The 71,005-nt window shown below is 46.7% G+C and overlaps 3 long non-coding RNA genes across 4 annotated transcripts; 1 reads left to right on the forward strand and 2 right to left on the reverse strand.

Annotated features, from left to right (window-relative positions):
* The first annotated feature begins 610 nt into the window (after window positions 1-610).
* LOC144250798 (uncharacterized) lies at window positions 611-46,403 on the forward strand. 2 transcript variants are annotated; one of them, XR_013342573.1, is made up of 12 exons: window positions 611-694; window positions 11,211-11,414; window positions 13,318-13,394; window positions 18,539-18,685; window positions 20,684-20,829; window positions 26,654-26,815; window positions 29,025-29,176; window positions 32,753-32,941; window positions 33,756-33,901; window positions 39,826-39,904; window positions 42,937-43,085; window positions 44,883-46,403. It is a non-coding gene; the product is annotated as an uncharacterized LOC144250798 (long non-coding RNA). The 2 variants fall into 2 exon arrangements; XR_013342574.1 differs by lacking the exon at window positions 42,937-43,085.
* Window positions 43,499-44,580, reverse strand: LOC144250850 (uncharacterized). Its single transcript, XR_013342599.1, has 2 exons — window positions 44,414-44,580; window positions 43,499-44,289 (listed from the first exon to the last, which is right to left on the reverse strand). It is a non-coding gene; the product is annotated as an uncharacterized LOC144250850 (long non-coding RNA).
* A 17,762-nt stretch (window positions 46,404-64,165) lies between the features above and the next one.
* LOC113201433 (uncharacterized) lies at window positions 64,166-65,277 on the reverse strand. Its single transcript, XR_003303161.1, has 2 exons — window positions 65,081-65,277; window positions 64,166-64,956 (listed from the first exon to the last, which is right to left on the reverse strand). It is a non-coding gene; the product is annotated as an uncharacterized LOC113201433 (long non-coding RNA).
* Between the last annotated feature and the right edge of the window lie 5,728 nt (window positions 65,278-71,005).

A 71,005-nucleotide genomic window follows, 5' to 3' on the forward strand; every position in this document is an offset into this window, starting at 1 on the left:
GTGTAAGATCCAGTTCCTGGAGCAGCACTGACATCATGAGGCCATTCTGGGAAAAGCCCCTAGGCGTTCTCCTTGAGAGGAAAGATCCTCCTTGGTTTGGAAGGGTTTGTTGTGTGACTCCTTCCAGGAGGAACAGGGTCTCAGTTCCTTTTCCTGAGGAAAGGCCCCAGTGTAGGTGACAAAGACTGGGCTGCTGTGAGGCTGTCCAGACACAGGAAGTCCTGGGGTGGAGTCTTGGGACCCTCCCAGTGTGGGAGGGACTAGAGGAAGCCACCAACAAAGTTCTGGGCCTCCGGATATTTGCGTCTTTCCCTGCCCCTTAGATCTTGAGGAAGGCTGACACGTGGTCTCCACAAGAGTGGGGCCCTGGCCCTTTTAGGTCGGAGGGTCAGGGGACGGAGGGCAGGACAATAGCAGGTGGCTTAGAGAAAGGCTCCATGTGCTTGCCCGGGGTCTCAGGTACACCTAAATGGCTTGGAGCTGGGAGGGCCTTGAAGCGGTGTGGAGCAACCCAGCCAGGCCAAGAAGGGTCAGCGCTTCTCCTGGGACAGCAGAACACCCACAAGCAGATGGGGACCCAAACCAAGGCAAGAGGATGAAGACGAACCAACATTTTCAAAGCCCCGGGCTGCTGGAGGTGGCATCCGTGACCTGTGACCTCGCTTCACTTCTTCATTCTTGGCGGTCCTACCAGGTACATTGTAAAGAAGCATGATTCTTTCTCGAAATGCAAAAAGAGGCAAAAATTTTAAATATACGTTAGTATTCCAGCGAATATTTCATAATATTTTTAAAGTGTTCAGGCTACAGATGGAGGGAGCTTCTTTGAACGCTCCAGGTACCAGGGAATTTGAACTTTGCTTTTTAAAAGTAGGTATTATACCTGCAAAGACGAAAGAATGATGGCAACGCCATTTTGATTATTTCTTCTTACCGGGATTGAGGTACCATGTACTGTCCATTAATAGTTTCTCAAATGTTGAATGCTTTGCCAGCAGCAGGTAAATTTTGATAGATTTCTTGAACTAGAAATCTCGAAGTTGCCTGGGAATGTGGGAATGGAAGTCAGGTGGTAGTGCCCTTGCCTAGTGTGCACAAGGCCTGGGTTCCATCCCTGGCACACACACACACACACACAAAAAAAAAATATAGAAAAGTAAACTGCAAAAACATTCCTAAGCACTCAGAAATCTGTGCCTATGTGCATGTGTCCCAAAGACTTGATGGGAACTATACCCAGTGTGCATCCAGTTGGTTTAAGGAGAAGCAAACATGCATCCTAGTGCATAAGTGTGGAAACATTTTGAAGTTACATGTTGATGATCATGGTCCATGTTACACTTGATGTGAGTTGGTTGAAATTCTCAACCAACGTATTAATGTCTTCTTGTCTAAACAATTCTATTAGCAGATGTTAATGAAGATGATAGCTTCACGTAAAGAGTCTGAATGCATCCATTTCAAAGTTTTCTTAGGACAGGCATGTGGGTGATGGAATTTGAGAAATCGCAGTTTCTTCTTGTTTGAAACGTCCCCTTAAAACCAAAACATCTGCTAAATTTTGGTCCTTCCTGATCTTGAGTAGATACTTGAGCTGATAGGGTGACTACTTAATTTTCAAACCAGTATACTTTTCCCAGCTTTATTGAGGTTTGATCAGAAAGGGAAAATTGGAGAATTTCAAGTATACAGTATGTATTGAGACGTATTTACATGGTGAAAGGATGACCACAATCAAGCTAATTAATGGATCCAGCCCCTCATGAATACCTTTTTGTGCACATGTAGTTAGAACCCTTGAAATCATATTTTCCAGAGAAATGCCACTATCAACCTTCATTTATTGAATTCTGTTTGCTCTCCAGTTTACCCAGAAAAAGATAAAAATTTGGTATACATTCTGAAAAGTAGATGAAAAAAGGAACCCTAGTGTTCTGAGACAGAATACACAGTGCCTGTTTATATATATGTTATTATGTGTACATGTATTTTAGATATTTTATGTCTAAGTATATAAATCTCACCATAGCAATGATTAGGTAAGGCAGGACTGAAAATTGTTGAGTCGCAGTATTACAAGTATTTTATGTCCTATATATAAATTTTGAACAATTAGATGAGAATCTAATATTCTTTCATGCATGGGTCAACCTAGAAAGTCTTTGGAAATATTGTATTGTCTAAAACCCAGGTCTTGCAAACTTTTCAGAATGATTTCAGTGTGCCTGGAATCAGAAATGAAAATTTGAGGTTTAAGAAATGATGCATATATAAATCCAATTTAATTGTAAATTTAGTGTAGTGTGTCACTATAAATAAGAATGGGAGTGAATATGGAAAGCGTTCTTGGTGACTGGCACTTTTACTCTTGATCGGCATTTGGTGATTTTTCTAAATTCTATGCAAGCAGTAGTATATCTTGCTTATGCTAAAGCACTAAGACTGGCCCCCAGGATTAAGTGAGTGGGACATGCATACACAATAATGTCATTAAAGGTCACATAATGACTTACTTGAAGGGACTGTGCTTGTATTGCACTGCTAAATGATGAAACCGTGGGGAAAACTCATCAGCTTCTTGACCAGAATTTATGCGAGTTCAAGAATATGCGTCAGTCTGAGAGGTACATACTGTGGAATTTGGATATGAGAACCCACTGGCCCCTTCTCTTCAGGTGCTACAACTTCCATTTGAAACACAAAGCCAAAGGCTCAGGTCAGAAAATGGAGGCCTCCCAGAGAAAATGGCCATGAGACAAGTCACCTGACCTGGGGCCCAGGGTTTTAATTCTCTAGGCCCTTATTTGCATCTGCTTTTTCACCTTCTTACCCCGGACCTCTGAAAATTGCTCTCTTGGAAGCAAATAACTTGAGGAAATGTTGGGAATCCAGGATGAAGGAAGGAGAGCAGATCTGCAAAGGCTTGGTAGAGTGCAAATGGAATTCCTGAAAGACAAAGAGCAGTTGATGCTCTGGGTGATTTAGTCCTCAGGTGGATTTCAGAGTGAGGCCAGAAGCAGCATTTCCCCAAACAAGGCAAGCTCCCTAGGCAGCTTCCTTTCTGGCTCTTTTGTCTTTGGGTGACTGGCTTTTTTTTTTTTTTTTAAGTCAAGTGGGTGGGAGTCCAGGGGCCTGGGAAGCAGGTCTAAGCAGCTTTCCCAAGGCAGTACTGCCACCAAGAGGAAGTAGTTTGACAGAACCCCAAATTGTGAGGGGACTCCCTGAGGCCCAGCAGCTGAAAAAGGTTGGGCCTTTTGTGAAAGTGAGTGGACCCTAGTAGTCCTGGGTAGGCCTCCTTGACTTCAGATCAGGAGCTCTGGACAAAGGCGGGAAGCCAGGGAATGGGACAGTCTCCCCAGTGAAGGAAAGCCTGGAGTAAATCACTCAGATCCTTTTTTTTTTTTTTTTTTTGCGGGGGAGGAGTCTGGGCATCCTTCTTTTTCTAAGGGACAGAAATGGGTTCTTTAGCTGTTGGCCTTCTCCTAAGGAAGATGACACCCTTGAGGCTTGGGACATAACACCGTTCATTCCATGAGAGCAAGTATTGTTCTCTGTGCCTGCGACTTAGTGAACACACAGCCACACTCCACAGGAAGTAGAAAGTTGGCACCAAAGAGGACCACTGAGGCTTCTTTGCAAGAGTGGCAAGGGAGAGTGGCAGAATGTCCATTGTCCAGGTTCTGCTATAGCATGTAGTTTTGTTTGTTTTTTTTTTTTTGTTATTATTTTCGTTGTACACGGACACAATACCTGTATTTGATGTATTTGTATGTGGTGCTGAGGATCCAACCCAGGGCTTCACATGAACTAGACAAGGTCCTCTACTGCTAAGCTATAGCTCCAGGCCCTAACACTTGGTTTTCTTAAGCCTCTGGAAAGACTGAAATCCTACTCCAAGTCCTCATGAAGGGAGTTGTTCACAACTGGACTTAGGGATGGAAAAACAAAATTGGAACTTCAGGATCAAAGCGTCCCACTTGGTGAATATGAGGAAAACGGAATTTTTTAAAAAGCCTCTCTTGGGCTGGGGATATAGCTGAGTTGGTGGAGCGCTTTCGTAGAAAGCACAGGCCCTGGGTTCAATCCCCAGCACCACAGATAAATAAATAAATCAAAAGCCTATCATTCTCTTCTTATTACATGCATGGATAATTGAAGTTCAACACACACCAACATGGATTCAGAAAAGGGAATGAGATACCTCCAAGCCAAGCAGCTAACTTTGTAAGTTTTTAGAGTGCTTCCAATAGTTTGCTTTATTAAGCTTCTTGACTGAAGACGATCATTTGACTGCTATATATTTGCCCCATTTGTGCATTTTTTTCAAGATAAGTGTTAGGATTTGAGCAACCATAAAGGAATACTATAAGATTTACCCATAAGAAAACTGTCAGGTTTCCCATGAATATTTAATGTTATTGGAAAGTGCTTATCATCCAGTGTTCAGTCAAGAATCCATGGTACCGTTATGGTAAGCATAATGAATTCCAATATTATAATGTAACTCTTAAACAAACAAACAAAAAAAAAGAATTTGCTCAGCATGGTGATGCATGCCTGTAATCCCAGAAACTTGGGAGACTGAAGCAGGAGGATCACAAGTTCAAGGCCAGCCTCAGCAATTGAGCGAGTCCCCAGGCAACTTAGGGAGACCTTGTCTTAAAATAAAAAATAAGGGGCTGGGGTTGTAGCTCAGTGTCAGTGGTTGCCTAGCATGTGTGAGGCACTAGTTTGATCCCTAGCACTGCATTAAAAAATAAATGAATAAACAACTAAAAATTTTTTAAATTTCTTTTATATTTTATTTTTTAGTTGTAGTTGAACACAATGCTTTTATTATTTTTTAAATTGGCTTTTATGTGGTGCTGAGAATCGAACCCAGGGCGTTGCACTTGCTAGGTGAGGGCTCTGCTGCTGAGCCACAACCCTAGCCTCTAAAAAAACATTTTAAAAAAATAAAAGGGGCTGGGGCTGTGGTTCAGTGGTTAAATGCCTTTGGGTTCAATCCCAGAACCAAACCAAACCAAACCAAACAAAAAGCCCCAGGACATCAAACTCCATGTATATTATAACCTGTATTGATTTGAAAAAATGGAAATGTTTAGTATATGTGGGCATGTGTTTTGAGCACTGTGCTGGCCACTGAGATGCAGGCTAAGTCTATTTAATTAAATATCAGTTCTTTATTCAGTTTTAAAAAAAAAATTTAGTTGTAGTTGGACACAATGCCTTCATTTTTAAATTGATTTTTATGTGGTGCTGAGGATCGAACCCAGCGCCTGGCACGTGCTAGGGAGCGCTCTACCACTGAGCCACAACCCCAGCCCTCTTTATTCACTTTTACAATATTTAAACAAACACACTCATCAAGCTGCTAATAGTAGTTCCCTTCGGGAAAGCGGGAGTTGGGATCAAGCGTTTCCATTTGTCCTTGATAGGCTGTGTATTTAAGAAGGCATCAACATTTTTGTAATGTGAGGACCAGTAAAGGACAAATGTGTGCAGTACAGAAGTCACTGTTGTAAGTTTCAACTTGTTGGCCATTTGAGATTTTGAATATTTGTGTCTCTAACTGAGCAGGGAAAACAGGAGAAATCAAGATACTCTAGGTTTCCAAGTCCTTGTCTCCTCCAGTGGGCCTTACTTGTGACCTCTCTGTACTTCCCTTTACATGGCTAATGTGGCTGGTCATTTTGGGATGCTTATTCTAAGAAATGCAAAAGCTAAGAAGCAAAATTAAAATTATTACATATTCTGAAGAATAGTTGATGATGTTTGCAATGACCTCAAACTACAATAACTCAGGAAAGCTTATCTGAACACTTGAGATGAAAGGTAACCGGGATTTTAGGTTAAAAAACGTATATTTGGAGCCGGGCGTGATGGCGCACGCCTGTAATCCTGGGGGCTCCAGGGGATGAGGCAGGAGGATCACAAGTTCAAAGCCAGCCTCAGCAATTTAGTGAGGCCCTAAGAAACTCAGTGAGACCCTATCTCAAAATTAAATAGTCAAAAGGGATAGGGATGTGGCTCACCAGTTAAGCACCCCTGGGTTCAATCCCCAGAACCAAAAAAAAAAAAAAAAAAAGGAATTCAGTTTGCTTTGTATTGATCTTATACCTAGACAGTTTTGATACATTGTCTTCTATGTATCTATAGTTATACAGGACATTTTATTCTATGATTTTTGTTCTGGGGCAATTGACCACGGAGGTACATCCCCAGTTCTTTTTATTTTTCTGCTTTGAGACAGGGTCTTGCTAAGTTGATGAGCCTGGTCTCCAACCTGTGATCCTCCTGCCTCGGCTTCCCAAGTCGCTGGGATAACAGGCATGCTTCACCACACCTGGCTATATGTGATATTTTAATTTTTTTTAATAATCCTAATGCTTCAATTCCATTTTTCTTTCTTCATTGCCTGCAGGAATCTCTGCAGTAGAATTGTGATTGAGTAAACATCTACTTTTACAGCTGAGAAAGGAATTCTTTTGCTATTTCCTCACTGACCATTACACTTGGGCGTAGGTTTCTTAGGTGCCTAAAGTACACTGAGTGTGTAAATGCCCTAATTGTTCCTTTCCGTGTGTCCAAGCCCTTGAAATGTGAATTTTCAGCTCCTTCCGTCAGAAGATTGAGTCTGAGCCTGGTGTGGTGGCACTTGTCATCCCAGCGACTCCGGAGGCTGAGGCAGGAGGATCATGGGTTGGAAGCCAGCCTCAGCAATTTAGCAAGACCCTAAAGAGAAAATGTCTCAAAATAGAAAACGTAAACAGGACTGGGTATGTAGTCAGTGATAGAGTGCCTCTGAGTTCCACCCTGCATATTGAAGGAAAAGAAATGTGGAGTCTGTCAATGGTGAGCCGATTGTCAACGTAGGCCTCGGCGGGGTCTTGTGTACTTCCATTTCTGCCTTGCGGACTTGCTATCAGGGTATAAATACACTCAGGCGAGGCTCCTTGAGGATGAGATGCATGGGGAGGAGAAACTAGCAGCCTCCTCAGTGAATTTACCCCTAAACATGGAAGAGACAGGATTTGTCGAGCCTCCGACATGGCCCAAAGCCCATGACAGACGCTGGAGAGTCCTTGCAAGACCTGGAAAACAACAGCATACTTGCAGATTGGTGAGTGATAGTTAAAGTTCTTCTTTTAAACCAAGTTACAAACTAGTTGTCGAGTGGAGTTGAAAAGTAGTTTTTCACGCAGCATGACAAGTTGATAACAATAATCTGATTATGGAAATTCCTTTATGTTCATGGCTTCATTAAAACTTATACTGTGAATGCTCTTGGGTTTTGTTTTGTGCCAGGAGGAGCACTTAACCACTGAGCCACACCCCCAGCCGTATATTTTGTATTTTATTTAAAGACAGGGTCTCACTGAGTTGCTAAGCACCTCGCCATTACCGAGGCTAGCTTTGAACTCACCATCCTCCTGTCTGGGCCTCCCAAGCTGCTGGGATTACAAGCATGCGCCACCGCACCTGGCTGCTATTCAGATTTACCAAATCTGTTGTTGGTTTTCTGAACCTATTGAGATGACCATATACTTCTCTCCTTTTCTTGGAAAATCAGGGAGTGACAAGTATTCCTTTTACAGGTTATCCTCCCTTGTGCTCATGAGGTGAATACAACCTGGTCATTTTATTTTCTTTTACATAATTCTGAATTCATTTTACTAAGATACTAGAATTTTTACGCTTATATTCATGAGTGGGTCTCTAATTTCATTTGTACTCACACTCTTCTTTTTAGGGGGAGGGTACCCTGGGTTGAACCCCCAGGGGTGATGAACCACTGAGCCACATCCCTAGACCTTTTTATTTTTTCTTTTGAGAGGGTCTCACTAAGTTGCTCAAGCTGGCCTCAAACTTGCTGTCCTACTGCCTCAGCCAAACAAATCACTGGAATTACAGGCAAGTTGATGGGATCACAGGTATGTGCCATCATGCCCGGCTATTTTGTTTTGTTTTAGTTTTGTTGTTGTTGTTATTTTTTTTAAAAGAGAGAGAGAATTTTTTTAATATTTATTTTTCAGTTTTTGGTGGACACATCTTTATTTTATTTGTATGTGGTGCTGAGGATCAAACCCAGCGCCCCGTGCATGCCAGGCGACCGCGCTACCGCTTGAGCCACATCCCCAGCCCCTGTTGTTGTTATTTTTAATTTTTTTTTTTTTTTTGTACTGGGGATTGGACCCAGGAGCACATCCTCAGCCCTTTTTATTTTTTATTTTGAGATGAGATCTGGCTAAGTTCCTTTGGGCCTTACTAAGTGGCTAAGGCTGGCTTTGAACTCGTGATCCTCCTGCCTCAGCCTCGAGAGCTGCTGGGATTACAGGCATTTGTCAATGCATCCAGCCCCCATAGACTTTTTCACTTGGTAGTTTGTTTGTCTCATGCAAATTCTTTGATATATGAAAGGAGAGGATTTCATCTTTTATATTTTGTTTTCAGTAGAGGGAGATGAAGTCGTGGTCCAACGTTAAAGCCAACCATGAACAAAAATGAATCAGATCTGAAACTTTTACCTGTTTAAAAACGTATTTTCGGGAGGCTGGGGCTGTAGCTCAGTGGCAGAGCGCTTGCCTAGCATGCGTGGCGCTGGGTTCCATCCTCAGCACCACATATAAATAAACAAATAAAATAAGGGCATTCTGTCCATCTACAACTACAAAAAAAATTTTTTTAAAACATGTTCTTATTACCTGTTAAGTAATGTTTGTCATTTGTTTCAATGATTTGTTGTTTTCTGAAAAAAGCAACAAGGAATAATAACATTGCTTGGCAAATGAGAAGAAATATAACCTAAAATGAAATGAAATCTTTAAAAATAGAGGGCACAAAACTAATAATATGAGAAACTTCCTGTGTTCCAGTGTAAAAAGATGAATTATGGGACAAACTCTGAACACGCTGGATTTGGGATTGATTCGTATTTGAAAACATACTGTTCAGGGCTGGGGGTGTGGTTCAGGGGTAGAGCACTTGCCTAGCACGTGTGAAGCACTGGGTTCTATCTTCAGCACCACATACAATTTCATGAATAAAATAAGGGTATTGTGTCCAACCAAAATATATATCATGGTTTTCAATGTGAGGGACTGTATGTCACACAGAGATGAGAGAGATCAAAACGTTCCTCCTAGGGACCCAAACCAGCAGTTGCCTCCCAATTGACATAGACCTAGTGTAACCCAATAAATGGAGCAGGACTTCTTGAGAGCCTGAATACTGGTCATTTCCTTGACCAAACTTTGCAGATTCCTCTGAGCTTGCTCTTTGAGGAGACTTAGGTTAGGGCCCTTTCTTGGGTCTGCCTAGCCCAGTTGTAACTAGACTCTTATTGAGTCACTTTAGCAAGGCTCCCCCTACCCTTGACGTCACCTCCTAGTGATTTCCCACGTACTGGTCTCCATCACTGTGCTCCTTGGCTATAATTCGGTCTTCGTGTGTTCAAAGTTAATCCTGTCTTTTTCTTTCTCCCGTTGTTATTATTATCGGCATCCTGGGGATTGAACTCGGGGCCTGCCTCATGCCGGGCAGGTGATCTAGCAACATTCCCAGCCCAATGCTCTTTTCTTAAGAAAAAAATATGGCCTTTAATTAGGTATATAAAAAATAACATGAGAACAAGATGCTCTAAGGCTTGTACATTCTCTATAGATGAAAGGAGTTCTACTTAGTTCACTTGTAGTATGGCATCACTGAAGAGAAGGAAGAAGCCTAGCATAGTTCTTCCTGAAGCAGAAAGCCAGTTTACTACAATCAATCCTGATTTCCCTACCATTTTTCTGTAGCAATACTGATTTGCTGTCGGAAATGTCCAGTGTTTAGCTCTAAGTGATTAAAAGGGGCAGAGCGAGGAGTTTGGTATTTTTTTTCCAGGTGAATTCTTCCTATTTCCTGGCTTCTCCTTCCACAAATCTATGACTATGTATCCTCGCAGGCGCAGTCATGTGACTTCTCCCAACTGATCTGGGCAAATGCAGTGGGTTGTTGTGGGGAACAGAGGGAGGCAGCTAATCCCATGCCACCAGGCCTACCTGCAGGCTTCTGATATTTGAACCTTTGGGCTGGGGATGTTGCTCGGTGGTTGAGAATGTGCTCAGCATGCCTGAGACCCTGGGTTCAAGAAGGAAGGAAAGAAAGAAGGGAGGGAGGGAGGGAGAAATGGGGAGGAAGGAAAGAAAAACGTCCAATACTCTTGAGTAAAATCTTCCTTACCATTTTCGCAAGCAAATGGATAATTTTGTCATTGGCAATGGTAAGCCAAGTAAAGAAACAGGGTGCCTGATGCCTACAGATACCTTAATCCTGCCCCTGATTTTTCACAAGTTTCTTTTTTCGGTCTGAGAATGGATATTCGGCTTCAAAAGCACACCACTTGATTATACTGGATTATGTAAGGGTACTTGGGTACCCTTGAGATGTAAAATCGAGTAAACAACACAACTGCAAGACCACCAAGAGTAAAGATTGCTGAGAAAACGAGATTCCTGATGACGGTGGTGGTTAGGCCACAGTTTGGTTTCCAACAGAAACCAAAAGCATCGTGAGCTTCATTAACTGAACTGTGCACAATATTAGGCTGCCATGTTTCTTTGGGCCTTTTTTCTCTGGGTGGAGTCTTGTGAGACGGGAAGGGTGGGAGAAGAGTGCCTTGTCTGGGCTTGTTGGACTATTTAGAGCACTACTGCCATCACCTGCAAGTAGTTTCAGAATACTCCTGTCATTACAGTTTCCTAAAGTGAGGCCTACTCGTTGGGAAAGATCCTGCCTGTCGAGAGACCTAACCCTGGGCTCCAAGGTGGGCCTCTGTGCCTTCTCTGGAGGCCCCAAGGGAGACCTGGACCCTGGCACTCACTTAGCATAGAATCTGGAGAGTCACGGGGCCTGGCGTGCATCAGCAGCAGCCTGGAGATGTTGTCACAGGACAACGTGGGGAGGAGCCTCAGCTCCTTTTGACAGTGTGGAATCTCAATCTCCAGCGTCACAAGAAAAGACCTGTCTTAAACTCATTATGCATTAGCTATGAGTCCACCACAGGAGAAATGCAGTGGCGTCTGGTATGCTTATTGTGTGCCAAAGACCACCCTGAATTCTGCAGCCCAGTCCACCTTTGGCTAGCTGAAGATATTCACAGGTCCAAATGGGGTTACCAAGGCATGAGGCTGATCTCCCTGTGACATGTCACCCTGTTGATCTCCAAGGTTGATGGAGCTGGTCCGGCTGGCTAGGGGGAGACCCACTTCATCCTTCACTGCTCCGTGTGCATCTCTCCTGAACCTCACTACATTCAAAAGAATGATCTTCCACATCGAAGCTTCAAACAAACTTCAAACCAACTCTCAAAACAGGGATGCCAAGTGGAGAGGGAGGGAGAAGGAAGAATTCTCCATGCCCAGAAGGAGCAGGTAGGTACACTGGTGTAGCTGATTTCTCAGGCCTAGAGAAAACGGTTGGTGGAGTTTGTTCTTATCTCCCACCTCACAAGAAACAGGCCCACGAGGCCTCTTGGTCGTCAATCAGACAGGAAAAGGAGAAGAGTGCCGAGTAGTAGAATAGGATTTGTGAACCCAAGCCTCAAGGGCTTTAAATTCCTCTGGAAAAGATCAGGGACAAAGAGTTCCATGCACTCCCCTTTTGACTTCATCTGAGATAGGTCTCTGCTTCCAGCAAATTTTGTTTGATCTGAGAGTTCTACCAAGCACAGCAAATGCTGCTGAATGTCCATTAGGAAAAGACTGTTAAACTCTGCCAGAAGCTCCCAGGGATCCTCGCACCATAGCATAGTGACCTCACATAAGGGCCTGCTGGGTTGCGTTCCAAAAGGAAGAAAACAGAGAGGAATGCACCATAGGGCCTGCATTTATCTTTGAGTGGGTTCTTTGGGTGCGGTGCACATGGCTTCCTCTGACTTTCTGCGAACTTGAGTTCCTCCTGCCTTAGCCTCCCACAGTGCTGAGATTACAAGTGTGCTCCACTGAGCCCTACCTCTACTGCCTTACCATAGTGTGAACGTTGGCAGTATCTTGAAAGGAACCGGAAGAAGCGAGAGGCCAGTAGTAGTCCAGCGGCTGCCAGCAGATTGTGACCCACTGTCATATGGCAAGCAGAGGTCTCTACCTGGTGTGGGTAGGTTTGCAGGAATCTGTGGGTAGTGAAATGCAGGTCCTGCTGGGCACTTCTCTGTTGTTTGCGCCTCTTGGTGCAAGAGTTAGCAGGCGTCCACTTGGTCTCGCTGTGCTAGGAGCCAAGCATCCCATGTTGTGGCACGGCCACGGTGTCAAAATAAGCCAGTCCTTGTGGCGTGTTGCACGAACAGGTGTGCTTTTGAAGGTCTCAGGCACGCCTGAATGTCTCATTACCTGTAACTGAGACACCTGGAGACAAGTCAGATTACCTATCTGGGACAGGAATCACTTCTTCTAAGGGAGCATTGGCTTAAAAGCATGGAGCCTGAGCGGCGCACACCTGGAATCCCAGCAGCTCAGGGACTGAGGCAAGAGAATAGTTCAAAGCCAGTCTCAGCAATTTATCAAGACCCTGACTAAAAAGAAAATATAAAAAGTGTTGAGGATATGACTCAAGTCAGTGGTTGATCTCCGAAGGGTTCGTTCGGTCCCAGGTACCAAATAAAAATAAAAACAGGTGGAAAAGGAATTCAATTATTATTGTCAATTTCAAAAAATGCAAATTAGACACTAGTGGACAGTGCAAACAATTGAATATGATCATGAATTTTTTAAAGTTATTGCCTTAAGCATATGTTTAAGTCTTTTAATCTGAACTTTTTAATGTCCTAATATTTTATATGTATATGTCATGTGATCATGATAACTACTAAAATATTTCACAATCTAAAAAAAAAATAAAATAAAATAAAGTTATTGCCTTCCGCGGTGACATTGCTCTGCCATTACTTCATTTGGTAGACGCTGTTGTATAATGTGGATTGTGAAGAAGCAAAGATTGTGTCTTGAAATAAAAAAGAAGTGGATATATGTCAGTGGTACAAGGTGATACTGAAGACTTTGTATAAAGTTAAAATATATAAAATTATATCTAATCAGAAATTGAATGTTAGTTGTGTGTGGGTACATCCATTTATATAAACACACAATTTTTAAACGCTTTATATTTGTGATCACGGTCTGTGTGAGAGTATGTCTGAAGGTGATATTTTTGATCGAACTATTTTATGCTTAGTTTTCTGTTCTTTTTCTTTTCTGGTGGGACCAAGGATGATTGAACCCAGGGACCCTTCCACCACGGAGACACCCCCAGGCCTTTTAATTTTTGTTTATTTTGAGACAGGGTCTTGTGAAGTTCCTAAGGCTGGCTGTGAACTTGGGATCCTCCTGCCTCAGCCCTGGGAGCTGCTGGGATTACAGGTCTGTGTTACTTGCCCAGTTTCTATCTTTCGTCCTTTTATTTCTATTTCAATAAGCACACTTGAATGAAAGTCTTGAATGTGAAAGGTGGGAATACAGATACCTTGATGTCCTCTCAAAGCACACATCTGCATGACTGGATTCCAGAGATGGCTGCTTTGAGCATTTGTTGAATTTTGCTTTCTTCATGGATTTTAAAGATAAAATTATAAGACAAAAATTTAGGATAAAAACATGAGAGTCATGTAAAGCTACTGAATGTGTCTAGAATAAAACTGTATAACATAAAGATATAAGTAAATGTACATAATATGCATGGAATTTAGTCATGCATCTATAGATAATGAGATTTTTATGGATGAAAATAGTTAAGATATTTGGTGATGAACAGGCCACATGATATAACTCAAAGGTTTAAGAAAATCTGTACAATTCAACTACTGAAATTATTTTATGGCGATAACAAAAATGGCTCAGGAATGGGAAGAAAAAATATGGGGTTGGAAAGACAGTGTGAATTCAATTTAAGATCAAATTTATTGTGCTACTTGAATATCTACATACAAGTTCGTGACAATGTATTCAAAGAATGGCAATAATATTCAAAGTGGTATAGGCATCGAACCAAAAGTGTGAAGACACTGCTTTTCTCTAGATCTGCATATGGCGAATTTCTGAGTCCTTTGGAAGCTCCATATATTAGTTATCAAAGAGAAAACATGTGACTAATCCCTAAGTGAAAACCGGCAGGACACCTATAGCACAGCCATAGGAAACAGTCTTCGGAAATTCAACCATAAGGGAACATGCTCATGCTCCTAGGTCAGATGACAAAGCCATGAGAGAATATAGGTTTTTTTTTTTTTTTTAAGGTGTTCATGGGATGAAAGCCAGGACTGTGCACATTAGTTCTTAAAAAAAAAAAAAAAATCGACAAATAAAAAACCAAGGAGAAAATACAGTTGAAGAAAAAAAAAAAACTGTTCACAAACGAGATGATTCTGTAACCCATGTGATAAAATATTATGTATAAGAACACATAAAGATACACACCCCATAGAGTCAAGACTAGTAGTAGAAGCATATTTCATGCCATGGACACATGTCATGTTCTCATCTTTAATGAGGAGAAAAAGGGAAATGGATGCTAAAGGAAGTTTAAGCATCATGGCCTCCTTGGAAACCTCCTGAGAAATTATTGCCTCTAATTCAGTTCAGAGGATGTGAAACCAAAGGAATGCTGGAGTCCCTGCTGGCCTTGGAGCATGGCCAGGTCACTGACCACCTGGGTTGGTGACCGGTTGGCCACAGAAGATCCCCTCCAGCTTCAGCAGCCTGCTCACTTGTCTGCTTTCATCCCAGGGATTTATCCTCTGATGCTGTGTCATCTCCAGGGGCAGGAACACTGAGTACAGAAAGCCACACCTGAATGGACGAGATCCTGTGGAAAATGAAGTTCCACCAGGACAAGGCTCCTGAGGAAAGAAGAGGAGATCCAGGCCCCAGCGTGGTTTCTGATGAAACCTGAAAGTGTTACCACTATTTACCGGTGCCAAGACCTTGCTTCCCCAAATGCTGAAGTACAACACCAGAGAAGCAAGCCTAGGCGAGTTTAGAGTGGAAAGTAGAAGCTGTATTAAAGGACAGCAGAGGTTTCTTCTCTGTATAGGTTTCTTCTCCCCAGAGGCAAAAAGGGACCCAAAAGGCAAATCCCTGGAAGAGCAAGGTCTTCCCTTTTTTTTTTTTTTTCCTAGCTAAGGTCTTCTTTCAGCTTTCCTACACTTATGTCCTTTGTTTCCCTTTATCTTTCAGTGACAGAATGCAGATGGGAAGCCCCAAAAGGTGGTAGATATAGGTGGGCTGAGGGGTAATCTGGGCAGGAAGGGCCTTGGGCAGCTCTAGATTACCACTCCCTTGTTTGCTGCCAGCTGATGCGTGAACATTTCCTTAGGCTAGGCTCTGGGCCTTGGGGACATTAACATTTCAATTTCCCCAAGTGCTGCTCTGGTTTCCTGGACTCCATTCTCTACAATGGCCTCCATTTTATTTATCTTACTCTACATTTACACCTGATTTACCTAACTACGCTAATTACCTCTCTGCAAATCTAGCTTCAAAAGCAATCTCAAGTTGGAGTCCAGTCTGACCAATCTGCAAAATCCCCTCTCAAAATCAGAAATGAAAAAGTTTTTGAAAATCTCAATTCCAGTTCCAGCACACACAAAAAGCATCCTAGACAGCTTGTTCCAACGCAGAGGGCAAAAGGCAAGAGAGCCAAGTTTCCTAAGCCCTTGTCTCTGGGAGGCGTTTTTTCAGACAGGAAGGGCGGGAGAAGGGCGCTCATGAAGAAGGCTGGTGGCCATGTCTGCAGCCCTACTGCCATCGTGCGGAAACAGTTTCTAGATACCCAGCGCCATTCAAGCCTCCTTCCCAGGAGGCCGAGCTGTTGGTCAGATCGGGCAGGCAGGGAGTTGGAAGATCTTTGGGCTCAGATCTGGGCCTCCTTGCCTTCTCCTAGGGCCCTGAGGGACAGACCTGGGCACTAGCGCGGCCTCAGCATAGAACCTGCAGAGCAAGGGGCCAGATTTGACCCAGAGCAGCCAGGAGGTGTTTCCCACAGGAAGTTGTGGGGCGGGGCCTCAATGTTGAGCTGTGTGGACTGGGCCTGAGGGACACAGTGAAAAGGATAATGTAGGTGCTTCTGGATGCTTCTTTCCTTCTTTCCCTTTTTTTGTTTTAAATAATTTATTTTATAGTAGAATGCATTTGGACATATAGTACACAAATATATGTACTTCTCCTTCCTGTGGCTGCACATGGTTCAGAGTCAATCCACTAGTATGTTCATTCGTGGATACTTATTTCCTGTTCAGGTTCCTTTGAGCAAGAGATGGCACTCCCTTTTGTGAAGTCACCTTGCTGTTGTGCTTGAGTCCCTTGTCCCCCGGGACAGGAACAAAAAGGAGAGGCCACTTGAAGGTGGCACAGGGCAGCATCAGATGTGTTTCCAGTAAGTCACGTGCAGACCCAATTGTATGGTGGCCATGAAGCCCTGAAGAGAAGGGCAGAGGAGAGTAGGAACAACTCTTTAGTGCAGGCGATGTGCTAGAGCAATAAGCACCACGAACAAGAAGGATCAACACTCCAAACTACATTTGGAAAGCTGTTATTTGGTGGAACCTATGCAAAAACTCACTAAATGTGTGTCCACGTTCTTAATATAAAAGCCAAACCTATGCAATTTTAGACGAAAATATAGACATAAATCTTCCCCTTCTGGGATTTGGTAGTGGTTTCTTGAAAAGAGTGATGAAAGCAGAACTATGAGAAGACAGGATGGATGGTGGGGAAGTCCTCTCCTTTTCCCTCAAAGGACAGGATTGACAGCAGGAAGATGGAGTTAACAGAATAAGAGAAGGTAGTTTCAGTTATCTGGAAACTTTCTGACACTCAGAATCCATGAAGTAGCTGGTTCCATAACTTGTAAATTGTGCTCTTATCAAGATGGGTATGCATGTACCACAATACTGTGCCGACTTTATAACCCCTTGGTTCAAAAAGAAAAACGCTATAGCTGGCTGGAACGGTGGTTCCTGTCCCTGTTTGGGAGGAACCTCCATACTGATCTCCACTGTGGCTGTGCTTACATACCCTCCCGCCAAGTGTGTCCAAGGGTTCCTTTCGCCAAGATTCGCCTGATTATACCCATTTTGGAAGTGGGATTGGCTCCCTGTGATATCCCTGCCATAGGCTTTCCACTTTGTGATTCCTGAAAGTTCTTGTAGCGAAAGTATGAAATTTCAAGCATTCCAAAATAGATACGGAAGTGGATATGTGCCAGTGGTGTGCAGTGATGCCGCAGACTGCGTGAAATGACACAGGGTGCCCTTTATCTTCAGAGAAACACAAATGTTCAATGTGTGGGTGCATGCATTCATAAGCAAACGCAGCATTTTTAAAGCTGTGTATTTGTGTGTCAGATGGTCACTATTAGGAGGATTGTCATGCAGTATGACAATCTTGGGCAAGGCATTTATATCTTTAGTTTTATTTCCATGTAAATAAAGAGACTTTAATGAAAGTGGATAGCTACTTGTGAGCGCAGGGAACACTCCTTGGCAAGGTGCCATGGTGGCATATATCCTGGTGTCCAAATAGGAGAGATGTCGACTATTGTTTCCTTGCCTCGTTGTCTTGGAAGTAGGAATTTTTGAAAACTGAATATTGTCTTAGTATGTAATTATTTATACATTAATACAATATGGAGAGCATTATTCAAAGAAGCATATATGTTATATAGATCTACGCACACACATGCACACATAGATCTGTTGAAGGGTTTTATGGGAAAAACTGTTGATAAACGTGAAATATTTTGTAGAAACCAAGCCAATACATATGAGAACTTTGTGAAGGTTTTAAACCTTCCGCTAAGCCAAGTCTTTCAAATATGCTGTGAGTATGCCAAACACTCCCCAATAATCAGAAGGGAAAATATGGTGTCTAAGCACAAGGCATCACACGGTCAAATTTCAATGCAACGTTATTGTAGTATCTCGTGATATACAACTTTGTATCTATGGATTGAAAACGTGGGGTTGACTAAGCAAAAGATTATGGGTGATTCACATGATGTTTGATGATAGTGGTTTTCTCTCAGTCCGAACATGGCTGCTTTCTGAATCCTTTGCAAGTTTCATGTCCTAGTTACCAAAGACAAAAGACATGACCCATCTGTAGGTGACAAGCAGTCATAGACATGCAGGGTAAAGCCAGGGAAAGCTGTCACAGGCCATTCTGTGATATGGGAAAACACTTGTGCTCTAGGGTCAGATGATGAAGTCGTGAGAGAACATCTCTCAACTGTAGGAGAAGAATTGATGGTCCCTCCCATGCACATGTCACTGCTGGTGGGATTGTAGAGCATTCAGTCTTGAGCTCTCTGAACCCCAAATGTAAGGACTGCACCTAAGGGAGCCCCCCCCCCCCCCCCGGGCCCACCCAGCCTAGAGCCTGGGTCCCAATGCAATAGTAGTCCAGGGAGCCTGGGAAGGAAGTGAGTTGGGCTGACACCCAAGTGTCCTGGGGCCTATGTTGCTGCTTCCCTGAGCCCTTGGTGTAAACATTTTCCAATCCCTTCCTAGGCAAGGATGCCAGAGGTTTGCCTCCAAGAGCCCCAGACAAGTGGATACCATGAAGAAACGCTGTAGAAACAACACTGAGTGAGGAGCAGAAAGGGGAAGACTTGTGACATGGAAACTGAGTTCTGGAAGAGAGAAGGTGCCCATGGGGTGAGTGGCTGAGGTCTTAATGGTTTTTGTTTTTCTTCCATTTTTTTTTTTTTTAGTTGTAGATGCACACCTTGACTTTTTAGAATTTTTATTTATTTATTTATTGTGTCGTGGTGCTGAGAATCGAACCCAGTGCCTCATATGTGCTAGGCAGGCGCTTTAATGCTAAACCAAAAGCCCAGTCCTTAAAGTTTTTTGTTTTTAATTTTGTCCTTTTCTCTCTGCTTCTGTGCTACTGGCTCAGAACCCAGGGCTTGTATGTTGGATCTCATACTGATATCAAATGGAAACTAAGCCAAAGTTTAAGAGTGGAACACATTTCCGCGAATTGAGCAAAATGCAAAATTTTGAAAATTACAATCCAAATTCCAAAACAAAAATGTATCCTGGACAGGTTGTTCCAACACCAGGGGCAAAAGACAAGCTAGCCAGGTTTCCTGAGCCTTTTTCTCTGGGCCGCGTTTTTTTCAGACAGGAAGGGCGGGAGAAGGGCAGTCAGGATGAGTTCTGGTGGCCATGTCTGCAGCTCTACTGCCATCGTGCGGAAACAGTTTCTAGATACCCAGCGCCATTCAACCCTCCTTCCCAGGAGGCCTAGCTGTGGGGCAAATATGGCCAGGTGGATGTTCTAAGAGGCTTCCGCTCTGATCTGGGGCCCCCTTCTCTTCTCCTAGGGCACTAAGGTAGACCGGGGCACTGGCGCCCCCTCACCTCAGAACCTGCAGAGGATGGGCCCAGAGCTAACTAGGGACAGCCAGGAAGTGGTCCCACAGGAAGTCATGGGGCGGGGCCTAGATGCCAAGCTGTGTGCACTTAACTCTGAAAGGATCCTGCAGGCGCTTGTGGATACTTCTTTCTTGTTCAGGTTCCTTGGTGCAAGAGGTAGCAATGCCTTTCGTGAAGTCACCATGGTGTTGTGCTCAGATCCCTTCAGCCCCTAGGTGGAATAGAAAGGCAGGACAGTTCTAGGTGGCACAGGGCCACATCAGATGTGTGTGCAGTAAGTCACAGGCAGGCCAATTGTCGAAGGGTTAGGGTGGTCAGAAGAGAAGGCAGAGAACTGGAAGTTCTTCTGGTGCAGCCACTGTGCTAGAGACACAAGCACCAAGAACACCCAGGAGGATCAACTCAAACCTAAGTTTGGAAACCTGTTATTTGGTGGAGCCTCTGTAAAAAATTGGCTTAAAATGTATCAATGCTATTATTATAGAAGCCAAACCTATGCAAGTTTAGAGGGACATATAGGTATAAGTCTTCCCATCCTTGGATTTGGGAGTGGTTTCTTGAAAACAATGCTGAAAGCAGAAATAAAAGACAGATGGATGCTCAGGAAGTCATCTCTTTTTGCCTCAAAGGGGCTGACCAAAAATGTGTAGAGGCAGCTAGCAGAATAAGAGAAAATAGTTGCAATTATCTGGAAACATTCTAGCACCCAGAATTTTTGAGGAAAATTGGAGTTGAGTAAGCAAAACATTATGGGTGTTTCTACATGATGTCTGATGATGGTGGTTTTCTCTCAGTCAGAACATGGCTGCTTTCTGAATCCTTTGCAAGTTTCATGTCCTAGTTACCAAAGACAAAAGACATGACCCATCTGTAGGTGACAAGCAGTCATAGACATGCAGGGTAAAGCCAGGGAAAGCTGTCACAGGCCATTCTGTGATATGAAAAAACGCTTGTGCTCTAGGGTCAGATGATGAAGTCGTGAGAGAACATCTCTCAACTGTAGGAGAAGAATTGATGGTCCCTCCCATGCACATGTCACTGCTGGTGGGATTGTAGAGCATTCAGTCTTGAGCTCTCTGAACCCCCCGTGTAAGGACTGCACCTAAGGGAGGCCTCCTCCTGGGCCCACCTAGCCTAGAGCCTGGGTCCCAATGGAATAGGAGTCCAGGGAGCCTGGGAAGGAAGTGAGTTGGGCTGACACCCAAGTGTCCTGGGGCCTATGTTGCTGCTTCCCTGAGCCCTTGGTGTAAACATTTTCCAACTCCTTCCTAGGCAAGGATGCCAGAGGTTTGCCTCCAAGAGCCCCAGACAAGTGGATACCATGAAGAAACGCTGTAGAAACAACACTGAGTGAGGAGCAGAAAGGGGAAGACTTGTGACATGGAAACTGAGTTGCGGAAGAGAGAAGGTGCCATGGGGTGAGTGGCTCAGGTCTTCAATATCACTTTTAATTTTATCCTTTTTTTTTCTCTCTCTCTTTCTTCCTCTAAGTGTTACTGGCGGGAAACCCAGTAACAGTGGGGAAAAAAAAGAGCCAAATTTTAGGAGTGGAACACGTTTCCTCAAAAGAGCAAAATGCAGGGAAGGCAGCCGTAGTTTCTGGTGTTTCCTCTGTTCTGGAATTGTTTTTTTTTCCCCTCATTGGATGAGCGGAAGCAGAGTGAGTACCTGAGGTAAGGCTAGTTCTGTCTTGTGGGGCAACACTACCATCCTGAGGACAGAGTTTCGTAGTGCTCAGAGCCCATAGCTCAGAGCTCAGAGCTCTTCTGCACTAAAACCCCTGCAGGTGAGGAAGTTAGGGCCCGTGGGAGGTGCAAGGGGGCAGGTTCAAGCTTGACGTCCCAACCTCTATGTGTCCTCTGGCACAAACAAAGCACAAATGCAGAGTCTTGGTGGGGAACCTGGGTAATGATGGACACTAGAAAAAAGCACAGAGGTGCTACCAGATCAGACCTGTCCTTGCTGTTCTCACACTGCGAGGAAGGATCCATGTGCACAGTGACATCAAGAAAGGGCATCCCTTGACTTGCTATCTATATCCCCAGGTTTTAAGGTATGCATTAAACCATGAATTCCGTTCAGTTATGAATATCATCAGTATATGCAGTGTATTCAGATTTTCCACTTCTTCTTCTGGTTTTTGTTGTTGTTGTTGTTGTTCTTTCTTTTTTGTACTGGGGATTGAACCGAGGAGCACTTAAGCACTGATCCGCATCCACAGCCCTTTTTTGTATTTATTTAGAGACAGGGTCTCAGTGACTTGCTGACTGACTTTGAACTCATGAACCTCCTGCCTCAGCCTGGAGAGCTCCTGGGATCATAGGCGTGTGCCACCATACCTGCTTCTTTCTTCTTCTGTCGGTTTTGGAAAACTTATTTTTTTAAGTTGCTCCTTTCGAGTAAGTTGTTAAATTTCTTAATGGCCGTACATGGTAGCACAAGCCTGAAATTCTCGCACCTTAGCACGTGGAGGTAGTGTTGTAGGAGACACATGAGGCAGGACACCAGACAGGAAACAGGCAGCAGGGTTATTTGGCTGCAGCCAGGGTCAGAAAGAGGGTGAAGCTTTCACTGTAATCTATCAGTGCCCTGAACCCCGATTTCAGGCAGTTTCAGAACTTCATACCCAGCGTGTAAGGGAAGGGGCTCAGAAGGTCACAGCCTGTAGAAGTTCACACAAAACAGCTTTTTCTTTCACTGTTCTTGGCAAGTTAACCCTTCAAGGACAGCACCTGAGAAGGGGAGAGCTTCTTCTCCCCTCTCTTCCCCCTGCCAGCTGTTATCATGGAACCCTATTAGTATCCTCTTCTATTATCTTTGAAATGTACACATCTACGGATCTGTGGGGTTTTTGTTTTTTTTTTTTTACACTTTGCAAAACTGTGCAAACTACTATACTGGATATTCCATAAATGTTTGTGAAAAACTAGTAAAGGGGCATTCAGCACCTGGAGTGGTGATTTCTTTCAGGTCAGTGGCCAAGTAAGATACACCAAAGCAAATAGGAAGTTTAACCATACTGAACTCAATTCTGGTGAAGATTTCTGGAGAAGCTTAATTAAGATTTTCTATGGAGGAGGGGGGTGCCACTAGAGTCGGAGAATCACAATTTCAGCCAGCCTGGGCTACCCAGTGAGACCCTGTCTCAAGATAAAAGAAAAAGAACTGCAGGTCTGGTTCAGTGGCAGAGCACGCCTGAGTTCAATTCCCCGTATCATACACAGAGTTGTTCAGGATATTTTCTCACATTTAACATCTGTGGCATCTTTTGTTTCTGCTAATAGTTGTTTACTTTCACTTCAGTCTTGCTAAGGATTATAGTAATTCTTGTAGTCCTATTTATTTATTTAATACTGTGAATTGAACCCAGGGCCTCACACATCCTAGGCAGGAGCTCTAACACAGAGCTACAACCCCAGCCCTCCTTGTAGTTATTTTTTGCCTTGATTTTTTTTTTTTTTTTTTTTTTTTTGGTGATTCTGGGGATTGAACCCATGGCCTTGTGCATGCGTGGCAAGCACTTTACCAACTGAGCTATATCCCAGCCCCTGCCTTGATTTTTAATACCAATTTTCACCCCTTTATTTTCTTCTTCTACTTATTTGGAGCAAATTTCTTTTCACTCTTACCTGCGGAGGCTGGTAACTAAAATCATTGTTTTTCTTAAGTATTTTAAGTTATAAATTTCTAAATATAAGGTAAAAAAAAAAGAAAGGAAAGAAAAAAAGAAAGGGTATGCTTCTTCTTGCTCCAAGGACCAAGAACACAAAGCTGGGACCTTCAAGAGCCTGCATTAGCCTTTTTTTCTTTTCGAGCTCTTCCTTGACAAACATCAGAGGTGGTTAATTTTCTTGAGTTGTACAGTTTTCATTTTGATATTATTTAAATGTTGAACGAATGACCCCTTTCCAGAATGTTAACACTTTGCATATTAAAAACTCATTTCTGTAGGATATCTTCTCTTATTGGAAGTACAGGGCACTAGGGAAGAGATAGTAGTCCACCTCCACTGGAGGGCTCACATCCAGCTGTAGAGGGGGCGCCCTAGGATCCACAAGCGGCTTATAGTCCATGAAAGAAACCCACTCTTTGGGGCTCAGTAATTGCAAGGAAGGGCTCTTCTCAGTGGCTGATGAGCCACAGAAAAGCCTCCCAATGCTTCAGGTGAGTAACCGAGGGCGCTCCCAGGTCAGCTGCACACCCTGGCCTGGGCTTCAGGAACAGAGCACATCAAAAAGGCCCTGTTAGGGCATCAGAGATTCAGGCCTCAGTGTAGTTACTGATGAAACCTGAAAGCAGTCTCCTGCTAGAGGCCAAGGTAGTAAGGTCTCAAATCGGAGGCCAGTGTGGCCAACATGAAAAATCCTGTCTCGATATTAAGAAATGAATAAGTTTTTGAAAATCTCACTTCGAGTTCCAACACACACAAAAAAGCATCCTGGACAGCTTGTTCCAACGTGGAGGACAAATGACAAGGGAGCCAGGTTTCCGGAGCCTTTTTCTCTGGGTGGCGTTTTTTCAGACAAGAAGGGCGGGAGAAGAGCGCGCATGAAGAGGGCTGGTGGCCCATGTCTGCAGCTCTACTGCCATCGTGCGGGAACAGTTTCACGACACCCAGCGCCATTCAAGCCTCCTTCCCAGGAGGCCTAGCAGTTGGGCAGATCGGGCAGGCAGGGAGTTGGAAGATCCTTGGGCTCAGATCTGGGCCTCCTTGCCTTCTCCTAGGGCCCTGAGGGAGACCTGGGCACTGGTGGCACTTCAGCCTAAACCTGCAGAAAGAGGGGCACAGAGGGGACTCCCAGCAACCTAGAGATGCTCTCACAGGAAGTTGAGGGGCGGGGCCTCGGGGCTCAAGTTTGTGGACCCCAACTGAGGGACCCTCTGCAAAGGATAATGCCGGCCCTTGTGGATACTGTTTTCTGGTTCAGGTCCCATGGACCAAGAGATAGCAGTCCCTTATGTGAAGTCACCATGCCATTGTGCTTGAATCCTTTCTGCTTCCAGGTGGAGCCCGAGGACAGGTCAGTTTTGGGTGCCATAGGGCGGCCGCAGAAGTGTGTCCAGTAGTTCACAGGCAGGCCCCATTGTCTGGAGGCCAGGATGGCCTGAAGGGGAGGGCAGAGAAGAATTGGAAGAACTTGCAGTGCAGCCGATCTGCTAGAGACAAGCACCCAGAAGGCTTCCATTTCGAGAGCTGTTATTTGGTGGAGCCTATGCAGAAGTTCACTTAGAATGCATCAAGGATCTCCTCCCGAAAACCTCACATACAGCATTTGAGAGAAAAATGTAGGCAGGTGGGGCTGGGCGGGGCAGGTGGGGGCAAGGCCGGGCAAGTCCTACGGGGGCCAGGGGGGGGGGGGCAGGCTAGAGCAGGGCACAGGTTCTTGTTCTTCCAAAAGAGCTGCCCCTGGCAGCTGTTTCTGGGAAATTAGCACGTCCTTACGACCTCCCTGCATTAACCCTCTGTGGGTCCTGCGGCTCCAGTCCACACAGCGCCAGAGCCCAGGTCTCCCTCAGGACCCTGGGAGAAGGCCAGGAGGCCCAGAGGGCAACCCAAGCCACCTGGAACTCCAGTCCACACAGCTCCGAATCCAAGCCCCGCCCCACGACTTCCTGTGACACCAGCTCCTGCCCACTGCTAGTCCCCTGGGGTCCCTGGCGCTCCAGCTTCTTTGCTGAGAGCGCGCCAGAGCCCAGGTCTCCCTCAGGACCCCGGGAGAAGGCCAGGAGGCCCAGAGGGCAGCCCAAGCCGCCTGGAACTCGCTCCTTGAGACGTGGATCCTCCCCCACAGCGAGGCCTCCTGGGAAGGAGGCTGGAGTGGCGCAGGGCGTCTTGAAACTGGTTCCGCACGGTGGCGGTAGAGCTCCAGCTATGGCCACCAGCCCTGGGCCTGAGCGCGCCTCTCCCGCCCTGGCTGTCTCAAAAAACGCCACCCAGACAAAGGCACCAGGCGACATGGCCGCCCTGGCCCTTGCCCAGTTCTGAGGAAGCAGCTCCCAAGGCTGCTTTTTCTTTTTCAGTATTTGTGGCTTTTGGTTCCCAATGGCTTGGTTTCTGTCGTGATTCTGCCCGAGACAGGCTTTGCCGTGTTGCCCAGGACCAGCTGGAAATTGTGGTGCCAGTGCAGCAGCTTCCAGCTCCTGTCTCCTGTTGGTCTCCATCTGAACTCTGACCAAGGCCTGAGTGCCATCCTCCCCTGGGCCTCCCCTCTCTCTGAGGGAACGTTCAAGGGGGCCCTGCTCATTCAGTCTGTTCTGAGTTGAACTGCACTCAGTCTTCCTCCCTCTGTAGTTTGTGAGTGCTCCGACCAGGTGAGAGAAATGACAGGGTTCCCTTTGTTTTATGTTCTTTTTAGGACACAAGAAGTTGGGAATCCAACGTGTCAATGTGTATGTCTTCCAGAGAGCCAATGTGCACATGGTGATGTGTCTTGGTCTAGGTTCTGTTGCCATGACAAAAATACCTGAAGCCCAGTAAATTGTAAAGAGTAGATATTTCTCGGCCTCATGGTTCTGGAGACTGGCATTTCTAAGAATGCGGCATGTGGGCATCTGCTGAGCCTTTGGTGTGGGTCTGAGTCATACTGTGTCTTGCTCTAAGGTGAGGAACTCCATGCAAGTGCCCCCAGTAGCCTGCATTAACCTCTGACAGGGTTTCTCTGGTCCAGTCCTCACAGATTCCTACCAAGGCCCTGGCCCCAAGACTTCTGTGACACCACCTCTTGGCTGCTACTGGTCCCCTGAGGAACCCTGGCTGTCCAGGTTCTTTGCTGAGAGAGCACCATTGCCCAGGTCTCCCTCAGGGCTCCGGGAGAAGGCAAGGAGGCCCAGATGGCAGCCCGAGCCTCTTGCAGCTTGCTCCACAAAAGCCAGATCCTCCCCAACAGCTAGGTCTCCTGGGAAGGAGGCTTCAGTGGAGCACAGTGTTTGCTACCTGTTCCCTCAGGATGGTGGGAGTGCTCCAGCCAAGGCCACCAGCCTGGATCCTGAGAGCTCTTCTCTGCCCTTCTTTTCTGTACGAGTGCCAGCCAGAGACAAAGTCACCAGGGAACCGTCAACTTGAGCTTTGCCTCCATTTTTGGAAAATATTCTTAATGGTGTCTATTTGGTTTGCATTGTTTCATTGTTATTAATTTTTTTTTTCTTTTAAATTTCAGTTTTTTCCTAAGGGATGTACCAAAGACTGAGTTCAAGGTTCCCGAGCCACATCCCTAGCCTTATTTTGTATTTTTTTATTTACAGACAGAGCCTCCCTGAGTTGCTTAGTGTCTCAGTTTTTCCTGAGGCTGGCTTTGCACTTAGGATCCTCGGGTATCAGCGTCCTGAGCCGCTGGGATCACAGGCATGAGCCATTGGGATCACAGGCCTGTGTCATCACGACCAGATTTAATTTTGAATTTTGAGGTAGGTTGAGCAGGCTGGCTTTCATCTTTTGGTGTTCTTGCTTCAGCCTCCCATTCCTTTCTGGTTTTTGTTTTCCATTTGCAGTTAAAGGAAAGCATGAATCCTCAGAGGACATTATTGCTCTGGTTTTGGGGAATTTAATTTGCAAGTCTACCTTGTGCACTCCCTTATTGTTTGCTTGGTGTCACTTACCCAGCGGTTTCTCAGAGCTAACACCAGATCAGAGAAACGAAAAAGTCAAGTGTGTTTGACTTTATTTCTAACGTATTTGATAATTTTGAAAAAAAAAATCTATAGAGCTGACAGGTATATCAATCACGTATCTTAGGCAACTTTTTTTTGTTGCTATAAAAATCCTAGAGGGCCAGGTCGTACGTAGCTCAGTGGTACAGTGCTAGCCTAGCACATGTGAGGCACTGGTTTCCATCCCCAGCACCACATTAAAAAACTAAACATATAAAATAGAGCTATTATGTCCATCTACAATTAAAAAATAAAAATAAAAAAACCTGGAGGTTGAATTTTCTAAATAATAAAACGTCTCCAGGTGCCTGGCACATGCCTACGATCTTGGCTGCCTGGTTGGCTGAGGCAGGGCAATCGCAAATTGTAATCTTGCTATGACTTAGGGAGACCCTTAGGTAACTTGGATAAATCCTGTCCGAAAATAGAAAATCCTAATGATTTGAAGAAAATGACTGGATATGTTGCTCTGTAGTTAAGTCCCCCTGAGTTCAATGTCCAGTACCAAAGATAAAAAAGGAATAAAATTTGTTTAGCTGATGGTGCTGGAGACAGGAACGTCCACGAACATGGCCTGGGGATGTGCTTGACCATTGGTGAGGGTCTTTGGGCTACATCCTAACATAGAAGAGGCCATCATGAGACAGAGCAGTCCCGCTGGAGAGAGTTGACTTTGATAGCAAAGTCACTCCTGAGCACACCTATTAATCCATGAATGGCCTGATCTCTGCATGAAGGCAGGGTCCTCATGAGCCACTCACCTCCCACAGGCCCTACACACACTGCCCTTTCAGAGATAAGTCATGCTGTCATTTCAATGTTTGTTCCATGCTGAGGTTTCCATCAATACCATTAAAACTCCAGGTCAGTGGTGCATACCTGTGATCCTATTGGCTAGGAATTTCACCTTTCTCCTTTGGGCTTCAAATGTGGTAAAACAAAGTTTTAGGAAGGATGACATTCATGAGAGTTCATGTTCTTCAGCTCCTCAAAGCTGTGCTAAACAGAAGTGTGCTCTAAATGATAATAGGGGCATTAATTCCAATTGATTACAGTATTTTTTTCCCCTCAAGTGAGGTTAACTCTACACAAAAGTGGGTATAGATTTAACAGTATACATAGAAAGAATCCAAAAGGTTAATGGGTCCTCTGGAAGGTTACTGCTGGTGCTTTTCTTTTTCTGGGCACGTGCTCATTTTCTGATTCCTTGTCAAACATCACTCTTCAAAGCACTAATGAGTAGGGCTTTGTGGCCCACAAGTATAATCCCCACAACATGAGCTGCCAAGGAACGAGGAATGTTAACTTGAGGCCAGACTCAGCAATCAGTGAGGCCCTCAGGAAGTTGGCAACACCCTGTGTCAGGATAAAAAATTAATCGATCGAGGGCCGGGAGGGTACTGGGTATGTTGCTGTGTGGTTCAGCATCCCCGTATTGAGTCGTCGGTACAAAATCAGTCAATCAATCAATAAAATGAACTGAAGGGAAAATACTGTTGAAGGAAGAGAGCTAAAACTGCCAATGAGATGATTCTGAAAGCCATGTGATGAAATATCACTTATAAGGAACAAAATATTCAGAAAACACATAAAGATACACACCCCAGGGAGCAGGTAAGTAGTAGAAGTGCATTTAATGGTATGGGAAAATGTTAATTGTTCACGTTTAAATGAGAAGAAGAGGATGGAAATGAACGCAAAAGTAAATACAAGTCACATGCCCTCCTCCATTGGTCATGAGAAATTATTGCCGCCGCCCCCCCCCCTCCATTGAGTTCAAGAGAAGAGAAACCAAAGGACTGATGGAATCCCCAGTGCCCTGGGAGCATGGCCAGGTCACTGACCACCTGGGTTGGTGACTGGTTGGCCACAGAAGATGTCCTCCAGCTTGAGCACCTTCCTCAGTTGTCTGCTTTCCTCCCAGGGATTTTTCCTCTGATGGCTGTTTGCTGTTTGTGATCTGCAGAGCCTGTAACACTGAGCCACACTCCAGTGGTGGACCAGATCCTATGGAAATGAAGTTCCACCAGGACAGGTGTCCCCAGGAAGGAGGAGTAGATTCAGGCCCCAGTGTGATTTCTGATGAAACCTGAAAGCAGTCCCCTGCTGGACACCAAGGTAGGAAGGTCTCAAATTGGAGGCCAGTCTGGCCAACATGCAAAATCCTGTCTCAAAATTAAGAAATGAAAAAGTTTTTGGAAATCCCAATCCAAATTCCAAAACAAAAATACATCCTGGCCAGCTTGTTCCAACACAAAGGGCAGAAAACAAGGGAGCCAGGTTTCCTGAGCCTTTTTCTCTGGGCCGCGTTTTTTTCAGACAGGAAGGGCGGGAGAAGGGCAGTCAGGATGAGTTCTGGTGGCCATGTCTGCAGCTCTACTGCCATCGTGCGGAAACAGTTTCTAGATACCCAGCGCCATTCAACCCTCCTTCCCAGGAGGCCTAGCTGTGGGGCAAATATGGCCAGGTGGATGTTCTAAGAGGCTTCCGCTCTGATCTGGGGCCCCCTTCTCTTCTCCTAGGGCACTAAGGTAGACCGGGGCACTGGCGCCCCCTCACCTCAGAACCTGCAGAGGATGGGCCCAGAGCTAACTAGCGACAGCCAGGAGGTGGTCCCACAGGAAGTCATGGGGCGGGGCCTAGGTGCCAAGCTGTGTGCACTTAACTGTGAAGGGATCCTGCAGGCGCTTGTGGATACTTCTTTCTTGTTCAGGTTCCTTGGTGCAAGAGGTAGCAATGCCTTTCGTGAAGTCACCATGGTGTTGTGCTCAGATCCCTTCAGCCCCTAGGTGGAACAGAAAGGCAGGACAGTTCTAGGTGGCACAGGGCCGCATCAGATGTGTGTGTGCAGTAAGTCACAGGCAGGCCGATTGTCTAAGGGTTAGGGTGGTCAGAAGAGAAGGCAGAGAATTGGAAGTTCTTCTGGTGCAGCCAATGTGCTAGAGACACAAGCAATAGAAGACCCAGGAGGATCAACTCAAACCTAAGTTTGGAAACCTGTTATTTGGTGGAGCCTCTGTAAAAAATTGGCTTAAAATGTATCAATGCTATTATTATAGAAGCCAAACCTATGCAAGTTTAGAGGGACATATAGGCGTAAGTCTTCCCATCCTTGGATTTGGGAGTGGTTTCTTGAAAACAATGCTGAAAGCAGAAATAAAAGACAGATGGATGCTCAGGAAGTCATCTCCTTTTGCCTCAAAGGGGCTGACCAAAAATGTGTAGAGGCAGCTAGCAGAATAAGAGAAAATAGTTGCAATTATCTGGAAACATTCTAGCACCCAGAATTTTTGAGGAAAATTGGAGTTGAGTAAGCAAAACATTATGGGTGTTTCACATGATGTCTGATGATGGTGGTTTTCTCTCAGTCAGAACATGGCTGCTTTCTGAATCCTTTGCAAGTTTCATGTCCTAGTTACCAAAGACAAAAGACATGACCCATCTGTAGGTGACAAGCAGTCACCTACAGGACACTGCAGCCCACCATGAGCCCAGTCGCCATGGCCAGGCACAGCAGAGGCTCCATGGCCACCTCTGGTGGCGCCATTTACTGCCTGCAGCACAAAATCTCTCCAGATCTGGTGACCTTCGGTGACAGTAGCAATGCCGAAACCAGCCACCCCGGCTCAGGTTCCTGTTTTCCCAAAAGAGCTGCCCCTGGCCGAGGCTTCCGGGAATTCAGCCCCTCCTCGCGCTGGGCACCTAGGGCCAGGGCGACCTCCCTGCATTGCAATTCCTTAGTGGGTCCCTCCGCTCCAGTCCACACAGCTCCGAATCCAAGCCCCGCCCCACGACTTCCTGTGACACCAGCTCCTGCCCACTGCTAGTCCCCTGGGGTCCCTGGCGCTCCAGCTTCTTTGCTGAGAGCGCGCCAGAGCCCAGGTCTCCCTCAGGACCCCGGGAGAAGGCCCGGAGGCCCAGAGGGCAGCCCAAGCCGCCTGGAACTCGCTCCTTGAGACGTGGATCCTCCCCCACAGCGAGGCCTCCTGGGAAGGAGGCTGGAGTGGCGCAGGGCGTCTTGAAACTGGTTCCGCACGGTGGCGGTAGAGCTCCAGCTATGGCCACCAGCCCTGGGCCTGAGCGCGCCTCTCCCGCCCTGGCTGTCTCAAAAAACGCCACCCAGACAAAGGCACCAGGCGACATGGCCGCCCTGGCCCTTGCCCAGTTCTGAGGAAGCAGCTCCCAAGGCTGCTTTTTCTTTTTCAGTATTTGTGGCTTTTGGTTCCCAATGGCTTGGTTTCTGTCGCGATTCTGCCCGAGACAGGCTTTGCCGTGTTGCCCAGGACCAGCTGGAAATTGTGGTGCCAGTGCAGCAGCTTCCAGCTCCTGTCTCCTGTTGTTCTCCATCTGAACTCTGACCAAGGCCTGAGTGCCATCCTCCCCTGGGCCTCCCCTCTCTCTGAGGGAACCTTCAAGGGGGCCCTGCTCATTCAGTCTGTTCTGAGTTGAACTGCACTCAGTCTTCCTCCCTCTGTAGTTTGTGAGTGCTCCGACCAGGTGAGAGAAATGACAGGGTGTCGGGGTCTACTGAGCTTTTGTGAGGGTCTTCTTGCTAAGTAATACCCTGGAGGAGGTCATCACAAGGAGAGACAGGAAGCTTCCTGGTAGCACCTGGCCTTTATAGCAAAGTCACTCCCAAGAAAACCTGTAAATCTATGAGTAGACTGAACCCGACTCTGCATGAAGGCAGAGTCCTCATGAGCCAATCACCTCCCGGTATTCCTTCAAGTCCCAGTAAGATATAATTTCGGGAATTGAGTTTCCAACAGAGGATTTCCAGGACACAGCCACTGAAACCATACCATGAAGAAACTTTTCAAGTTGAAACAAAAGCGCTAGGGGAGCCTCCTTTTTAAATCCCCATTGATGAGGGTTTGTTTTCAACATTCCCCTATAGATTTCAGGCTGGGAAATTTGAGGTGGGAGACTCGGTGGTGGTGATATTCATGTACCTTATGTCCTGTCAGCTGTGGTGAATGCAAATCTGCTCTAATCGCAACAAGGGTATACCCATGCATTAAAATTCCGTAGAGATTGATTTTATGTGAGAGACAAAATGTTGATGAAAAGTATGGGGATGGAGCTTTTTTTCTCATGGGCACATACCTGTTTTCTGACTCCCTGGCAGGCATCATTCCTGAATCTACTAATAGAGGATGTCACAAATCATGTGATGAAATATAAAATGGAGTGTCTGGGGCTAAAACTCAGTGGCAGATGGCTGGCCTAGCTTAAGTGAAGCTTGGGCCAGAGCAAAGCACTATAAATGCAGAGTACTAGTGTAGAACATGGAGCATTAGGGATAGCACTTCATAAATACATAAACAAATAATGTAAAGGCATGTTCTTCATCTGTGTGTAGCAATATATATATAATCTACAATAAAATCTACGAAATTAACTACAACCTAGGGTCCCCATAGAGTCCCAGAAAATAGGGGAACTGTATTCACGCCATGGGAACATGTGCGGTTCTCATGTTTAATTAGTAGAAAATGATGTATCATGCCCTCTTCTGATGGCACATGAGGAATTATGGCCTCACATTCAGTTCCTAAGACTAGGGCAGAAGGAATGCTGGAATCCCTGCTGGTCTTGGAGCACGTCCAGGCCACTGACCACTTGGGTTGGTGCGTTGTTGGCTAGAGAAGATCTCCTCCAGCTTCAGCAGCTTCCACGGTTGTCTGTTTTCAGCCAAAGAGTTGATCCCCAAGGAGATAATGTGATGCTCTGGGATCTCCCGACCCAGTGACACTGTGTAAAATAAGACCTGAATGGACGAAATCCTGTGGAAAATGAAGTTCTACCAGGACAAGAGTTCTGAGGAAAGAAGAGGAAATTCAGGCCCCGGTGTGGTTTCTGATGAATAATGAAAGGCACCAGGTACTGAAAGCTGAGCTCCTGGGTGAGTCCCATGTTGGAGGCCAGCGTGGCAAATTTGCCTGGCTTTGCTCTCTCTTCCAGCCTGCCTCCCTTTCTTTCCTTCCTGGAGATAAGAGCCAGGGTCTTACCTATTCCTTCTCAGTTTGGCATCCACTAGAAATGAAAACCAAACTTCTAATGGTGAAGCATGTTACATCAAATTGAGCCAAATGCAAGGAGCCATAGTTTCTGGAAATGACTGGCTTGATATTCTTTCTCTCCTTTTTTTATTTTTCAAATTGGAGTGGTAGAAGCAGAGCAACAGAAAGGAAGGCTGGTTCTCTCTTGTGGGGCAATACTACCATCCTGAGGAAGTCCTTTGAAGAAGCCCCAGCCCCTGAGCCCATCCTGCATGAAAGGCCTAGGAGCTGACCAAGACAGGACCCTGGGGTGCCTGAGGCCCCATTACCAATCTAGGCCTCCAGGCCTATTATTGGTCTAAGGCCAGGTCAGAGCAAAGCACCATGAATGCAGAGTCCTATTGTAGAATGTGGAGCATTAGGGACAGCAGGACTGAGCCTACAGGTGCCTCAGTATGCCCCGTCCTGCTGTTGTCACACACCTGCAAGGAGGGATCATACTGCATTCAGTCTTGATCCATCTGGATCCTCCTGGGAGAGCTGCTTCTACTGTAGGCCTCCCACTGGTCCCACCAGGCGTGGTGCCTGGGTCTACATCTGGGACGGAAGTGAGTCAGGCACACAACCGAGTGTCCTGCTGCCTACATTCCCTCTTCCCCCTGTCCTTGGTGTAAACATTTTCTACTCCTTCGTAGGCAAGCATACCTGAGCTTTGGCATCCAAGAGCCCAAGACAATGGGATACCATGAAGAACCACCAGAGAAGAAGGCTGAGTGAAGCGCAGACATGGGAAGAGGTGGTCACGTGGAAAGTGAGTTCACAAAGAAAGAGATGAAATAGGGTAGGCCCTTTTCTTTTTTTTCTTTTAAAAGAGAGAGAGAGAGAGAGAAAGAGAATTTTTTTTTTTTTAAAGAGAGAGTGAGAGGAGAGAGAGAGAGAGAGAGAGAGAGAGAGAATTTTTAATTTTTATTTTTTAGTTCTCGGCGGACACATCTTTGTTGGTATGTGGTGCTGAGGATCGAACCCGGGCCGCACGCATGCCAGGTGGGCGCGCTACCGCTTGAGCCACATCCCCAGCCCCGAGAAAGAGAATTTTAATATTTATTTTTTAGTTTTCGGCGGACACAACATCTCTGTTTGTATGTGGTGCTGAGGATCGAACCCGGGCCGCACGCATGCCAGGCGAGCGCGCCACTGCTTGAGCCACATCCCCAGCCCAAGGGTAGGCCCTTTTTGACTTTTTGGTTATTGTTTGTTCAATGTGGTCCTGCCATGGAACCCAGGACTGTGAATGTTAGATCTCACGTTAGTATCCAATAGAACTCAAAAGGAAAATTTAAGCAGGGGAGCGCATTTCCCGAGACTGAGGAAAATGCAGGTCAGCCACACTTTCTGGAGTGAGTGTGTCTTCTTCTGACAATTTTTTTTTTTTCTTTTAAATTGGAGAGGCACACACAATGGGCCTGGAGTCAAGTCTGGTGAAAGAAAAATTTTCATAGAGTCCCACCCCATGATTAAGTTCTGCATGAATATCTTAGCAGGTATAGGAGGCAGGGCCAATAGTAGGTCTATTGGGCGGAAGTTCCAGCTGGGCTTAGCAACCTCCTCGTTGGGGGCCATGCAGGACCAAAGCACAAAGGCAGAGTCTTGCAGAAGCAGATCCGTGAGAGACACCAGCTTTGCCTCCAATGGTGCCCAAAAAACTGGCCTGTCCTGCTGTTCTCACACAGCTTCGAGGCAGGATCCATGCGCTATTAAACTGATGTCACAAAAGGGCACTCTGTGTCTTGCTCCAATGGAGAAACACGAGGCAAGTGCCCTCAGTAACCTACATTGGCCTTTGACGGGGTTTCTCTGGTCCAGTCCTCACAGATTCCTACCAAGGCCCTGCCCCCAAGAGTGTTACTGGTCCCCTGGGGAACCCTGGCTCTCCAGGGTTCTCTCTTTCTTCTTTCTTTTGCTCCCCAGGTGCTTTGCTGACAGAGCACCAGTGCCCAGGTCTCCCTCAGGGCCCTGGGAGAAGGCCATGAGGCCCATTCATTCAAGCCTCCTTCCCAGGAGGCCGAGCTGTTGGTCCGATCCGGCAGGCAGGGAGTTGGAAGATCCTTGGGCTCAGATCTGGGCCTCCTTGCCTTCTCCTAGGGCCCTGAGGGAGACAGAGTCGGTTCAAGGATTGTGGCCCGTCCTGCCCAGATGGCAGCCCGAGCCTCTTGCAGCTTGCTCCACAAAAGCCAGATCCTCCCCAACAGCTAGGTCTCCTGGGAAGGAGGCTTCAGTGGAGCACAGTGTTTGCTACCTGTTCCCTCAGGATGGTGGGAGTGCTCCAGCCAAGGCCACCAGCCTGGATCCTGAGTGCTCTTCTCCTGCTCTTCTTTTCTGTACAAGTGCCAGCCAGAGACCAGGGAACATTCACCTTGGGTTTTGCTACCATTGTTGGAGTACATTCTCACTGGTGCCTTTTTCTTTTGCATTGTTTCATTGTTAATAATTTAAAAAAAATTTTTTTTTAGTTGTAGATGGAAACAATACCATCATTTTATTTTTTTATTTATTTTTATGTGGTGCTGAGGATCGAATCCAGTGCCTCACACGTACGAGGCAAGCACTCTGCCACTGAGCCATAATCTCAGTTTAAAAAAATTTTTTTCCTATTATTATTTTGTAGGGGGGAGGCATACCAGGGATTGATCTCAGGAGCACCGGACTACTGAGCGACATCCCCAGCCCTATTTTGTATTGTTTAATTTAGCAACAGGGTCTCACTGAGTTGCTTAGTGCCTTGCAGTTGCTGAGGCTGGCTTTGAAGTTGGGATTCTCCTGTCTCAGCCTCCCCAGCCTCTGGGATTACAGGTCTGCATTACTGCACCAGGTTTAAGTTGTGAACTTTTGAGGTAGGTTGACCAGGAGGACCTCCATCTGTTGGTGTTTTGCTTCAGCCTCCCAGGCCTTTCTTCTGCTTTTGTTTTTAATTTGGAATTAAGTGGAGGCATGAATCCTCACCCTGGCATCATTACTCTGGTTCTTGGGAATTTAATTTGCCCCATGGTACCTTCTCCACTCCCTTATTATTTACTTTGCTTCTCTTTACTTTCCCAGCGGTTCACAGAGCTAACACAAGACCAGATAAATTACAAAGTGTCTTTGACTCTTTTTCTAACACATGTGATGACTTTGAAAAAATATATAGTCATATATGTGTCCTTCAGAGTTGAGAGGTAGATCAGTCATGCATCCTAGGCCTTTTTTTTTTCCATGCTATAAGAATCCTGGAGGGTTACTATTTTGTAAAAAATAAAATTTTGCCAGTTGTCCTGGTGCATGCCCGTGTCCTGGTGGCCAGTATGGCTAAGACAGGAGGAACGCAAATTGCAAAGTTTTGCTACCACATATCGAGACAATTAGTTACCTTAAAAGATCCTGTCCCAAAATAAAAACTCATTAGAAGTTTAAGAAAAGGATTGGGCATGCTGCTCTGTGGTTGAGCATTCGTGGGTTCAATGCCCAATACCAAAGCCAAAAAAGGAATAAAATTTGTTTGGCTCTTGGTTCTGGAGACAGGAATGTCCACGAACATGGCCTGGGGATGTGCATGCCCATTGGTGAGAGTCTTTGGGCTACATCATAATATAGGAAAGGCTATCATGAGGCCAGACAGAGCAGTCCCGCTGAAGAGCTTTGACTCTGATAGCAAAGTCACTCCTGAGCACACCTATTAATCCCTGAATGGCCTGATCTCTGCATGAAGGCAGGGTCCTCATGAGCCACTCACCTCCCACAGGCCCTCCAAATACCATCAACCTGTGATTCAGGGATTCAGGTTTCAACCCAGGAATTCCAGGGGACACACACTGCCCTTTCGGAGATAGGTCATGCTGTCATTTCAATGTTTGTTGGATGCTGTGGTTTCCATCAAAACCACTAAGACACCAGGTCAGGAGTTCATAGCTGTGATCCTATTGAGGAGGAATTTCACCTTTCTCCTTTAGGCTTCAAATGTATAAAACAGAGTTTTAGGAAGGATAACATTCATGAGAGTTCATGTTCCTCAGCTCCTCGATGCTGCGTTAAATAGCAGTCTGCTCTAAATTATGTTAGGAGCATTAATTCAAATTTATTATGGATTTTTTTCCCCTCAAGTGAGATTAATTCTACACCAATGTAGGTATAGATTTAACAATATACATAGAAAGAATCCAAAAGGTTAATGGGTCATCTGGAAGGTTTCCTGCTGATGCTTTTCTTTGTTTTAGCACATGCTCCTTTTGGACTCCTCCTCAAACATCACTCTTTTAATTCACTAAATTTTAGGGCTTTCTGGACCATACCTATGATCCCAGCAATATGAGAGGCCAAGGCAGGAGGACTGCAAGCTAGTAGGCAGACTCAGCAATGAGTGAGGCCCTTCTGCCTAAGCAAGTTAGGAAGAGCCTGTTTCCCGAGAAAAAATTAAAATTTCAGGGGTAGGGTGGTATGGGGTTTGTTGCTCAGTAGTACAGCAAAAATGCATAAATAAATACTTTCGAGGGGAAAAAAACTATTTCTTGATGACGTGATTCTGTAAGCCTTTTTTTTCTTTGTGGTGTTTTTTCAGACAGGAAGGGCGGGAGAAGAGCTCTCAGGAAGAGGGCTGGTGGCCATGTCTGCAGCTCTACTGCCATCGTGCGGAAACTGTTTCAGGATACCCAGCTCCATTCAAATCTCCTTCCCAGGAGGCCTAGCTGTTGGTCAGATTGGCAAGCAGGGATTTGGAGGATCCTTAGGCTCAGATCTGGGCCTCCTTGCCTTCTCCTAGGGCCCTGAGGGAGACCTGGGAACTGGCCCTAGAGGTCGGTTCAAGGACTGTGGCCTGTCCTGCCAGTGTCTGGGTCTTTGGCGCTTGGCGGGCGGGTTGCTCATCTCTACCATAGAGGAGTCCATCAGGCCAAGGGGACCTATGCAGGTTGCTGCCGGGTACTTCTCTGATCAGGGAGAAGGAGAGCCACCGCAGCCCATGATAAGCATAGACATGGTGGCCATGCACAGCTGTGGCTACATGCACAGCTCTGGGGGCACTACCTTCTGCCTGCAGCACAGAATCTCCTCTCTGCTTGGGACACATCAGCCCTGGACATCAGTAGCTAAGCAAGAGACAGCTGTCTTGCCTCTGGTTGTCGCCCTGCCAAAACAACTGCCCCCAGCCCCTGCTTCAGGGAATTCAGCTCCTCCCTGCACTGGGAGCCTTAACCCTGGGCGACCTCCCTGCATTGCAATTTCTTAGTGGGTCCCTCCGCTCCAGTCCACACAGCTCCGAATCCAAGCCCCGCCCCACGACTTCCTGTGACACCAGCTCCTGCCCACTGCTAGTCCCCTGGGGTCCCTGGCGCTCCAGCTTCTTTGCTGAGAGCGCGCCAGAGCCCAGGTCTCCCTCAGGACCCCGGGAGAAGGCCCGGAGGCCCAGAGGGCAGCCCAAGCCGCCTGGAACTCGCTCCTTGAGACGTGGATCCTCCCCCACAGCGAGGCCTCCTGGGAAGGAGGCTGGAGTGGCGCAGGGCGTCTTGAAACTGGTTCCGCACGGTGGCGGTAGAGCTCCAGCTATGGCCACCAGCCCTGGGCCTGAGCGCGCCTCTCCCGCCCTGGCTGTCTCAAAAAACGCCACCCAGACAAAGGCACCAGGCGACATGGCCGCCCTGGCCCTTGCCCAGTTCTGAGGAAGCAGCTCCCAAGGCTGCTTTTTCTTTTTCAGTATTTGTGGCTTTTGGTTCCCAATGGCTTGGTTTCTGTCGCGATTCTGCCCGAGACAGGCTTTGCCGTGTTGCCCAGGACCAGCTGGAAATTGTGGTGCCAGTGCAGCAGCTTCCAGCTCCTGTCTCCTGTTGTTCTCCATCTGAACTCTGACCAAGGCCTGAGTGCCATCCTCCCCTGGGCCTCCCCTCTCTCTGAGGGAACGTTCAAGGGGGCCCTGCTCATTCAGTCTGTTCTGAGTTGAACTGCACTCAGTCTTCCTCCCTCTGTAGTTTGTGAGTGCTCGGACCAGGTGAGAGAAATGACAGGGTTCCCTTTGTTTTTTACTCTTTTTAGGGCACAAGAAGTTGGGAATCCAACGTGTCAATGTGTATGTCTTCCAGAGAGCCAATGTGCACATGGTGATGTGTCTTGGTCTAGGTTCTGTTGCCATAACAAAAATACCTGAAGCTGAGTATTTTGTAAGAAATGGACATTTCTTGTCCTCATGGTAGTGGAGATGGGAAATCTAAGAATAGGTCCTCAGTGTCCACTGAGCTGTTGGTGGGGGTCTTCTTGCTAAATCATAATGTGGAAGAGGACCAGCACAGGACAGACAGAGGAAGCTTCTTGGAGATACGTGGCTTTTATAGCAAAGTCAGTCCCCACAAAACCTATAAATTCCTGAGTGGACTGATCAGTGCCTGTGCATGAGGGCAGAGTTCTCTGAGCCAATGACCTCCCAGAAGTACTTCAGTTCCCGTTCACACATAATTTTGGATTAACTTTCCAACAATGGGTTTTCAGGGCACAACCATTGAAACCATAGTATGAAGTGACTTTTAAAGTTGAATGAAAATCGCTAGCATCACCTACTTTTCTAAAGTGACCTTCAAAAATGAGTCTGTCACAAGGAGAGAGAGAGGAAGCTTCTTCGAGACACCTGACTGGTGTCCTCCAGCCTGGATGATGGTTTATTTTCAAGTTTCCCCTTTAGATTTCAGGCAGAGAATCTTGAGGTAGGGGACTTAGTGTTGTGGTATTCATGTATCTTATGTCCTCTAGGCTGTGGTGAATGCAGACATGGGAAGAAGTGGTCACGTGGAAAGTGAGTTCAAAAAGAGAGAGAGAACATGAAAATGGGGTGAGTTTTTTTTTTTTTAAGTCTTTTTTTGTTTGTTTGTTTTTAATGTGGTCCAGGACTCTGTTCATTAGATCTCACGTTGATATGCAATGGAACCCAAAAGAAATTTTTTTATCAGGGGAGCAAGTTTTCTGAGATTGAGCAAAATGCAAGGCAGCCGTAGTTTCTGGACTGTTTCTCCTGTGGCCATTTTATTTATTTATTTCTTCCAATTGGAGGGGCACAAGTGGAGCACCTAGAGGGAAATCTAGTTAGGGAAACATTTTCATTGGGTCCCATCCCATGAGCACTTAATGCATGACAGCCCTAGCAGATAAGGCAGGGAGGGCCAGTACCAGGTCTGATGGTCCAAGATCCAAGCTGGGCTTAGCAACGTCCTTGTCGAGGGCCACGCAGGACCAAAGCACAAAGGTAGAGTCTTGTAGGAAGTGATCCGCGAGACACACTAGGATTGATTACACAGGTGCCACCTGAGCTGGCCTATCGGGCTTTTCTCACTGAGCTGAGAGGACAATGACATCACAAACGGGCATTGTGTGTCTTGCTCCAAGGTGAGGGACAAGAGGCTAGTGTCCCCAGAAACCTGCAGTAGCATGTGACAGGGTTTATCTGTTCCTGTCCACACAGCTTCCTACCAAGGCCCTGCCTTGTGACTTCCTATGACACCATCTCCTGGCTGCTGCTGCTTCCCTGGGGACCCCTGGTCCTGTGGGTTCTTTGGGAAGAGACAGCCATTGATCAGGTTTGGAAATCCAGATTGCACCCAAGCCTCTTGTAACTCCCTACACAATTCAGTTTCTCCGAGCTAACACCAAGAGCAGATAAATAATAATGTCAGTTGTTTTTGACTCTATTTCTAACATATGTGATAACTTTGAAAAAACACATCAGTATGTATGTGTCTTACAAAGTTGATAGGCATATCTGTCATGCATCTTAGGCATATGTGTATGTGTGTAAATATATATATATATATATATATATATATATATATATATATATATTCTTTTTTCGATAAGACTATTGGATGGTGACTGTTTTAAAAAGAATCAAATTTCACTAAGTGCCCTGGCACTTTCCTGTGTTCCTGACGGCCTGGGTGGCTGAGGCAGGATTTGTGAACTTGTTACAATTTAGCAATACCCTTAGATAACTTAGAGAGATCCTGTACCAAAATAAAAAATAATAATCATTTTAAGAAAAGGATTAGACGTTTTTCTCCATGGTTAAGCACCCCTGTGATCAATGCCCAATACCAAAGTCAAAAAAAGAAAAAAAAAAGTTTATTTGGCTCAAGTTTCTGAAGACAGGAGTGTCCACGAACATGGTCTGGGGATCTCCTTGACCATTGGTGAGGGTCTTTGGGCTAAATCCTAACATAGAAGAGGCCATCCTGAGGCCAGACAGAGCTGTCCCGCTGGAGAGAATTGACTTTGGTAGCAATGTCACTCTCCTAAGGAAACTTATGAATCCTTGAATGGACTGATTTATGTATGAAGGGTGAGTCCGGTAGAGCCAAACACCTCCCAAAGTGCCTCCAAATATGATCAACCTGTAATTTAGGGATTCAAGTTTCTTTTTGTGTGTGTGTGTGTGTGTGTGTGTGTGTGTGGTGCTGGGGTTTGAACCCAGGGTCTTGTGCATGCTAGGCAAGCACTCTACCAACTGAGCTATATCCCCAGCCCAGGGATTCAAGTTTCAACACAGGAATTCCAGCGGACACACACCGAATATTAGAGATAGGTCATGCTGTGATTTCCATCAAAACCACTAAGACGCCGGGTGTGGTGGTCCTCTCCTGTAATCCCAGCAGCTATGGATTTCACCTTTCTTCTTTAGGCTTCAAAGGTGGTAAAAAGGGTGTAGTACAGATAACAGTAATGAGAGTTTATGCGCACCAACTCCTTAAAGCTGTGGTAAACAGCAACCAGCTCCAAACAATAATATAAGCATTAATTCAATTTTATTACAGATTTTTCTTTCGAGTGAGACTAATTCTACACAAATGTAAGTGTAGATTGATCATCAGGCATAGAAAGAATCCAAAAAAGTGTTGGGTCCCCTGGAAGATTGCCTGAAGGTGCTTTTCTTTCCCTTGGCACATGCTTATGTTTTGACTCCTTGTCAAATATCATTCTTTTTATAAATTTTAATTTTTTTAGTTGTTGATAGAACTTTATTTGTATTTATTTATAAGTGGTACAGAGAGTCTAAACAAGTGCCTCACATGTGCTAGACGAGCGCTTTACCGCGGAGCCACCATCCGGGTCCCCTCAAATATCATTCTTCAATTCGCTAAAGAGAAGGGCTTTGTTGCCCACACTTATACTCCCAGCAATATGAGAGGCTAAGACAAGAGTATGGCAAGCTAGGTCCCAGACACGGCAATGAGTGAGGCCCTAAGCAAGTTAGCAAGTCCCTGTGTAAGAATGAAAAGTAATCTTTGAGGTGGAGCAGTGGTGCTGGGTATGTTGCTCAGTGGTTCAGCATCCCTGTGTTCAATCATCCCTAAATAAATAAATAAATAGATAGATAGATAGATAGATAGATAAATAAAAACAAACCAAGAAATATAAAGAACCGAGGGTAAATTACTGTTGAAGGGGGGAAAAACACCTAATGATGATTCTGTAAGCCAGTTGATAAATTATTTATGGCCAAAAAATATACATAAAATACACAGATACAACACCATAGAGTCACTGTAAATAGTAGAAGTGTATTTCATGCCATGGGAAAAATGTTATGTTTTATGGGAAGAAAATGATGAAAATGGATGCAAAAGTCTAAGTATCACACCATCCTCGGATTGCTCATGAGAAGTTCTTACCACCAATCTAGTTCACAAGACACCAAACCAAAGGAATACTAGAGTCCCTGCTGGCCTGGGAGCATGGCCAGGTCACTGACCACCTGGGTTGGTGACTGGTTGGCCACAGAAGATGTCCTCCAGCTTGAGCACCTTCCTCAGTTGTCTGCTTTCATCCCAGGGATTTTTCCTCTGATGGCTGTTTGCTGTTTGTGATCTGCAGAGCCTGTAACACTGAGCCACACTCCAGTGGACCAGATCCTATGGAAATGAAGTTCCACCAGGACAGGTGTCCCCAGGAAGGAGGAGTAGATTCAGGCCCCAGTGTGATTTCTGATGAAACCTGAAAGCAGTCCCGTGCTGGAGACCAAGGTAGGAAGGCTTCAAGTTGGAGGCCAGTCTGGCCAACATAGAAACTCCGGTCTCAAAATTAAGAAATGAAAAAGTTTTTGAAGATCCTAATCCAAATCCCCAAATAAAAAGGCAACTTGGTATCCTAGCGGTGGCTCCACAGGTTGAGACAGGAGGATTTCCAGTTGAAAGCCAGCCTCAGCAAGGGCAAGTTGAGGGACTAAGCACATCAGTGGGAGCCTGTCTCTAAATAAATTACAAAATAGGGATGTGGATGTTGCTCAGTGCTTAAATGCCCCTGAATTCAATGCCTGGTACCAAAAAAAAAAAAAAAAAAGGCAGACTGGATAGCTTGTTCCTTCTCTGAGGGCAAAAGACAAGGAAGCCAGGTTTCCTTAGCCTTTTTCTCTGGGCAGCGTTTTTTCAGACAGGAAGGGCGGGAGAAGAGCGCCCAGGAAGAGGGCTGGTGGCCATGTCTGCAGCTCTACTGCCATCGTGCGGAAACAGTTTCAAGACACCCAGCTCCATTCATGCCTCCTTCCCAGGAGGCCTTGCTGTTGGGCAGATCGGGCAGGCAGGGAGTTGGAAGATCCTTGGACTGCCATCTGGGCCTCCTTGCCTTCTCCTAGGGCCCTGAGGGAGACCTGGGCACTGGCGTTCCCTCACCATAGAACCTGCAGAGCAGGGGGCCCAGAGCTGACTAGCAGCAGCCAGGAATTGCTCTCACAGGAAGTCGTGGGGCGGGGCCTAGTTGCTCAACTGTGTGGACTTCACCTGAGGGACACTCTGCAAAGGGTAATGCAGGCCCTTGTGGATACTGTTTCCTTGTTCAGGTCCCTTGGAGCAAGATATAGCAGTCCCTTATGTGGAGTCACCATGCTGTTGTGCTCGGATCCCTTAGCCCCCAGGTGGAGCCCAAAGGACATGTCAGTTTTTGGTGGCATAGGGCAGCATCAGAAGTGTGTCCAGTTGTCTGGAGGCCAGGGTGGTCTGAAGAGAAGGGCAGAGAAGAATTGGAAGAACTTGCAGTATAGCCGATCTGCTAGAGACAAGCACCAAGAACGCTTATATTTGCAAAGCTGTTATTTGGTGGAGCCTATGCAAAAATTCACTTAAAATGCATCAAGGATCTCCTCATGAAAACCACACGTACAGCATTTGAGAGACAAATGTAGGCCTACATCTTGCTGTCCATGGATGTGGCAACGGTGTCTTGAAAACACTGCTGAAAGCAGAAATGAGAGAAGACAGACTGGATGGTCAGGAAGTCATCTCCTTTTGCTTCTAAGGGAGTGACCAACAATAGGAAGAGGCAGCTCCCAGAATAAGAGAAAAAAAGTTGCAATTACCTGGGAACATTCTCACACTCAGAATTTTTGAGGAAACTTGGCTTCGCAACCTCTTTGTATCGCCAGGCTGAAACAAAGCAGAAATGCAGAGTCTGGGTGCAGAACCTGGATAATGATGGACACCAGGAATGTGCACACGGGTACCACCAGAACAGACCTGACCTTGATGTTCTCAACACTGTGAGGAAGGATCCCCGTGCCATTGCACAGTGACATCAAGAAAGTGCATGTTCCTTCTTGTTCCAAGGGGAACAACACAAGGCTGGTACCCTCAAGAGACTGCATTAGCCTTTTTCCTGTTTGTTTTTTCTTTCTTTTCTTATCTTTTTTTTTTTTTTTCTGACAAGAGTATAGAGGTGGTTTATTTTACTGAGTTGTAAAGTTTCCTTGTTTATTAATCTAAATGTTATAATGAATGACCCCTTCCCAGATAATTAACACTTTGCATTTTACACGTTTATTTCTGTAGGACATCTTCTATCAGTCATTGGAAGTACAAGGCACAAGGGAAAAGATAGTCATCCACCTCCCCTTGAGGGCTCACATCCAGCAGTCGATGGGGCGCCCCAGGATCCACAAGCAGCTTATAGTAGGTGACAGAAACCTGTTCTTCTGGGCTCAGTAATTGCAAGGAAGGGCACTTCTCAGTAGCTGGTGAGTCACAGAAAGCCTCACAGCCTAGCAGGTGAGTAAGAGAGGGCGCTCCCAGGACAGCTGCTCAGTGGGGCCTGGGCCCCCATAGCTGAATACACTGGAAATGCCCTATTATGGGGTTCGGAGAGCAACAGGCTGCCCTTCTAAGAGGGACTCGGGCCCGCAGGGACCTTAGGACCTTCCAGTGCCCGCAGGTAGCCCAGTACACCTGTCCAAGGGCTGTGGCCTGTCCTGCCAGTGCCTAGCCATTGGGCACTCTGTGGTGGGGAGGGGCGGGGGTTAGGGGTGTAGGTTGCTCATCTCTTGCGGGAAGATGCTGCTGCCCAGTATTGCAGCAGTCAGTGGGCTGCCTAGCCAGCCTCAGCCCCTGATGAGTGCAGACCCAGTAGCCAGGCACAACTGTCACTGCATGACCAGCTCTCCTGGAGTTAGCTGCTGCCTGCGCACAATTTCCTTTTCCCAGCAGGTGGCGGCAGCAACAACACAGGAAACAGACGCCCTGGCTCTGGAATTCAGCCCCTCCTCGCGCTGGGCACCTAGGGCCAGGGCGACCTCCCTGCATTAGGTCTTTGTGCATCCCTCCTCTCCAGTCCACACAGCTCCGAATCCAAGCCCCGCCCCACGACTTCCTGTGACACCAGCTCCTGCCCACTGCTAGTCCCCTGGGGTCCCTGGCGCTCCAGCTTCTTTGCTGAGAGCGCGCCAGAGCCCAGGTCTCCCTCAGGACCCCGGGAGAAGGCCCGGAGGCCCAGAGGGCAGCCCAAGCCGCCTGGAACTCGCTCCTTGAGACGTGGATCCTCCCCCACAGCGAGGCCTCCTGGGAAGGAGGCTGGAGTGGCGCAGGGCGTCTTGAAACTGGTTCCGCACGGTGGCGGTAGAGCTCCAGCTATGGCCACCAGCCCTGGGCCTGAGCGCGCCTCTCCCGCCCTGGCTGTCTCAAAAAACGCCACCCAGACAAAGGCACCAGGCGACATGGCCGCCCTGGCCCTTGCCCAGTTCTGAGGAAGCAGCTCCCAAGGCTGCTTTTTCTTTTTCAGTATTTGTGGCTTTTGGTTCCCAATGGCTTGGTTTCTGTCGTGATTCTGCCCGAGACAGGCTTTGCCGTGTTGCCCAGGACCAGCTGGAAATTGTGGTGCCAGTGCAGCAGCTTCCAGCTCCTGTCTCCTGTTGTTTTCCATCTGAACTCTGACCAAGGCCTGAGTGCCATCCTCCCCTGGGCCTCCCCTCTCTCTGAGGGAACGTTCAAGGGGGCCCTGCTCATTCAGTCTGTTCTGAGTTGAACTGCACTCAGTCTTCCTCCCTCTGTAGTTTGTGAGTGCTCCGACCAGGTGAGAGAAATGACAGGGTTCCCTTTGTTTTATGTTCTTTTTAGGACACAAGAAGTTGGGAATCCAACGTGTCAATATGTATGTCTTCCAGAGAGCCAATGTGCACATGGTGATGTGTCTTGGTCTAGGTTCTGTTGCCATGACAAAAATACCTGAAGCCCAGTAAATTGTAAAGAGTAGATATTTCTCGGCCTCATGGTTCTGGAGACTGGCATTTCTAAGAATGCGGCATGTGGGCATCTGCTGAGCCTTTGGTGTGGGTCTGAGTCATACTGTGTCTTGCTCTAAGGTGAGGAACTCCATGCAAGTGCCCCCAGTAGCCTGCATTAACCTCTGACAGGGTTTCTCTGGTCCAGTCCTCACAGATTCCTACCAAGGCCCTGGCCCCAAGACTTCTGTGACACCACCTCTTGGCTGCTACTGGTCCCCTGAGGAACCCTGGCTGTCCAGGTTCTTTGCTGAGAGAGCACCATTGCCCAGGTCTCCCTCAGGGCTCCGGGAGAAGGCAAGGAGGCCCAGATGGCAGCCCGAGCCTCTTGCAGCTTGCTCCACAAAAGCCAGATCCTCCCCAACAGCTAGGTCTCCTGGGAAGGAGGCTTCAGTGGAGCACAGTGTTTGCTACCTGTTCCCTCAGGATGGTGGGAGTGCTCCAGCCAAGGCCACCAGCCTGGATCCTGAGAGCTCTTCTCTGCCCTTCTTTTCTGTACGAGTGCCAGCCAGAGACAAAGTCACCAGGGAACCGTCAACTTGAGCTTTGCCTCCATTTTTGGAAAATATTCTTAATGGTGTCTATTTGGTTTGCATTGTTTCATTGTTATTAATTTTTTTTTTCTTTTAAATTTCAGTTTTTTCCTAAGGGATGTACCAAAGACTGAGTTCAAGGTTCCCGAGCCACATCCCTAGCCTTATTTTGTATTTTTTTATTTACAGACAGAGCCTCCCTGAGTTGCTTAGTGTCTCAGTTTTTCCTGAGGCTGGCTTTGCACTTAGGATCCTCGGGTATCAGCGTCCTGAGCCGCTGGGATCACAGGCATGAGCCATTGGGATCACAGGCCTGTGTCATCACGACCAGATTTAATTTTGAATTTTGAGGTAGGTTGAGCAGGCTGGCTTTCATCTTTTGGTGTTCTTGCTTCAGCCTCCCATTCCTTTCTGGTTTTTGTTTTCCATTTGCAGTTAAAGGAAAGCATGAATCCTCAGAGGACATTATTGCTCTGGTTTTGGGGAATTTAATTTGCAAGTCTACCTTGTGCACTCCCTTATTGTTTGCTTGGTGTCACTTACCCAGCGGTTTCTCAGAGCTAACACCAGATCAGAGAAACGAAAAAGTCAAGTGTGTTTGACTTTATTTCTAACGTATTTGATAATTTTGAAAAAAAAAATCTATAGAGCTGACAGGTATATCAATCACGTATCTTAGGCAACTTTTTTTTGTTGCTATAAAAATCCTAGAGGGCCAGGTCGTACGTAGCTCAGTGGTACAGTGCTAGCCTAGCACATGTGAGGCACTGGTTTCCATCCCCAGCACCACATTAAAAAACTAAACATATAAAATAGAGCTATTATGTCCATCTACAATTAAAAAATAAAAATAAAAAAACCTGGAGGTTGAATTTTCTAAATAATAAAACGTCTCCAGGTGCCTGGCACATGCCTACGATCTTGGCTGCCTGGTTGGCTGAGGCAGGGCAATCGCAAATTGTAATCTTGCTATGACTTAGGGAGACCCTTAGGTAACTTGGATAAATCCTGTCCGAAAATAGAAAATCCTAATGATTTGAAGAAAATGACTGGATATGTTGCTCTGTAGTTAAGTCCCCCTGAGTTCAATGTCCAGTACCAAAGATAAAAAAGGAATAAAATTTGTTTAGCTGATGGTGCTGGAGACAGGAACGTCCACGAACATGGCCTGGGGATGTGCTTGACCATTGGTGAGGGTCTTTGGGCTACATCCTAACATAGAAGAGGCCATCATGAGACAGAGCAGTCCCGCTGGAGAGAGTTGACTTTGATAGCAAAGTCACTCCTGAGCACACCTATTAATCCATGAATGGCCTGATCTCTGCATGAAGGCAGGGTCCTCATGAGCCACTCACCTCCCACAGGCCCTACACACACTGCCCTTTCAGAGATAAGTCATGCTGTCATTTCAATGTTTGTTCCATGCTGAGGTTTCCATCAATACCATTAAAACTCCAGGTCAGTGGTGCATACCTGTGATCCTATTGGCTAGGAATTTCACCTTTCTCCTTTGGGCTTCAAATGTGGTAAAACAAAGTTTTAGGAAGGATGACATTCATGAGAGTTCATGTTCTTCAGCTCCTCAAAGCTGTGCTAAACAGAAGTGTGCTCTAAATGATAATAGGGGCATTAATTCCAATTGATTACAGTATTTTTTTCCCCTCAAGTGAGGTTAACTCTACACAAAAGTGGGTATAGATTTAACAGTATACATAGAAAGAATCCAAAAGGTTAATGGGTCCTCTGGAAGGTTACTGCTGGTGCTTTTCTTTTTCTGGGCACGTGCTCATTTTCTGATTCCTTGTCAAACATCACTCTTCAAAGCACTAATGAGTAGGGCTTTGTGGCCCACAAGTATAATCCCCACAACATGAGCTGCCAAGGAACGAGGAATGTTAACTTGAGGCCAGACTCAGCAATCAGTGAGGCCCTCAGGAAGTTGGCAACACCCTGTGTCAGGATAAAAAATTAATCGATCGAGGGCCGGGAGGGTACTGGGTATGTTGCTGTGTGGTTCAGCATCCCCGTATTGAGTCGTCGGTACAAAATCAGTCAATCAATCAATAAAATGAACTGAAGGGAAAATACTGTTGAAGGAAGAGAGCTAAAACTGCCAATGAGATGATTCTGAAAGCCATGTGATGAAATATCACTTATAAGGAACAAAATATTCAGAAAACACATAAAGATACACACCCCAGGGAGCAGGTAAGTAGTAGAAGTGCATTTAATGGTATGGGAAAATGTTAATTGTTCACGTTTAAATGAGAAGAAGAGGATGGAAATGAACGCAAAAGTAAATACAAGTCACATGCCCTCCTCCATTGGTCATGAGAAATTATTGCCGCCGCCCCCCCCCCCTCCATTGAGTTCAAGAGAAGAGAAACCAAAGGACTGATGGAATCCCCAGTGCCCTGGGAGCATGGCCAGGTCACTGACCACCTGGGTTGGTGACTGGTTGGCCACAGAAGATGTCCTCCAGCTTGAGCACCTTCCTCAGTTGTCTGCTTTCCTCCCAGGGATTTTTCCTCTGATGGCTGTTTGCTGTTTGTGATCTGCAGAGCCTGTAACACTGAGCCACACTCCAGTGGTGGACCAGATCCTATGGAAATGAAGTTCCACCAGGACAGGTGTCCCCAGGAAGGAGGAGTAGATTCAGGCCCCAGTGTGATTTCTGATGAAACCTGAAAGCAGTCCCCTGCTGGACACCAAGGTAGGAAGGTCTCAAATTGGAGGCCAGTCTGGCCAACATGCAAAATCCTGTCTCAAAATTAAGAAATGAAAAAGTTTTTGGAAATCCCAATCCAAATTCCAAAACAAAAATACATCCTGGCCAGCTTGTTCCAACACAAAGGGCAGAAAACAAGGGAGCCAGGTTTCCTGAGCCTTTTTCTCTGGGCCGCGTTTTTTTCAGACAGGAAGGGCGGGAGAAGGGCAGTCAGGATGAGTTCTGGTGGCCATGTCTGCAGCTCTACTGCCATCGTGCGGAAACAGTTTCTAGATACCCAGCGCCATTCAACCCTCCTTCCCAGGAGGCCTAGCTGTGGGGCAAATATGGCCAGGTGGATGTTCTAAGAGGCTTCCGCTCTGATCTGGGGCCCCCTTCTCTTCTCCTAGGGCACTAAGGTAGACCGGGGCACTGGCGCCCCCTCACCTCAGAACCTGCAGAGGATGGGCCCAGAGCTAACTAGCGACAGCCAGGAGGTGGTCCCACAGGAAGTCATGGGGCGGGGCCTAGGTGCCAAGCTGTGTGCACTTAACTGTGAAGGGATCCTGCAGGCGCTTGTGGATACTTCTTTCTTGTTCAGGTTCCTTGGTGCAAGAGGTAGCAATGCCTTTCGTGAAGTCACCATGGTGTTGTGCTCAGATCCCTTCAGCCCCTAGGTGGAACAGAAAGGCAGGACAGTTCTAGGTGGCACAGGGCCGCATCAGATGTGTGTGTGCAGTAAGTCACAGGCAGGCCGATTGTCTAAGGGTTAGGGTGGTCAGAAGAGAAGGCAGAGAATTGGAAGTTCTTCTGGTGCAGCCAATGTGCTAGAGACACAAGCAATAGAAGACCCAGGAGGATCAACTCAAACCTAAGTTTGGAAACCTGTTATTTGGTGGAGCCTCTGTAAAAAATTGGCTTAAAATGTATCAATGCTATTATTATAGAAGCCAAACCTATGCAAGTTTAGAGGGACATATAGGCGTAAGTCTTCCCATCCTTGGATTTGGGAGTGGTTTCTTGAAAACAATGCTGAAAGCAGAAATAAAAGACAGATGGATGCTCAGGAAGTCATCTCCTTTTGCCTCAAAGGGGCTGACCAAAAATGTGTAGAGGCAGCTAGCAGAATAAGAGAAAATAGTTGCAATTATCTGGAAACATTCTAGCACCCAGAATTTTTGAGGAAAATTGGAGTTGAGTAAGCAAAACATTATGGGTGTTTCACATGATGTCTGATGATGGTGGTTTTCTCTCAGTCAGAACATGGCTGCTTTCTGAATCCTTTGCAAGTTTCATGTCCTAGTTACCAAAGACAAAAGACATGACCCATCTGTAGGTGACAAGCAGTCACCTACAGGACACTGCAGCCCACCATGAGCCCAGTCGCCATGGCCAGGCACAGCAGAGGCTCCATGGCCACCTCTGGTGGCGCCATTTACTGCCTGCAGCACAAAATCTCTCCAGATCTGGTGACCTTCGGTGACAGTAGCAATGCCGAAACCAGCCACCCCGGCTCAGGTTCCTGTTTTCCCAAAAGAGCTGCCCCTGGCCGAGGCTTCCGGGAATTCAGCCCCTCCTCGCGCTGGGCACCTAGGGCCAGGGCGACCTCCCTGCATTGCAATTCCTTAGTGGGTCCCTCCGCTCCAGTCCACACAGCTCCGAATCCAAGCCCCGCCCCACGACTTCCTGTGACACCAGCTCCTGCCCACTGCTAGTCCCCTGGGGTCCCTGGCGCTCCAGCTTCTTTGCTGAGAGCGCGCCAGAGCCCAGGTCTCCCTCAGGACCCCGGGAGAAGGCCCGGAGGCCCAGAGGGCAGCCCAAGCCGCCTGGAACTCGCTCCTTGAGACGTGGATCCTCCCCCACAGCGAGGCCTCCTGGGAAGGAGGCTGGAGTGGCGCAGGGCGTCTTGAAACTGGTTCCGCACGGTGGCGGTAGAGCTCCAGCTATGGCCACCAGCCCTGGGCCTGAGCGCGCCTCTCCCGCCCTGGCTGTCTCAAAAAACGCCACCCAGACAAAGGCACCAGGCGACATGGCCGCCCTGGCCCTTGCCCAGTTCTGAGGAAGCAGCTCCCAAGGCTGCTTTTTCTTTTTCAGTATTTGTGGCTTTTGGTTCCCAATGGCTTGGTTTCTGTCGCGATTCTGCCCGAGACAGGCTTTGCCGTGTTGCCCAGGACCAGCTGGAAATTGTGGTGCCAGTGCAGCAGCTTCCAGCTCCTGTCTCCTGTTGTTCTCCATCTGAACTCTGACCAAGGCCTGAGTGCCATCCTCCCCTGGGCCTCCCCTCTCTCTGAGGGAACCTTCAAGGGGGCCCTGCTCATTCAGTCTGTTCTGAGTTGAACTGCACTCAGTCTTCCTCCCTCTGTAGTTTGTGAGTGCTCCGACCAGGTGAGAGAAATGACAGGGTGTCGGGGTCTACTGAGCTTTTGTGAGGGTCTTCTTGCTAAGTAATACCCTGGAGGAGGTCATCACAAGGAGAGACAGGAAGCTTCCTGGTAGCACCTGGCCTTTATAGCAAAGTCACTCCCAAGAAAACCTGTAAATCTATGAGTAGACTGAACCCGACTCTGCATGAAGGCAGAGTCCTCATGAGCCAATCACCTCCCGGTATTCCTTCAAGTCCCAGTAAGATATAATTTCGGGAATTGAGTTTCCAACAGAGGATTTCCAGGACACAGCCACTGAAACCATACCATGAAGAAACTTTTCAAGTTGAAACAAAAGCGCTAGGGGAGCCTCCTTTTTAAATCCCCATTGATGAGGGTTTGTTTTCAACATTCCCCTATAGATTTCAGGCTGGGAAATTTGAGGTGGGAGACTCGGTGGTGGTGATATTCATGTACCTTATGTCCTGTCAGCTGTGGTGAATGCAAATCTGCTCTAATCGCAACAAGGGTATACCCATGCATTAAAATTCCGTAGAGATTGATTTTATGTGAGAGACAAAATGTTGATGAAAAGTATGGGGATGGAGCTTTTTTTCTCATGGGCACATACCTGTTTTCTGACTCCCTGGCAGGCATCATTCCTGAATCTACTAATAGAGGATGTCACAAATCATGTGATGAAATATAAAATGGAGTGTCTGGGGCTAAAACTCAGTGGCAGATGGCTGGCCTAGCTTAAGTGAAGCTTGGGCCAGAGCAAAGCACTATAAATGCAGAGTACTAGTGTAGAACATGGAGCATTAGGGATAGCACTTCATAAATACATAAACAAATAATGTAAAGGCATGTTCTTCATCTGTGTGTAGCAATATATATATAATCTACAATAAAATCTACGAAATTAACTACAACCTAGGGTCCCCATAGAGTCCCAGAAAATAGGGGAACTGTATTCACGCCATGGGAACATGTGCGGTTCTCATGTTTAATTAGTAGAAAATGATGTATCATGCCCTCTTCTGATGGCACATGAGGAATTATGGCCTCACATTCAGTTCCTAAGACTAGGGCAGAAGGAATGCTGGAATCCCTGCTGGTCTTGGAGCACGTCCAGGCCACTGACCACTTGGGTTGGTGCGTTGTTGGCTAGAGAAGATCTCCTCCAGCTTCAGCAGCTTCCACGGTTGTCTGTTTTCAGCCAAAGAGTTGATCCCCAAGGAGATAATGTGATGCTCTGGGATCTCCCGACCCAGTGACACTGTGTAAAATAAGACCTGAATGGACGAAATCCTGTGGAAAATGAAGTTCTACCAGGACAAGAGTTCTGAGGAAAGAAGAGGAAATTCAGGCCCCGGTGTGGTTTCTGATGAATAATGAAAGGCACCAGGTACTGAAAGCTGAGCTCCTGGGTGAGTCCCATGTTGGAGGCCAGCGTGGCAAATTTGCCTGGCTTTGCTCTCTCTTCCAGCCTGCCTCCCTTTCTTTCCTTCCTGGAGATAAGAGCCAGGGTCTTACCTATTCCTTCTCAGTTTGGCATCCACTAGAAATGAAAACCAAACTTCTAATGGTGAAGCATGTTACATCAAATTGAGCCAAATGCAAGGAGCCATAGTTTCTGGAAATGACTGGCTTGATATTCTTTCTCTCCTTTTTTTATTTTTCAAATTGGAGTGGTAGAAGCAGAGCAACAGAAAGGAAGGCTGGTTCTCTCTTGTGGGGCAATACTACCATCCTGAGGAAGTCCTTTGAAGAAGCCCCAGCCCCTGAGCCCATCCTGCATGAAAGGCCTAGGAGCTGACCAAGACAGGACCCTGGGGTGCCTGAGGCCCCATTACCAATCTAGGCCTCCAGGCCTATTATTGGTCTAAGGCCAGGTCAGAGCAAAGCACCATGAATGCAGAGTCCTATTGTAGAATGTGGAGCATTAGGGACAGCAGGACTGAGCCTACAGGTGCCTCAGTATGCCCCGTCCTGCTGTTGTCACACACCTGCAAGGAGGGATCATACTGCATTCAGTCTTGATCCATCTGGATCCTCCTGGGAGAGCTGCTTCTACTGTAGGCCTCCCACTGGTCCCACCAGGCGTGGTGCCTGGGTCTACATCTGGGACGGAAGTGAGTCAGGCACACAACCGAGTGTCCTGCTGCCTACATTCCCTCTTCCCCCTGTCCTTGGTGTAAACATTTTCTACTCCTTCGTAGGCAAGCATACCTGAGCTTTGGCATCCAAGAGCCCAAGACAATGGGATACCATGAAGAACCACCAGAGAAGAAGGCTGAGTGAAGCGCAGACATGGGAAGAGGTGGTCACGTGGAAAGTGAGTTCACAAAGAAAGAGATGAAATAGGGTAGGCCCTTTTCTTTTTTTTCTTTTAAAAGAGAGAGAGAGAGAGAGAAAGAGAATTTTTTTTTTTTTAAAGAGAGAGTGAGAGGAGAGAGAGAGAGAGAGAGAGAGAGAGAGAATTTTTAATTTTTATTTTTTAGTTCTCGGCGGACACATCTTTGTTGGTATGTGGTGCTGAGGATCGAACCCGGGCCGCACGCATGCCAGGTGGGCGCGCTACCGCTTGAGCCACATCCCCAGCCCCGAGAAAGAGAATTTTAATATTTATTTTTTAGTTTTCGGCGGACACAACATCTCTGTTTGTATGTGGTGCTGAGGATCGAACCCGGGCCGCACGCATGCCAGGCGAGCGCGCCACTGCTTGAGCCACATCCCCAGCCCAAGGGTAGGCCCTTTTTGACTTTTTGGTTATTGTTTGTTCAATGTGGTCCTGCCATGGAACCCAGGACTGTGAATGTTAGATCTCACGTTAGTATCCAATAGAACTCAAAAGGAAAATTTAAGCAGGGGAGCGCATTTCCCGAGACTGAGGAAAATGCAGGTCAGCCACACTTTCTGGAGTGAGTGTGTCTTCTTCTGACAATTTTTTTTTTTTCTTTTAAATTGGAGAGGCACACACAATGGGCCTGGAGTCAAGTCTGGTGAAAGAAAAATTTTCATAGAGTCCCACCCCATGATTAAGTTCTGCATGAATATCTTAGCAGGTATAGGAGGCAGGGCCAATAGTAGGTCTATTGGGCGGAAGTTCCAGCTGGGCTTAGCAACCTCCTCGTTGGGGGCCATGCAGGACCAAAGCACAAAGGCAGAGTCTTGCAGAAGCAGATCCGTGAGAGACACCAGCTTTGCCTCCAATGGTGCCCAAAAAACTGGCCTGTCCTGCTGTTCTCACACAGCTTCGAGGCAGGATCCATGCGCTATTAAACTGATGTCACAAAAGGGCACTCTGTGTCTTGCTCCAATGGAGAAACACGAGGCAAGTGCCCTCAGTAACCTACATTGGCCTTTGACGGGGTTTCTCTGGTCCAGTCCTCACAGATTCCTACCAAGGCCCTGCCCCCAAGAGTGTTACTGGTCCCCTGGGGAACCCTGGCTCTCCAGGGTTCTCTCTTTCTTCTTTCTTTTGCTCCCCAGGTGCTTTGCTGACAGAGCACCAGTGCCCAGGTCTCCCTCAGGGCCCTGGGAGAAGGCCATGAGGCCCATTCATTCAAGCCTCCTTCCCAGGAGGCCGAGCTGTTGGTCCGATCCGGCAGGCAGGGAGTTGGAAGATCCTTGGGCTCAGATCTGGGCCTCCTTGCCTTCTCCTAGGGCCCTGAGGGAGACAGAGTCGGTTCAAGGATTGTGGCCCGTCCTGCCCAGATGGCAGCCCGAGCCTCTTGCAGCTTGCTCCACAAAAGCCAGATCCTCCCCAACAGCTAGGTCTCCTGGGAAGGAGGCTTCAGTGGAGCACAGTGTTTGCTACCTGTTCCCTCAGGATGGTGGGAGTGCTCCAGCCAAGGCCACCAGCCTGGATCCTGAGTGCTCTTCTCCTGCTCTTCTTTTCTGTACAAGTGCCAGCCAGAGACCAGGGAACATTCACCTTGGGTTTTGCTACCATTGTTGGAGTACATTCTCACTGGTGCCTTTTTCTTTTGCATTGTTTCATTGTTAATAATTTAAAAAAAATTTTTTTTTAGTTGTAGATGGAAACAATACCATCATTTTATTTTTTTATTTATTTTTATGTGGTGCTGAGGATCGAATCCAGTGCCTCACACGTACGAGGCAAGCACTCTGCCACTGAGCCATAATCTCAGTTTAAAAAAATTTTTTTCCTATTATTATTTTGTAGGGGGGAGGCATACCAGGGATTGATCTCAGGAGCACCGGACTACTGAGCGACATCCCCAGCCCTATTTTGTATTGTTTAATTTAGCAACAGGGTCTCACTGAGTTGCTTAGTGCCTTGCAGTTGCTGAGGCTGGCTTTGAAGTTGGGATTCTCCTGTCTCAGCCTCCCCAGCCTCTGGGATTACAGGTCTGCATTACTGCACCAGGTTTAAGTTGTGAACTTTTGAGGTAGGTTGACCAGGAGGACCTCCATCTGTTGGTGTTTTGCTTCAGCCTCCCAGGCCTTTCTTCTGCTTTTGTTTTTAATTTGGAATTAAGTGGAGGCATGAATCCTCACCCTGGCATCATTACTCTGGTTCTTGGGAATTTAATTTGCCCCATGGTACCTTCTCCACTCCCTTATTATTTACTTTGCTTCTCTTTACTTTCCCAGCGGTTCACAGAGCTAACACAAGACCAGATAAATTACAAAGTGTCTTTGACTCTTTTTCTAACACATGTGATGACTTTGAAAAAATATATAGTCATATATGTGTCCTTCAGAGTTGAGAGGTAGATCAGTCATGCATCCTAGGCCTTTTTTTTTTCCATGCTATAAGAATCCTGGAGGGTTACTATTTTGTAAAAAATAAAATTTTGCCAGTTGTCCTGGTGCATGCCCGTGTCCTGGTGGCCAGTATGGCTAAGACAGGAGGAACGCAAATTGCAAAGTTTTGCTACCACATATCGAGACAATTAGTTACCTTAAAAGATCCTGTCCCAAAATAAAAACTCATTAGAAGTTTAAGAAAAGGATTGGGCATGCTGCTCTGTGGTTGAGCATTCGTGGGTTCAATGCCCAATACCAAAGCCAAAAAAGGAATAAAATTTGTTTGGCTCTTGGTTCTGGAGACAGGAATGTCCACGAACATGGCCTGGGGATGTGCATGCCCATTGGTGAGAGTCTTTGGGCTACATCATAATATAGGAAAGGCTATCATGAGGCCAGACAGAGCAGTCCCGCTGAAGAGCTTTGACTCTGATAGCAAAGTCACTCCTGAGCACACCTATTAATCCCTGAATGGCCTGATCTCTGCATGAAGGCAGGGTCCTCATGAGCCACTCACCTCCCACAGGCCCTCCAAATACCATCAACCTGTGATTCAGGGATTCAGGTTTCAACCCAGGAATTCCAGGGGACACACACTGCCCTTTCGGAGATAGGTCATGCTGTCATTTCAATGTTTGTTGGATGCTGTGGTTTCCATCAAAACCACTAAGACACCAGGTCAGGAGTTCATAGCTGTGATCCTATTGAGGAGGAATTTCACCTTTCTCCTTTAGGCTTCAAATGTATAAAACAGAGTTTTAGGAAGGATAACATTCATGAGAGTTCATGTTCCTCAGCTCCTCGATGCTGCGTTAAATAGCAGTCTGCTCTAAATTATGTTAGGAGCATTAATTCAAATTTATTATGGATTTTTTTCCCCTCAAGTGAGATTAATTCTACACCAATGTAGGTATAGATTTAACAATATACATAGAAAGAATCCAAAAGGTTAATGGGTCATCTGGAAGGTTTCCTGCTGATGCTTTTCTTTGTTTTAGCACATGCTCCTTTTGGACTCCTCCTCAAACATCACTCTTTTAATTCACTAAATTTTAGGGCTTTCTGGACCATACCTATGATCCCAGCAATATGAGAGGCCAAGGCAGGAGGACTGCAAGCTAGTAGGCAGACTCAGCAATGAGTGAGGCCCTTCTGCCTAAGCAAGTTAGGAAGAGCCTGTTTCCCGAGAAAAAATTAAAATTTCAGGGGTAGGGTGGTATGGGGTTTGTTGCTCAGTAGTACAGCAAAAATGCATAAATAAATACTTTCGAGGGGAAAAAAACTATTTCTTGATGACGTGATTCTGTAAGCCTTTTTTTTCTTTGTGGTGTTTTTTCAGACAGGAAGGGCGGGAGAAGAGCTCTCAGGAAGAGGGCTGGTGGCCATGTCTGCAGCTCTACTGCCATCGTGCGGAAACTGTTTCAGGATACCCAGCTCCATTCAAATCTCCTTCCCAGGAGGCCTAGCTGTTGGTCAGATTGGCAAGCAGGGATTTGGAGGATCCTTAGGCTCAGATCTGGGCCTCCTTGCCTTCTCCTAGGGCCCTGAGGGAGACCTGGGAACTGGCCCTAGAGGTCGGTTCAAGGACTGTGGCCTGTCCTGCCAGTGTCTGGGTCTTTGGCGCTTGGCGGGCGGGTTGCTCATCTCTACCATAGAGGAGTCCATCAGGCCAAGGGGACCTATGCAGGTTGCTGCCGGGTACTTCTCTGATCAGGGAGAAGGAGAGCCACCGCAGCCCATGATAAGCATAGACATGGTGGCCATGCACAGCTGTGGCTACATGCACAGCTCTGGGGGCACTACCTTCTGCCTGCAGCACAGAATCTCCTCTCTGCTTGGGACACATCAGCCCTGGACATCAGTAGCTAAGCAAGAGACAGCTGTCTTGCCTCTGGTTGTCGCCCTGCCAAAACAACTGCCCCCAGCCCCTGCTTCAGGGAATTCAGCTCCTCCCTGCACTGGGAGCCTTAACCCTGGGCGACCTCCCTGCATTGCAATTTCTTAGTGGGTCCCTCCGCTCCAGTCCACACAGCTCCGAATCCAAGCCCCGCCCCACGACTTCCTGTGACACCAGCTCCTGCCCACTGCTAGTCCCCTGGGGTCCCTGGCGCTCCAGCTTCTTTGCTGAGAGCGCGCCAGAGCCCAGGTCTCCCTCAGGACCCCGGGAGAAGGCCCGGAGGCCCAGAGGGCAGCCCAAGCCGCCTGGAACTCGCTCCTTGAGACGTGGATCCTCCCCCACAGCGAGGCCTCCTGGGAAGGAGGCTGGAGTGGCGCAGGGCGTCTTGAAACTGGTTCCGCACGGTGGCGGTAGAGCTCCAGCTATGGCCACCAGCCCTGGGCCTGAGCGCGCCTCTCCCGCCCTGGCTGTCTCAAAAAACGCCACCCAGACAAAGGCACCAGGCGACATGGCCGCCCTGGCCCTTGCCCAGTTCTGAGGAAGCAGCTCCCAAGGCTGCTTTTTCTTTTTCAGTATTTGTGGCTTTTGGTTCCCAATGGCTTGGTTTCTGTCGCGATTCTGCCCGAGACAGGCTTTGCCGTGTTGCCCAGGACCAGCTGGAAATTGTGGTGCCAGTGCAGCAGCTTCCAGCTCCTGTCTCCTGTTGTTCTCCATCTGAACTCTGACCAAGGCCTGAGTGCCATCCTCCCCTGGGCCTCCCCTCTCTCTGAGGGAACGTTCAAGGGGGCCCTGCTCATTCAGTCTGTTCTGAGTTGAACTGCACTCAGTCTTCCTCCCTCTGTAGTTTGTGAGTGCTCGGACCAGGTGAGAGAAATGACAGGGTTCCCTTTGTTTTTTACTCTTTTTAGGGCACAAGAAGTTGGGAATCCAACGTGTCAATGTGTATGTCTTCCAGAGAGCCAATGTGCACATGGTGATGTGTCTTGGTCTAGGTTCTGTTGCCATAACAAAAATACCTGAAGCTGAGTATTTTGTAAGAAATGGACATTTCTTGTCCTCATGGTAGTGGAGATGGGAAATCTAAGAATAGGTCCTCAGTGTCCACTGAGCTGTTGGTGGGGGTCTTCTTGCTAAATCATAATGTGGAAGAGGACCAGCACAGGACAGACAGAGGAAGCTTCTTGGAGATACGTGGCTTTTATAGCAAAGTCAGTCCCCACAAAACCTATAAATTCCTGAGTGGACTGATCAGTGCCTGTGCATGAGGGCAGAGTTCTCTGAGCCAATGACCTCCCAGAAGTACTTCAGTTCCCGTTCACACATAATTTTGGATTAACTTTCCAACAATGGGTTTTCAGGGCACAACCATTGAAACCATAGTATGAAGTGACTTTTAAAGTTGAATGAAAATCGCTAGCATCACCTACTTTTCTAAAGTGACCTTCAAAAATGAGTCTGTCACAAGGAGAGAGAGAGGAAGCTTCTTCGAGACACCTGACTGGTGTCCTCCAGCCTGGATGATGGTTTATTTTCAAGTTTCCCCTTTAGATTTCAGGCAGAGAATCTTGAGGTAGGGGACTTAGTGTTGTGGTATTCATGTATCTTATGTCCTCTAGGCTGTGGTGAATGCAGACATGGGAAGAAGTGGTCACGTGGAAAGTGAGTTCAAAAAGAGAGAGAGAACATGAAAATGGGGTGAGTTTTTTTTTTTTTAAGTCTTTTTTTGTTTGTTTGTTTTTAATGTGGTCCAGGACTCTGTTCATTAGATCTCACGTTGATATGCAATGGAACCCAAAAGAAATTTTTTTATCAGGGGAGCAAGTTTTCTGAGATTGAGCAAAATGCAAGGCAGCCGTAGTTTCTGGACTGTTTCTCCTGTGGCCATTTTATTTATTTATTTCTTCCAATTGGAGGGGCACAAGTGGAGCACCTAGAGGGAAATCTAGTTAGGGAAACATTTTCATTGGGTCCCATCCCATGAGCACTTAATGCATGACAGCCCTAGCAGATAAGGCAGGGAGGGCCAGTACCAGGTCTGATGGTCCAAGATCCAAGCTGGGCTTAGCAACGTCCTTGTCGAGGGCCACGCAGGACCAAAGCACAAAGGTAGAGTCTTGTAGGAAGTGATCCGCGAGACACACTAGGATTGATTACACAGGTGCCACCTGAGCTGGCCTATCGGGCTTTTCTCACTGAGCTGAGAGGACAATGACATCACAAACGGGCATTGTGTGTCTTGCTCCAAGGTGAGGGACAAGAGGCTAGTGTCCCCAGAAACCTGCAGTAGCATGTGACAGGGTTTATCTGTTCCTGTCCACACAGCTTCCTACCAAGGCCCTGCCTTGTGACTTCCTATGACACCATCTCCTGGCTGCTGCTGCTTCCCTGGGGACCCCTGGTCCTGTGGGTTCTTTGGGAAGAGACAGCCATTGATCAGGTTTGGAAATCCAGATTGCACCCAAGCCTCTTGTAACTCCCTACACAATTCAGTTTCTCCGAGCTAACACCAAGAGCAGATAAATAATAATGTCAGTTGTTTTTGACTCTATTTCTAACATATGTGATAACTTTGAAAAAACACATCAGTATGTATGTGTCTTACAAAGTTGATAGGCATATCTGTCATGCATCTTAGGCATATGTGTATGTGTGTAAATATATATATATATATATATATATATATATATATATATTCTTTTTTCGATAAGACTATTGGATGGTGACTGTTTTAAAAAGAATCAAATTTCACTAAGTGCCCTGGCACTTTCCTGTGTTCCTGACGGCCTGGGTGGCTGAGGCAGGATTTGTGAACTTGTTACAATTTAGCAATACCCTTAGATAACTTAGAGAGATCCTGTACCAAAATAAAAAATAATAATCATTTTAAGAAAAGGATTAGACGTTTTTCTCCATGGTTAAGCACCCCTGTGATCAATGCCCAATACCAAAGTCAAAAAAAGAAAAAAAAAAGTTTATTTGGCTCAAGTTTCTGAAGACAGGAGTGTCCACGAACATGGTCTGGGGATCTCCTTGACCATTGGTGAGGGTCTTTGGGCTAAATCCTAACATAGAAGAGGCCATCCTGAGGCCAGACAGAGCTGTCCCGCTGGAGAGAATTGACTTTGGTAGCAATGTCACTCTCCTAAGGAAACTTATGAATCCTTGAATGGACTGATTTATGTATGAAGGGTGAGTCCGGTAGAGCCAAACACCTCCCAAAGTGCCTCCAAATATGATCAACCTGTAATTTAGGGATTCAAGTTTCTTTTTGTGTGTGTGTGTGTGTGTGTGTGTGTGTGTGGTGCTGGGGTTTGAACCCAGGGTCTTGTGCATGCTAGGCAAGCACTCTACCAACTGAGCTATATCCCCAGCCCAGGGATTCAAGTTTCAACACAGGAATTCCAGCGGACACACACCGAATATTAGAGATAGGTCATGCTGTGATTTCCATCAAAACCACTAAGACGCCGGGTGTGGTGGTCCTCTCCTGTAATCCCAGCAGCTATGGATTTCACCTTTCTTCTTTAGGCTTCAAAGGTGGTAAAAAGGGTGTAGTACAGATAACAGTAATGAGAGTTTATGCGCACCAACTCCTTAAAGCTGTGGTAAACAGCAACCAGCTCCAAACAATAATATAAGCATTAATTCAATTTTATTACAGATTTTTCTTTCGAGTGAGACTAATTCTACACAAATGTAAGTGTAGATTGATCATCAGGCATAGAAAGAATCCAAAAAAGTGTTGGGTCCCCTGGAAGATTGCCTGAAGGTGCTTTTCTTTCCCTTGGCACATGCTTATGTTTTGACTCCTTGTCAAATATCATTCTTTTTATAAATTTTAATTTTTTTAGTTGTTGATAGAACTTTATTTGTATTTATTTATAAGTGGTACAGAGAGTCTAAACAAGTGCCTCACATGTGCTAGACGAGCGCTTTACCGCGGAGCCACCATCCGGGTCCCCTCAAATATCATTCTTCAATTCGCTAAAGAGAAGGGCTTTGTTGCCCACACTTATACTCCCAGCAATATGAGAGGCTAAGACAAGAGTATGGCAAGCTAGGTCCCAGACACGGCAATGAGTGAGGCCCTAAGCAAGTTAGCAAGTCCCTGTGTAAGAATGAAAAGTAATCTTTGAGGTGGAGCAGTGGTGCTGGGTATGTTGCTCAGTGGTTCAGCATCCCTGTGTTCAATCATCCCTAAATAAATAAATAAATAGATAGATAGATAGATAGATAGATAAATAAAAACAAACCAAGAAATATAAAGAACCGAGGGTAAATTACTGTTGAAGGGGGGAAAAACACCTAATGATGATTCTGTAAGCCAGTTGATAAATTATTTATGGCCAAAAAATATACATAAAATACACAGATACAACACCATAGAGTCACTGTAAATAGTAGAAGTGTATTTCATGCCATGGGAAAAATGTTATGTTTTATGGGAAGAAAATGATGAAAATGGATGCAAAAGTCTAAGTATCACACCATCCTCGGATTGCTCATGAGAAGTTCTTACCACCAATCTAGTTCACAAGACACCAAACCAAAGGAATACTAGAGTCCCTGCTGGCCTGGGAGCATGGCCAGGTCACTGACCACCTGGGTTGGTGACTGGTTGGCCACAGAAGATGTCCTCCAGCTTGAGCACCTTCCTCAGTTGTCTGCTTTCATCCCAGGGATTTTTCCTCTGATGGCTGTTTGCTGTTTGTGATCTGCAGAGCCTGTAACACTGAGCCACACTCCAGTGGACCAGATCCTATGGAAATGAAGTTCCACCAGGACAGGTGTCCCCAGGAAGGAGGAGTAGATTCAGGCCCCAGTGTGATTTCTGATGAAACCTGAAAGCAGTCCCGTGCTGGAGACCAAGGTAGGAAGGCTTCAAGTTGGAGGCCAGTCTGGCCAACATAGAAACTCCGGTCTCAAAATTAAGAAATGAAAAAGTTTTTGAAGATCCTAATCCAAATCCCCAAATAAAAAGGCAACTTGGTATCCTAGCGGTGGCTCCACAGGTTGAGACAGGAGGATTTCCAGTTGAAAGCCAGCCTCAGCAAGGGCAAGTTGAGGGACTAAGCACATCAGTGGGAGCCTGTCTCTAAATAAATTACAAAATAGGGATGTGGATGTTGCTCAGTGCTTAAATGCCCCTGAATTCAATGCCTGGTACCAAAAAAAAAAAAAAAAAAGGCAGACTGGATAGCTTGTTCCTTCTCTGAGGGCAAAAGACAAGGAAGCCAGGTTTCCTTAGCCTTTTTCTCTGGGCAGCGTTTTTTCAGACAGGAAGGGCGGGAGAAGAGCGCCCAGGAAGAGGGCTGGTGGCCATGTCTGCAGCTCTACTGCCATCGTGCGGAAACAGTTTCAAGACACCCAGCTCCATTCATGCCTCCTTCCCAGGAGGCCTTGCTGTTGGGCAGATCGGGCAGGCAGGGAGTTGGAAGATCCTTGGACTGCCATCTGGGCCTCCTTGCCTTCTCCTAGGGCCCTGAGGGAGACCTGGGCACTGGCGTTCCCTCACCATAGAACCTGCAGAGCAGGGGGCCCAGAGCTGACTAGCAGCAGCCAGGAATTGCTCTCACAGGAAGTCGTGGGGCGGGGCCTAGTTGCTCAACTGTGTGGACTTCACCTGAGGGACACTCTGCAAAGGGTAATGCAGGCCCTTGTGGATACTGTTTCCTTGTTCAGGTCCCTTGGAGCAAGATATAGCAGTCCCTTATGTGGAGTCACCATGCTGTTGTGCTCGGATCCCTTAGCCCCCAGGTGGAGCCCAAAGGACATGTCAGTTTTTGGTGGCATAGGGCAGCATCAGAAGTGTGTCCAGTTGTCTGGAGGCCAGGGTGGTCTGAAGAGAAGGGCAGAGAAGAATTGGAAGAACTTGCAGTATAGCCGATCTGCTAGAGACAAGCACCAAGAACGCTTATATTTGCAAAGCTGTTATTTGGTGGAGCCTATGCAAAAATTCACTTAAAATGCATCAAGGATCTCCTCATGAAAACCACACGTACAGCATTTGAGAGACAAATGTAGGCCTACATCTTGCTGTCCATGGATGTGGCAACGGTGTCTTGAAAACACTGCTGAAAGCAGAAATGAGAGAAGACAGACTGGATGGTCAGGAAGTCATCTCCTTTTGCTTCTAAGGGAGTGACCAACAATAGGAAGAGGCAGCTCCCAGAATAAGAGAAAAAAAGTTGCAATTACCTGGGAACATTCTCACACTCAGAATTTTTGAGGAAACTTGGCTTCGCAACCTCTTTGTATCGCCAGGCTGAAACAAAGCAGAAATGCAGAGTCTGGGTGCAGAACCTGGATAATGATGGACACCAGGAATGTGCACACGGGTACCACCAGAACAGACCTGACCTTGATGTTCTCAACACTGTGAGGAAGGATCCCCGTGCCATTGCACAGTGACATCAAGAAAGTGCATGTTCCTTCTTGTTCCAAGGGGAACAACACAAGGCTGGTACCCTCAAGAGACTGCATTAGCCTTTTTCCTGTTTGTTTTTTCTTTCTTTTCTTATCTTTTTTTTTTTTTTCTGACAAGAGTATAGAGGTGGTTTATTTTACTGAGTTGTAAAGTTTCCTTGTTTATTAATCTAAATGTTATAATGAATGACCCCTTCCCAGATAATTAACACTTTGCATTTTACACGTTTATTTCTGTAGGACATCTTCTATCAGTCATTGGAAGTACAAGGCACAAGGGAAAAGATAGTCATCCACCTCCCCTTGAGGGCTCACATCCAGCAGTCGATGGGGCGCCCCAGGATCCACAAGCAGCTTATAGTAGGTGACAGAAACCTGTTCTTCTGGGCTCAGTAATTGCAAGGAAGGGCACTTCTCAGTAGCTGGTGAGTCACAGAAAGCCTCACAGCCTAGCAGGTGAGTAAGAGAGGGCGCTCCCAGGACAGCTGCTCAGTGGGGCCTGGGCCCCCATAGCTGAATACACTGGAAATGCCCTATTATGGGGTTCGGAGAGCAACAGGCTGCCCTTCTAAGAGGGACTCGGGCCCGCAGGGACCTTAGGACCTTCCAGTGCCCGCAGGTAGCCCAGTACACCTGTCCAAGGGCTGTGGCCTGTCCTGCCAGTGCCTAGCCATTGGGCACTCTGTGGTGGGGAGGGGCGGGGGTTAGGGGTGTAGGTTGCTCATCTCTTGCGGGAAGATGCTGCTGCCCAGTATTGCAGCAGTCAGTGGGCTGCCTAGCCAGCCTCAGCCCCTGATGAGTGCAGACCCAGTAGCCAGGCACAACTGTCACTGCATGACCAGCTCTCCTGGAGTTAGCTGCTGCCTGCGCACAATTTCCTTTTCCCAGCAGGTGGCGGCAGCAACAACACAGGAAACAGACGCCCTGGCTCTGGAATTCAGCCCCTCCTCGCGCTGGGCACCTAGGGCCAGGGCGACCTCCCTGCATTAGGTCTTTGTGCATCCCTCCTCTCCAGTCCACACAGCTCCGAATCCAAGCCCCGCCCCACGACTTCCTGTGACACCAGCTCCTGCCCACTGCTAGTCCCCTGGGGTCCCTGGCGCTCCAGCTTCTTTGCTGAGAGCGCGCCAGAGCCCAGGTCTCCCTCAGGACCCCGGGAGAAGGCCAGGAGGCCCAGAGGGCAGCCCAAGCCGCCTGGAACTCGCTCCTTGAGACGTGGATCCTCCCCCACAGCGAGGCCTCCTGGGAAGGAGGCTGGAGTGGCGCAGGGCGTCTTGAAACTGGTTCCGCACGGTGGCGGTAGAGCTCCAGCTATGGCCACCAGCCCTGGGCCTGAGCGCGCCTCTCCCGCCCTGGCTGTCTCAAAAAACGCCACCCAGACAAAGGCACCAGGCGACATGGCCGCCCTGGCCCTTGCCCAGTTCTGAGGAAGCAGCTCCCAAGGCTGCTTTTTCTTTTTCAGTATTTGTGGCTTTTGGTTCCCAATGGCTTGGTTTCTGTCGTGATTCTGCCCGAGACAGGCTTTGCCGTGTTGCCCAGGACCAGCTGGAAATTGTGGTGCCAGTGCAGCAGCTTCCAGCTCCTGTCTCCTGTTGTTTTCCATCTGAACTCTGACCAAGGCCTGAGTGCCATCCTCCCCTGGGCCTCCCCTCTCTCTGAGGGAACGTTCAAGGGGGCCCTGCTCATTCAGTCTGTTCTGAGTTGAACTGCACTCAGTCTTCCTCCCTCTGTAGTTTGTGAGTGCTCCGACCAGGTGAGAGAAATGACAGGGTTCCCTTTGTTTTATGTTCTTTTTAAGACTTGAGAAGCTTGGAAACACTGGCATAAATGCATTCTGTCTTCTAGAGAACCAGTACGCACAAGTTGATGTGTCAGTCTAGGTTCTGTTGCCATGACAAAAATACCTGAAGGTGAGTATTTTGTAAGAAATGGACATTTCTTGTCCTCCTGGTTGTGGAGATGGAAAATCTAAGAACCGGATCTCAGTGTTTGCTGAGTCCTCATGAGTCAGTGACCTCCCAGATGTTCTTCAGTTCTTGTTAACTCATAATTTTGGGAATGAAGTTTCCAACAGAGAATTTGCAGGGCACAGACACTGAAACCATACCATAAAGTAATTTTTTAAATTGAAACAAAATCACTAAGAGATGTCTACTTTTCTAAAGTGTCATTGATGTGGGTTTATTTTCTTTTTCTTTTTTTTTTTAAAGAGAGAGGGAGAGAGAGAGAGAAGTTTTAATATTTATTTTTTTAGTTCTCGGCGGACACAACATCTTTGCTATGTGGTGCTGAGGATCGAACCCGGGCCGCACGCATGCCAGGCCACCGCGCTACCGCTTGAGCCACATCCCCAGCCCGATGTGGGTTTATTTTCAAGTTTCTCCTTTCGACCTCAGGCTGAGAATGTTGAGGTAGGAGACTAATATTTATGTACCTTATGTCCTGTAAGCTGTGTTGAATGCAAATCTGGTCTAATTAAGGATTTCATTATGAAAACCAAACCTATAGTATTTGAGAAGAAAATGTTGGCCTACGTCTTGCTGACCATGAATGTGGCAATGGTGTCTGGAAAACACTGCTGAAAGCAGAGTTTAGAGAAGACAGACTGGATGGTCAGGAAGTCATCTCCTTTTGCCTCAAAAAACATGAATGGTGTACAACAGGAAGAAGGAGCTAGCAGAATAAGTGAAAAAAGTTTCTATTATCTGGAAACCTTCTTATGCCCAGAGTTTTTGAAGAAGCTTTTTCCATAACTTTTGAATTGTGCTCCAATCAAGATGGGATGCGCTGAGGATGTAGCTCAAGGGGTAGCGCGCTCGCCTGGCATGTGTGCGGCCCGGGTTCAATCCTCAGCATCACATACAAACAAAGATGTGTGTCCGCCAAAAACTGAAAAATAAATATTTAAAATTAAGAAAAAAAAAGATGGGTACGCATGTATCACTGCAGTGTGCTGACTTTATAACTTCTTTGGATAAAAACGCAAAATGGTACAGCTGGCTGCAATGGTGGTTCCTGTCCCTGTTTTTCAGAAACCTCCATAGTGATCTCCTCTGTGGCTGTGCTAACATACCCTTTTACCAAATGTGTCCAAATGTTCCTTTCCCCAACATTCGCCTGATTTTAGCCGTTTTGGAAGTGGGATCAGCCTTGCTGTGATATGCCTACTATATGGTTTCCACTTCTATTTTTTAAAATTTCATGCATTCAAATGTAGATACAGCTAAAGATACATGCCAGTGGTGTAAGGTGATGCAATACAGTGTGTGAAATGACATAGGGTTCCCTTTATCTTTGGAGCTGGCATTGTGGCTGAACAGTTCAATTCTCTGCACCATATAAAAATGAACTAAAGATATGGTGTGTCCACCTACTACTAAAAACTAAATATTTTTTTTAAATAAAAAAATCTATATGAAAGAGGATAGCTGCATGTGAATGGAGGAAACCCTCCTTGTCAAGGTGTTCTCAGGTCATACATCTTGGGGCCTAAATACGAGACATGTAGAATTTTGTTTTCTTGCCTTTTTGTGTTGAAAGGAGGAATTAAAAAAAAAACAAAAAAAAAACCCGGGGCTGGGGTTGTGGCTCAGTGGCAGAGCGCTTGCCCAGCATGCATGAGGCACTGGGTTCAATTCTCAGCACCACATACAAATAAAAAAATAAATAAATAAAGGTCCATCAACAACTTAATTTTTTAAAAAATTGGAAAACAAACTCTATTGTTACTTTAGCATGGAATTATTTATGTATGTGTGCATATATATATATATAGGATTTTATGAGGAAAAAACTATTAATAAACAGGAAATATTTGCAAAAATTAGGCCAGTACATTAGACCTTTGTAAATGGTTTAAAAGTTCTTGAAACCCAAGTATTTCAAATATTTTATGACAATACCAAACACTCCCCAGGAATCAGAAGGAAAAATACGGTGTCTAAACACATTGCATAACTTAGTCAAAATTGAGTGCGATGTTATTATAGTATCTCAGGCATCAAGCTTCCATCGATGGACTGAAAAATTAGACTTGAATAATGAAAAGATTATGTGTGCTCCACATGATGTTTGATGATAGCGGTATTGTTTAAACCAGAACAGGGCTATTTTCTGAATCCCTTGCAAGTTTCTTGTCCTGGTTACCAAGGAGAAAAGATCACTAGGTGAAAATCAGCAATACACATACAGGATAAAGCCAGGGGAAGCAGACACAGGCCATTTTACAATATGGGAAAATGCTTGTGCTCTAGAGTCAGATGATGAAGTCATGAGAGAACATCTGTCAATGCACATGTCACTGCTGGTGGGATTGTAGAGCACATAAAAATAAATGCAATCCAAGTGCAACTTGGCCTCAAAAACGGCATGCTTGTTCTTGCTCCCAGGGGAAGAACACAAGGCTGGTACCTTCGAGCCTGCATTAGCCTTTTTGTTTCTTTCTCAACACACTACAGAGGTGGTTTATTTTACTGAGTTGCAAAGTTTTCATTTTGATATTAATTGAAATGTTCAACGACTGACTCCTTCCCAGATAATTAATACTTATTTCTGTATCTTTGTAAGTCCAGGGCATGAGGGAAACAATAGTTGTCCACCTCCCGTTGAGGACTCACATCCAGCAGTGGATGGGGTGCCCCAGGATCCACAAGTGGCTTATAGTGGGTGACAGAAACCTGTTCTTCTGGGCTCAGTAATTGCAAGGAAGGGCACTTTTCAGTAGCTGAGCCACAGAAAGCCTCATATTCTTGCAGGTCAGTAACAACAGGTCCTCCAGAGCTGAAAACTGGAAATATCTCTTGGAGTGGCAGCCAGTTTCTCTCTGACATCCTAAGAGCCATTTCCAGCTATTCTTCTCCAAGAGGGCCCCCAGCCACAAGGATCGAGACCTTCGAACATCCTCAGGTAGCCCAAGAAGCTAGTTCCAAGGGCTGTGGCCTATGAGGCAACTTCCTGGCCCTGAGGCACTTGGGGTCCAACTTGCTCATCTATTACATGACCAAGGCTCAGGTCGCTCACCCTGCTGGGCAGCTGAGCCCACCTCAGCCCATGATGCGTGCAGGCACAGCTGTGGCTGAACACCTAGTTCTGATGGCGCTGGCTGCTTCCTGCCACACAGAATCTGCTCTCCCCACCAGGTGGCTCTGGGCTGCAGCAACCACACAGGAAACAGCTGTCCTGTCTCAGGTTCTCCCAAAAGAGGTGCTGGCAGCTGCTGCTTCAGGGAACTGAGCCCCTGCTCCCGTTGGGCACCTTGGGCCAGGTTGACCTCCCTGCAGTACCCTTAGTGGGTCCCTCTGCTCCAGTCCATACAGCTCCCTATGGGCACCCCGCCTCAAGGCTTCCTGTGACACCAGCTCCTGGCTACTGCTCGTACCCATAGGTCCTCTGGCTGTCCAGGTTCTTTGCTCCGAGCATGTCAGTGCCCAGGTCTCCCTCAGGACCCTGGGAGAAGGCAAGGAGGCCAAGATGGTGCCCAAACCACATGGAACTGGATCCACAAAACATAGATCTTCCCCCACAGCTGGGCCTCCTAGGAAGGAGGCTTGAATGGCACAGGGCATTTGGCTCACAATGTTATTTCTATCGTGATTCTGCCTCAGACAGGCTTTGCCCTTGTTTCCCAGGAACAACTGGAAATTGTGGTGCCAGTGCAGCAGTTTCCAGCTCCTCTCATTTTTCTTCCATTTGAACTCA

This window comes from Urocitellus parryii, chromosome X (assembly GCF_045843805.1).
Source record: "Urocitellus parryii isolate mUroPar1 chromosome X, mUroPar1.hap1, whole genome shotgun sequence".
Classification (NCBI taxonomy): Eukaryota; Metazoa; Chordata; class Mammalia; order Rodentia; family Sciuridae; genus Urocitellus; species Urocitellus parryii.